The sequence below is a fragment of the Chamaea fasciata genome, unplaced genomic scaffold, assembly GCF_029207755.1.
Source record: "Chamaea fasciata isolate MVZ Bird 193981 ecotype frontalis unplaced genomic scaffold, bChaFas1.0.hap1 SCAF_2, whole genome shotgun sequence".
Taxonomy (NCBI): Eukaryota; Metazoa; Chordata; class Aves; order Passeriformes; family Sylviidae; genus Chamaea; species Chamaea fasciata.
Genome location: NW_027094087.1, coordinates 37,679,063 through 37,739,097, shown reverse-complemented (window position 1 = coordinate 37,739,097; position 60,035 = coordinate 37,679,063). Strand labels below are relative to the sequence as shown.

At 42.5% G+C, this 60,035-nt stretch overlaps 1 protein-coding gene across 3 annotated transcripts; it reads left to right on the top strand.

The window, feature by feature from the left end:
- Positions 1-12,719: 12,719 nt before the first annotated feature.
- Positions 12,720-57,735, top strand: SESN3 (sestrin 3). 3 transcript variants are annotated; one of them, XM_066175710.1, is made up of 11 exons: positions 12,720-12,897; positions 36,083-36,148; positions 38,473-38,670; positions 39,339-39,521; positions 39,901-40,137; positions 41,665-41,833; positions 44,103-44,218; positions 46,602-46,792; positions 48,071-48,215; positions 49,162-49,285; positions 49,613-57,735. In XM_066175710.1, exons 1-10 carry the CDS (start codon positions 12,796-12,798, stop codon positions 49,246-49,248), a joined length of 1,494 nt encoding a protein of 497 aa, XP_066031807.1. In that variant the 5' UTR covers positions 12,720-12,795; the 3' UTR covers positions 49,249-49,285; positions 49,613-57,735. The 3 variants fall into 3 exon arrangements, with proteins under 3 accessions (XP_066031807.1, XP_066031808.1, XP_066031806.1); XM_066175711.1 differs by having other exon boundaries at positions 41,686-41,833; positions 49,162-57,735; XM_066175709.1 differs by having other exon boundaries at positions 49,162-57,735.
- The last annotated feature ends 2,300 nt before the right edge of the window (positions 57,736-60,035 follow it).

The window sequence follows — 60,035 nt, the reverse complement described above, 5'->3', positions numbered from 1 at the left end:
ATACTAAGCCAGAGCTGTCAGCCTGATTTGTGCCTCTTGGCACCGCCAGTGTTACCAGTTCTTGGGGATTTACTGAAGGTTGCATGTTTGGAGGCTGTCATGAAGTCTCCTTTCTTGGGATGTTGCACTGAATTAATTTTTCATTTAAAAGAAAAGTACATTTTCAGGCAAGCTTGAAAATGCATGCACTAGAAATTTATACTTGAGAATATATGCAGAGGTGAGGTGGAGTTATTTTTAACATTTGGTGTTAGCAGAATGGCAGTAACACAGAAAGGGCACAAATGACATAGATACAACAGTAAAAGCAGTAGAGTCAAAATGTTCTATTGCAAAGGCACTAGAAAAGCAAACGTCCAATTACCATGTTTTAACAGTATGGAAAACCAGTTATTTTACCAGGAGTTACATAATATATCTGCATATTCCGCTTACAAAGGAGGATGCTGCCATTCAAAGGCTGTGGGGTTGTCGGTGGGGTTTTTCTACCCTTTTTATCAGGCCAGCCCCACGCTTCTCTGCACTCTGCCGCACATGATGCTGGTGACCCAGCACTCCTCCCCTCCTCCAAACAGCACTGCTGAGCCAAAAACTGCCTGCTCCCTATGTGCTGCACAGGGCAGCCCTCCAGGGAGTAAGAAAAGGGGCTGGAAAGGAGGAAACATAGACTTTCTGTTTTATTGTTGTTGATTCCAAGGCTAGCTTCTTATGGAGTGTGGTGGCCTGCTAGCCTGCTGCTAAAATGGGGATAATGAGTCATTATTCTGTCAACAACAATGTGCATCTTTATTTAATTCTCCTCCTAGGACCCTGGTTGCCAGCAGGTGATGCAGATTGCCCAGGGTGGGTGACAAGGAGCAACCTGCAAGCAGCTGGGGTCAGTGATGGGGGCCCTTGGAGGGTGTACGTACACCACGCCAGCAAGGTGACAGCACCCAAAAGCCACCTCACACATGGACCTTTTGGAAAGGTTCTGGGGAGGGAATCACCGCCCCTGAGGGCTGAGCACGGTGCAATGCACTGGGGAGAGGTGGGAAACCCAGGGGCAGGAGTCCAGTCCACAGCCAGATGCCTCCCATTGTTTTCATCTGCATGAATAAAATACAAAAGTGGGTTTCTGGAATTGCCCCTCCCAAGGTGAGAGGTGCCCTAGGGTCACCCCTGAAACCTGTGGCAAAGTCCAGCCTGCAGGCAGATTTGTGAAGGGAGAGAGGAGATGAGACCTTCCTCAGATCTTATCCACCTGCATATTACACCTTGAGTCTGCAGAGGGAAATTTTTTTTTAACTTAAAAATAATTTGATAAATTTAATCTTGAGGTAAGCTAGTCAATAAATTCAGTCTTGAGACAAGCAAGTCAAATGGCTCACTTTGGTAGCTTTGTGCTCAGATCCATCCTAGCTTGGTAGTTCCTGAGTTTCCCATTTTATCTGATGCTGAAGGGGTGCCCAGTGCAGTTCCACAGTGCCAGCCACAGCTGTGCTCCACGAAGGGCACCTGCTCAGTCCCAGCACTGCTGCAACCTGGCATCAGCCCTCGCTGAGCTGGTGTGCTGCGTACAAACCATTATACGCAATAACAAGCAAAGCGCTGCATGAACCTTAGCACAAAGAAGGAAAAAACCAAAACAATAAGTGCATTTTCCACAAGGGCAGAGGCAGCAGCCTTTGAATAGGAATTGCTGGATCGGCTTATGATTCAGCTGGCTGCTCCCAGAGCACTTCAGGACGTGCTCAGCTTGGGATGGCAACTGAGGCTCTGTTGGCTTTGCTGGATTCCAAGTGAAATGCTTGCAGAGGTACGTTGTAAAGGTGTGGGACATAGGAGAGGTGTGCAGCACTGGTAGGGCAGGGGGGATGTGTTGCCCACACATCCTCCACCCAAGTGATATGGTCACCCAGCACAGGCAGCCCCTCCAGAGGAGGTTGAGCATGAGGTGGCGGGCGAAGGGCAGCCCGTGCTGCTCCCAGGGCTCGGCATGGCGCGGGGTGACACGCACAGGGCTTGCGGGATGCATTTCACCACTCGGGTCAAGCCCTGCTCGTTGGAGTGGGAGGAGAGAACCAGCCCAGGCGCCAAAATGTCTGTGACTCTGCTTAGATCACAGTTATAATGTTTTTCTGCATACAGATCTACGTAAATAGAAAGAAACCATTCATCTCAGCTGGGAGGACGGGCAGTCTTTGGAGTCACCCTGTCCACTGATATCCAGCCACCTTATTTTTTGCCCAGTCTTTGATTTCTGCCCTCCTCCCCCCATCAGCACTGTTCCCAGGGCATCGTCTTCATGAAACAGCTCTTTGTTCATAGGTGCCTGAAGCCAGCATGCCTCTTTGACTGGCTGCCTCATTTCACACCGACACCCTTAACTGCTGGTTTCATCTTCCTGGTAGCGATTGTCTCAGATGGAGTTTCAGTATCACTGTTTCTCATCTGCGGCTTGAGAGTCCCATTTTCACCAGCCAAAAGCCAAAAGCCTTGCACTTGCCTGACCTCCGCAATTACCAGCAGGACTCTTGCTTCACAGCGCTGCAGCCTCTGGCCATGAGGAACCTTTGGAGCAGGAGCCATTTGGATAAGCCACAGGAGACCTAGAAACAGCAAAGTTTGCTTAAAATGTCCGGTTCTTCCTGCAGTTTCTTTCAAATTCACTGCTGTGACCTCACTTGCTGTGAAGTACAGTTTTGATTACAGTGTCATTTGAATGCTGCCTGGGATGGCAGAGTGCCTGTCCTGACCTCTGGAGGGTCTTCCTGTTTTTTACTTTTATGCTTCTTAATCAAAGAGGAAAGTTGCTAAACACCCAAGCCTGCAAGTCTGCCGTGGGTCTTCATGTACAGAAGTGCAAAAGAGAGCATTAAACACAACTATTTGAGGATCTCTTTCTTCCAGTGCATATTTGTGCAAGAACTTTAACCAAATCTCCTGGTACTGCTTGGGATATTCTCCTGTGTGCACACTACCTTTGGTTTTCATTATGCCATGAGCATACACCTGACTGCAGCTAGCAGTTTTTAGTAGCTCTTCAGCAAACCCCAAACATTTGCCAGTACCTTCAGTGGTGTGAGGAGCCCACGGCACACACCTCTTCTTAGAAGATGGAGAGCAAGGCATGGTAGTAAAAATTTCCAACAGATTGTGTGGGAAAATGGCAAGCTCAGATAACTTCAGGCACACTGTGTATGATCTGTTGGGTTCTTCCCCTTAATGCTATTATCAAGAGTTCAGCAGCCACATCAGCTTTGTCTTCAGTACGAGTGTTTTCCTGTTTTACTTTCTCTGGATCTTATCGAGTACAGACACTGTTATTTGATAACTCCACAGATAACTGCTCTTTCTGGACTTTTATTTTCATGATGTTCATGAAGCATCTTACATGAGTGGATCTCCATATACTTCAGGAAGATCTGGAAGGGAATATCTGGAAGCAGATGGGGTCTGATTCACCAGTACCTCGTGCTGCTCTTCATAATAATATAAAGCTTAAAGACCTGCAAAGCAATTTGAAGTGTGGGAAAGGAGAATCCAGTTCCACAGAATTACAAATCCCATCTGCTTTTCATGATGAAGTTGTATGCTGGTGGGCATTGTGTCTCTAGAAAATAATTCTCACATAGAAGACACAAGACATCTGCAGTAGTCCCAGAAGGCAGCAGTCAGCTGTCCCAGCCCCCATGCCTTGTTTTAACAGTGAGCCTCATGCACAGAGGCAGTGGAGACTTGACCTCAGGTACCAAGTGCCTTGGGAAGATGACAGATTTTTTAGCACTTGGTATTTTCACCGCCCCCATGGTGCCCAGGTGCTCACCCCAGACAGGTGCTTCCAAACCAGCTGAGTAGCATCCCTTCTTGTTTCTGAATAATCTCTCATGTCCATCAATCATCCCAGTGGAGAAAAGGAAAACATGCTACAGACAGGACATGCCTCGATTTCTTTTTTTACCAGACAATTTTTTTCCAGTCTTTTTCATATTAAATGTCAGCTTCTCTGCTTTGGCACTGCTATATACAGGTATGCAAACCCAAAGATGTGACTTATTCACTTGCGACCCTCTTCCACCCATAGCCAAACAATTTGGCGATGCTTTAACAACAGCTGCACGTGGCAGCTCAGAACACAACCAAGAAAATTACCTGGCACAGTTGCAAGTTGTTCACCTCACCGACAAACAGTTATCAACCACTTTTTTCTGCTCCACGAGCTTAATCATGTTACAGACACCGCTTGGAAACCACATCCTTCTGTTGCAATATGACTCGTCGCCACTGCTTACGACACACTTTCTGATTAAAGGCGTGAATGCCATGTTTTATTGCAGAGAGAAGTTGCTGTGGATGTTCAGAAGATTCCCAGTCTGCACAGAAGATGCTTTGCCCACCAGCTGCAGAAACTCGCTTCAGGCACCAGGATCCCCTGTGCCTTTAGCCAAGGGCTATCCTTATCCAAGAGTGGACTGCTTGGCACTCTCTCTCCAGTGCTTTTGGCTCACATTTTACTAGCTCGATGGCACATCACTGCTCCTTTACTCAAAGGAAATCTAACAATCCTGCCAACCATGTAAAGGAAGAAATTCACTTCCCATAAACTGACTAGAAAGAGACAAATTCTCTGCCTACCAGCAGGAAGGTGCCTATGAATAGCCACTGTGTAAGCACAGATTGCATGCTGCAGAATGACATCGAGCGTAGTTACCGCCAGCCATCTCTTCCTGAAATTCAATAGACATTGATATTTATACCCAGCCTTTGAGGTTTAGCATGCTTCAGCACAAATATACATTTATTAATACCACATAACACTGGGTCTTATTGACTCTTATTGAGTCTTATGCCACTCACAGATATACATTTTTTCCTGGACTGTCATGCTTGAAATAAGTTAAACCAAGAGTGAATGATCTTTCAGCAGAGTAAGTAATATATTTAAGGCCACATTCAGGATTATTTTCCTTGCTTCCCTTCACTTCTTCTCAGCAATAGATTAATGCTAAGAATAAACGACTCTAATGATTATAGCAGAGTTGATCTGAACATACATTGACAAAACAGGGAGTGGGAATTTGGCCCAACATTCTCAGAATAGGAGTACTAGGACTGGAGTTATGCCAAGGAAGAATTTGGTCCATACTCTTTCTGAAACAAGGGAGCCAAATAATGCAAAAAGGAAGCTGCTCTGAAGTCTGTTTACAAGAAAATCCATGATCTCCGGTGATTTAGAGTCCTGCTAGAGGAAGGTTAAGTTCAAGAGCAATACAACCTGACTAAAATAACTTATTTCTCCCTGTAAAATGACCTTTTAATAGAAATAAGGACAAATAAAATTCTTAAGCCGTGACCTTGCTGTGGAAATATAATCCTTTTATGTTTTCCATCTCATACCCTGTGCTATACAAAGACACCACTTCACCTATAAAGCTGTCTCTGTTTCTACTTTCCAGTATTCTCACGAATCTTCATCAATACAAATGCTTCAGTGGCCATAGCAAATAGTCCGGTCTGTGTGCCTGAGGTTCAGTTATCCCAGACGGATCTGGACATTAGCAGAGCAAGATGCAATGACCCATGTTATTAGTCTTTTATTTGCCCAAACAGGAGTTGGGTTCTGCCAGTTCCAGCTCAGGAGACCCAGCACTGAGGCAGTGACTGCCAGGGTTTCACCAGCAGAGCAAGGTGCATTGATTACACCCTTTTTCCCTTCCAGACTGACCCTCCCTTTCCCCTCTCCTGACATTAGAGATATAGCTCATGTCTACTGCAACACTGGGCTGAAATAGTTCAGGGAGTCTCCAAAGAAAAATCTACATGCAGGAGTCATGAATTTCCATCCAGTGGCAGACAACCAGCAGGCTAGAGGAGGCAGAAGCTGAAAGGATTTGGCTGATGTTGGTCCAGGGAAACTGCTGCTCCTTTTCTCTTGCTCTGCAGTGCCAGATGGCCAGTCCCATCCTGCTTGCTGCATTTTGGTGTATCACAGCAGGCACTGCCTAGCTGTGCAGGAGGGAGGGGGGCGGGAGTGCCAAGGTTAGCAGGTTGTGAAGCTCTGCTTAGGCAAATTGTGCTTCTGATCCAGTCAGCCAACTCCCCTGCAGGGGTCTTTCTTTAAGGCTGAATCTTAACACTTCTCCTGCCCAAGAACATCCTCAGCATCCAGACAGACATGAATGAAAGAAGAGAACACACCATGCAAACAAGCCTTCAGCACTTAGCTGATTTTGCTTGGGAAGATCCCATGTGCTAACTGCCTCCACTCACACGCCTAATTCCTTCTAAGTGTGGTACTTTCTGAGAAAATCCCACTTGCACTGACACTGTTTTTTTCAGGGTGTAACCACTGGAAAAATAATGAAATAGGGTAAAAATATTTTTAAAATAAAAATAAGCTAAGTCCATAACAGACACATATCTTTCAGTACTTCAGCTTTTCTTTGTCTAAAAACAAGGAATAAAACTGCCATAATTTAGCCTGATCTTCTAATATAAATATGTTCATATCTCATGCATTTCAATGAGAAATGGAGCTAAATTATGTGCCATATCCCATAAGCTGCTAAGTTTTGTATTTGGTTTTTTCTATTTGTATTTTGTGTTTGAAAATAATGAAAGCTATAATTTTGCCAGTGAAGACAGAAAGCTAATTTCACTTATCAGGTCCATCCTCAATGTGGCCTCATTCTGTACCAGGTGTTTTATTTGCAAAATACAAACAGACAAGTTCTGCTGCTTGAGAAACATTACCATTTTTCAGTCAGACAAAGACATTTGTGTGCTTCGCATTGGCTAGGCACAAAACTGAGCCAAAGCAGCGGGAGGAAACAGGCAACAAACCCCCAGGTTCCAGTTCTCTTCCCCAGCCAGCTGCCTCCTGCTTGCCCTCTTCTGGCTTCTTGGCTTTTGAACTTTTGGCCTCGTGGTATCCTGGCTGCAAAAGGAAAGCTCGAGGTGCTTTAACCAGCCTGACCTACAGTTGTGGTTAGGCTATGCTTTTCAGTGATACACATTGTAGCTGGGAGCCAAGGCAGGAACTCCCACTTTCCACCCAAAGGCCAGCAGCATTTCTGTCTTCTTGAGGAAATCTTGCCACTGGTCCACAGTGCCAGAGGACACTTACATCTCACAGAGATGTCACAACTACAGCTTTGGTGCAGGCACACATGTTTAGGAGAGGGACAAAACCTCCGGCATATCCTTACCAGGGCTGGAACTGGTCCCTCTCCATGTGGCTGTGCAGGCAGTGCTGAGACCCAGACTTGTCCCTGCTCTGCATGGATGACCCCAGGCACCCCTGTCTGCCCCATGAAGTCCACCTCCAGTCCTGGAAGGGGGAGCGTTTTCTGTCCCCACAGGTAGTCCTGCTGCTATCATTAAACTTGCTTTGAAGGACTACCGTCAGTATTAATAGGAATACATTACAAGTGATTACTTGCAATTTTCCTTTTGCAGGGAGTTAGACCAGGCTGCCTTTGCCCTGATTTTCGATACTTTTTTTTCATTTAATACGTTTCCCCTCTGTTTCGCTCCCAAAAATCGTACAGGCTGAAACATTTCCAACTTTAACTTGAATCATAAAGTATTTTTTTTCCAGATGATCCCTATTTATGGGCTTGCAACACTGGCCAGTGTGGTCTCAGAAGGCTGAATTGAAGTAAACAACATGTTGAAATACATTTAGTGAATAATCATGCAAACCACAGAAGAACATGAAGAGAGAGAGAAGAGGTTTCTTGGTTGAGTAGTGATTTAATGCTTTCTGTCAAAGAAATCAGATATTAAAAAGGCCTATTAGGTCACTGAGCTCATCTTTCCTGGGGCAGGCCATAATTGTTTCTTATGATAAACATAATTTCAAGTGCTTTATCTAGTTAGGGTTTAAACCCTGCAAATGAAAAGGTGTGTACCCCCCACCCTCAAGGAAGAATTCCACAAATTATCACATCTCCCTGTCTCACACAATTATCTGAACACCCATTTGGCAGATTAGAATGTGTAATAGTAAGGATGGGAAGTCATTTTATAGTGTCAGAGTGTGTGTAACATCACTCAGGGCACAAACTTTATCTGTTGCTCTTCCTTCCCCCCACAACATAATATAAATGCTGTGTAAATGACATTAGAACAGTGCAACAAAAAATATGTTAATGAAGGCAGGACTGTCACTCATTCGACATAATGTCAATGGGCTGGATTTTTGGCCTGAAGAAGTTGCATTTATTTGCCTGTGTATACATGTTCAGTATGGCTTTACCGAATGACTCATGGAGTCATGAAATGTAAGGCATGTGACATGTGTCAATCAGCTCATTTAATCATAGCACTTTACTGTGGCAGTCAGGGAGCTGGGTAAGGCTCCAGAGCTGGGTGCTCAGGTATGCTCTCTCTTCCTGCTTCTGGGCAAAACTTGAGGATCTTTTAATTTCACATGGGATTTCTAGTCTTGCAGCAATCCAGTCAGAGCTATTGCATGGCAGCTGCCCCCTCCTGTCCTCTCTCTCCAAGCTGCTGGATGTCTATGAATAACAAACGTTTCCACTGCATAACGAGTTCAATTTTACAGTACTTGATCTTGTCAATCTAGGCTTTTCAGGAAGCATCAAGCTGTTCAATAATGTATGAAAAACAAAAGCACTACACACTTGTAGCGTAGGTGCATAATTCAGGGAAGGATCATGTAGATTTTGTGAGCATCCCGTAGCACCTGCACAGCACATTGTCACCAGGGTGACTGTTCTGTGACTCACAATATGGTCAGTGCAGTCAATCTGCAGATCACCTCATTGCTCTTGAAAAAATTATCACTCTGTGCTCCCTTACAGAATGGTTGTGCAGCAGATGGCTGTTGGGTGTGGTGCTGTCTGGAAGATAGTGGAGATGCATTTTGTCCAAATTCCAGGTGGAAATACAGCAGCCTCAGCAGGGGTTCAAAGCTGGCATCACACTGCTAAAATGCAGCATCAGTATGATATGCTCTGGGGGATGAAGGCAGCTCAGTGTTTGGATGCATCCGTGTCTCTCAGCCAATCTTTTTGAACAATGTCAACTTGAAGGTTGCGTAAGGCATTAGGAGAAATTTGACCTTCTAGCAAAGGCCATCACATCCCAGCCACTCCTATGGCAAGGGCAGCAGCCCACGCCTGGCTGCAATGTGTCTGCCAAAAATGCATCTGATGATTTCAGGAGGCAGAGTAATCGTTACTTCCTTTGGAAGTTTGTTCCTGCCTTGTTGTTTCATCATAGTGTTTGTTTTTTAAACTTTGCAGAAGTTAAGATCATTGATGATAAAAATCTGTTTAAACCAGTAACCACTTGTACAAATCAATCCCAGCAGGTCAGTAATCTCTGAAAGGATGTGATGGTCTCAAGGCAGCATGCTCCATATCATCAAGATTAAAAAAACCCCTTCCACCTTACCCTTACACAGCAATAGTTCACAGCCTGTCTAGGTGATCTCAGCAGAGACAACTGATTGGGTTTACAGAGCTGACAATCTTTGTAAAATTTCCAGGCAGGTCAAGATGCCATGCTACTTGTAACTCAAGTACCTCTTAATTTCAGCATTCTGCTTTCCTTTATGACTCAGTAGCTGGGCAAAAACTGAAGGAAATCCACAGCAGTGGATGGCAAGTGAGGTACAGTTGAATCATAAAAACTACCAAACAATTGTGAAGGGACCACTGGATATTTTTGCATACTTTGTTTGAGCAATAAGCTTACAAGGAGAACTTTCAAGAATGTGGATATGTTCACCAAGAAACCAGCTTGTACAAAGACAGGCTTCTGTTGTGGAGAACTTATGCATATGTTTAACTCAAAATGGAATAATCCAAGAGGTCAAAATCAGGCCCACATCCATAAGCCTTTGCAGGCAGCAGGACCCCACAGATGCTGCAAACAGAGCACAAAAACGGCGTTTTACAGAATCATTGCCACACAGACCCCAGCAGTTCATTTCCAAACATGACATCTAGAAAAAGCTCAGGTGTTTTGAAAATTGTCATATTGTCTATAGTCTATACACTAGTTTTCTAAGACTGCTACTGGGTAAGCACTGGCCCTGTAAAGTACATGTCTGGTCTCTATTAGCATTAAAACTCTTTATTAAAAAATACTGCAGAGGGGGGAAAATGAACTCCAGAAAAGATACCAAATAGAACTTCTGTTGAGGGCAAAAAAGGGTTTTAGGCAACTTCTATTTGTTGTATTGTTTCCAAAAACAATGAAACACTTCCAAAGTTTATGTTTCTCTTGACATTTCTCAGATACCAAAGTACTGAAAGGCAGGAATGGGAGCCACAAAGGTACTTAAGTGCTTCTTGTTTAATTAAGGGTTAGTCAACCAAATACTTAAGCATCTAGGCATGCATGTCCTGCTTTCTTTCACAAGACATTTGTGGCAGAACAGAGACTAGATACCAAATTTCTTGGATTTTAAACTGCCTTACAAGTCGGGCTAACTTTCACACCTGGCTAATGGAAAATTTTCCTGGGTTTAATGGACTATGCTGAAGGTCTGAAGTTGTCACTCAAGGCAGAAATAATTTCAGCAGGAGAATGGGACCCAGCCAGGTTTCTAGGAATGATTAGTCATGTGTACTTGCCACTGAGTAAAAGAAATGAATATATATATGATATAAAATAAATGAATGGATGCTATTACTGAAACCTGATTATTTGCAAATGTTCCAATCTTAAATATTAGGAGTAACTCAGCCAAAATCTTTCTCTTACCTGTCTTTTCAAACTTATCTGCTACCATCCTTGCCAAAGGGTTTGAGTTTTGAACCAGACACTTTAACAGCAAATTACTCAAAGTGATCCTACTTGAGCTGAAGAGTAGACTCCCCTTTGCTTGTGGCTTAATAACACTGATCCTCTACTGCTTCTTTTAAAAATTCCTATTTTAGATAACATTATCATGGAGTTCAGCAAGAAATAAGAGGCTGTTTACATCATTCACATAGTTCACTTAAATTTTAGACTTACATTCAGATTACACGATGAAAACTAACCTGTTTGGCTACCCTTTTCCCCTGGTTTAAATAGCACCATGCTGCAGTGTGTGGGATTCAGACATGGCACAGCAAGTACCTGCACTCAGGCAAACAAACTCTTTTCTCATGTTGGGATGCCATTTCTAGTACACTGTTTAGGGGGAAAAAAAACCCAAAACAACAAAACAGAAAAACCAACCCCCTTCCATGTATTCCTCCTCTCCAAGCATTTTGTTTGGCTGCCTGTGACTGTATCATTTCTATGCATTCCCAACACTGGAGTCCCTAGAGTGTCCGTCTGTTGAAGGCTGCTCTGCCTGAGGAAAAGATCCGTTTTCAAATGGATAGAAGGGAAAGGATGGAGGAGAATGTTTCTGTGGATGTGGTTTTACTTATGGTGGCAAAGTCTGATCTGAGAAACTTTTCAGTAGTTCTCAAACACGGATCTAGGTTCAATCGGTCTCCTTTAAGATATGTAAATTACTAATAGCATTGTGCCCTTTTTAGTCAGCCAGTTGACTAAATTATACAACACTTCATTTTGCAAAAATAGAAAGCATTCCCAGGCAAAGCAAATCACAGTTCTCAAGCAGCTGATTTAAAATTCTTTCTCTGAGAGAAACCTTGAAAACATTTTAACATCCCAAATCTGCTTAGAAATTTCGTAGCGTAATAGCATTCTGTTCCCATTAAAAAAAAAAAAATCCTTCTATACCATCGTCTTTCAAAATAGGAGTTATATAACGCTCGACATTTAATGAACTTTTATTGACGTTAGTGGAACTACTTATTCTGATGCTCCTCTGTGCGCACTTAAAAGCCAGAGCATACAGGCAAGGGAAAATGTAGAGATGCTGTGATGAAAAAAAAGAGGTTCATTCCCCAGCTCTCCGAGGCTGCAGATAATAGATTTGCCTCTGTCCTAATTATACACTCCATCTCCGTGCATTAGCATGGAGCCTAGAAAACCTGACTCATCATCCCTAACAATCTCGGCGACCTGAGGCAAACACACACACACACACACACACACACTCTCGCATGCGTGCTCCCAACTTCCCCCAGAGCAAACACCTCATCCTGCTCCGCCTGGCAGCAGCGCACCCGTGTCCCTGCATGTGCAACCCGCCGCTCTGGCAGGGAGAGCAGCTCGCCCCCCGCCCCGGGCACCGGGCTATCTCCAGAGGATGAGGATGCCCATGGCCGGGGACTGGGTCCGGCCCCGGGGTCGGCAGGCAGGCGGGGTGGGGAGCTGAGCGCGGCACCTCATCACACCGGTGCCCCAAACTGGGACCCTCGGGGATGCTCCAGGGGGGAGCGGGACCGGGAGCGAGACCGGCCCTGGGGAGCCGCGGCCGCCGGGACCCCGGCACTGGGGGCGCGGCCTCTACGCCTGCTTTGCATGGTGCCCATCCTATTGGCCAAGGGAAGGCACGCGCCGAGGCGCCGGCCCCGCCCCTCTCTGCCCAAGGCTGCCCAGAGACGCCACCGGCCACGCCCCCCGCGGCGCCGGCCACGCCTCTCGCCCCGCCCCCTCTCGCAGGCTGCCCGGAGATGGGAGCCGGAGCGGACGCTGCCCATTGGCCGGCGGCGGGCGGCTCTCCGCGATTGGCCGGCGTTGGCGGCGGTGGGCGGGGCTGGCGGCGCGGATTGGCGGGGCCCGCGGGGGTGTGCGCGGGGGGCGGCGGCGCGGAGCGGGCGCTGGGGCCGCGGCCGGGGATGGGGGCGGCCGGCGGCGCGGGCAGCTGAGCGGCGCGGAGCGTCCTGGGCCTCCCCGTCCCGCCCGGCCGTCGCTGCCATCCCCGCCACCATGAACCGCCTCGGCTCCGGACCCGTGGGCAGCGCCGCCGCCGCTGCCGCCGCCGCCGGGCAGTACCGGGTGTGCGGCAATTGCCGGAAGGTGCCGAGACAGGTATCGGGGGGCGCCCGCACAGAGGCGGCGGGAGCTGCGGGAGAGGCTTGTGGAGGTGACTGGGGGAGCGAGGGGCAGTGTGACGGGGACTTGGCGGGATGGGACACGTACGGCGACGGTGGAGTGAGGAGAAATGGGCGATAGGGCAGCAGTGGGGCGGGGGGATGGAGGGAGGCAGTGGGGTGCGGGCTTCCCGGGAGGTGAGTGCCTGGGGAGTGTGGCCTGGGGGTGGCAGAGGGGTGCGGGGCGAGGGGATCCCCGGGGGTGCCGAGGGGTGCCAAGCCCCGCGCCTCCATCGCCCCCATCGCCCCCTTGGGACGGCTGTCACTTGCCCTCGTCCCAGGCTGTGCATGCCGAGGGTTTGGGGAGCACTCGGCCTCCCCGATGGCACTGGGGGGGGCTCCACTTGGGGCCCAGCCGCGCTACTAAAGTTTAATATCCACATATTTCACGGGCGATATTTCACCGCGATCTTCGTCAAGTCTTGGGGGGGGGCGGGGGGGGGGGGCGGTGGATCTGAGATCAGAGCTTTAAAAATGTAAGAAAAGCAGCAAAGAATTGCCACCCCGCCCCCCAGTCCGCCAGACCACATCCCTGCAGTGCCCGGCCGCTTCCCTGAGGATCCCCCGAGCCCCCGGAGGGGTGCGGTGCCTGCTCCCCCTGCTCCCGGCATCTGCCTCACGGGGAGCATTAGTGGAGGTGCTTTTTGTTTGTCCAGCGCAAATGAATTAAAATTGCTGAGCTGTTCAAATGCGCCGAGTCTCCGAGCGCCCGAGATGAACGCGATGCCGGTTTTGGTTTTATTTTAATTCAATCTCTCCCAACACATTTTGCTCAAGGTTGGTTCTTGCAAATGCTAAGAAAGCCTGTAAGTCAATGAGCTCAAATATTTGCGCTCTTTGTCCAAAAACTGTTTTTCTTCCTCTGTGGGTCAGGCCAAGTGCCAATCAAAGTTGTTTTTCAAGCCTCTCTTCCCTGCAGTAGGACTGCTTTTTTCTTTTTTCTTTCTTCCCTTTTTTTTTTTTTTTCTTTTAAAGGGTTTGGTTTTTGGAAAGGAGGTGTGTATTTAGGGGAGGGGGAGGAGAAACGTTAAAAATCGGTCAGAGAGAGAAGCAGATCTTAAAAATTCTGTTTCTTGAATATTTTAATGGAAACAAAATCTTATTAAATGTGCATGCTTGGTATGTGCAGTTATTTTTTCCATAAACTCTTGGATCATATTACAGTTGATACTTGGTGCTCAGCTCTTAGCTCAGCTTGTGAGAAATGTAATGGATCAGAGAAGCACACATCAGCAGAGTCTGATTTTTAACCATTTCGTTGCAGGACCAAATCCCTTCTTGGCTTTAGCTTGCTGCTGTTGCCACTTTAAGAAAAACAAGCACTTAAAACAGAGAAGTTCTGCAGGGTTAAAGCCTGAAACAGCTTCAGACTTGACATATGTCTAAAGACATACAAATTAACCAATGCCAAATATGTCTGTAGAACAAGCAGGGAGGGAGCTTGCTTTGTTCTGCCAAATAATAAAAATGTTTTGTTGACAAATAAAATGGTGCTTGGCAGCACTTGTAGATCTAAAATTAAATTTAAGTTACTGAATTTTTTTGAAGCTGTATTCCCATCCTGGTAGGTAGGACTTTTTTTGTATACCTCTTTAATATCAGTAGGAGGCAGGAGGTGGGGACAGGGTTAGATGGTACTTTTCTGGTAACAGGAAACTTGCTGGATTTGATTTATTGTTGTATTTTTGTTTTATTTTAAAGCAGTTTAGGGATAATCGTGAAGCATAGGAACCCAGTTGGGTCTGTTGAGGAAGACAACTTAGTGCTGCTCTGTTTTGGCTGTGGTCATTTCAACCAGACAAAATTGGGGAAGAATAAAGAACCTGAGTGACAGCGCATGAAACCCTCTTGAAACATAGGTGTTCTGTGCTTTCAGTGGTGGTACTGGGACATCGTTCCTTCTCTGTTGTAGGCTGGACAATAAAAATAGAAATGCAATGCTTCTGACTACATCTGTCATTATTTAAAAGTTGGTGTAATAAAAATCACTGTAAATTTTAACCTTTTGCACCTCGTTGGCAAGCATATGAGTAGAAAACATGAGGAGAAAACCAAAACAAAATGCTTGATGGAAGGGTGATGCAAATTTGACCTGAGTCTCAGAGTAATAATCTTCAGATAAGTGCTGCCTCATCTGTTCTTTTGATGGTATTGAGGTTGTTTTGTTGTTTTTTTTTTTTTAATGTTCATGTGATAATATACTGGAAAAAATGAATGGCCTTGAAACATGTTGAATCTCTTCTGCCCTCCTCCATTTTAAGTCTTTATTTGAAGTCATTTGAATGCTCACAGTTTAGGTAGAGCTGTTGTCAAAATCATAAGGGGCAAGGCTTTCAACTCAGTGGCATATAATGAAATTTGAAATAGTGTGGCAGGTTTTGGATTCTCATGGGTGAAGGTAAGTTTCTCTTTCAGCTGCAAAACAGGAAAAGCTAGATGCAGCACTTTATGCTTCATCCAATTTCAGATTAATCAAAGTTACATTTTATTATGGAAAGTTCTATGAGGACAGCACTGAGAATCTTGCTAAGGATTAATAGGTTGAATTTGCCTATGAAGAAGGTTTGTCATATTAAAAGGACACAATTGCGAGTCAGGTTTATTGTTATGGTACTCTTTAGATAATCAGATCTACTTGCAGAACAATTGTTGCAAATCAGAAGGACTTTGACTGTCATAGATACAACAACTGCATCATTATTTGGTTTAGGAGAAAACAAAGAGAACCAGTAATAGGTGATGCTGTTCTTGGGTTTGGTGAGTGAGCTTGTTGAACAGAGGCTAATGCTTTTAATCAGTTTAAAATAAATGGGAGAATGACCCAGAGAAGTAGCTCTGGTTCATGGTATGGATGGGCAGCCATTGTAACGAAACTGAATCATAGCAGTAGGGAAAAGTGTTTAACAGGGCATAGGAGTGCTGTTGCCAGGTCTTTGCCGGAGGTGGCTGAGAGTTGCTGTCACTTCAGGAACCAGGACAGCTCCAGCTCTCCCCTTTGAAAATGCAGCACGTAGGGGAGTCCCTGGGCAGGGGAGCTCCAGGGTGTTATCCTGGAGCCTGGTAGAAACCCAAGGTTCTCCTGCTTAAACAAAATCAATATCCCAAGCAAGAAAGAAGAGAATATTATATGGGAAGAGTTTACTATTTCTTTGGATAAATTACTGCTTCAGGAAGACTTTTAGGAATAAGCAAAAAGTCTTCAGGGGATGGAAAAATCCTGATATGTCAGGAAATGTAGGAACAGGGACGATTTGCCAACTATTCAAGTTTGGTTGCAAATTGCAAAGCATGTGTGAAGTAAAAGGTTCTTTTACATGTACATACAAGTTGGTAGGACAGAAGAGAAAAGTAAAAACATTGTTCCAGGATTAAATATTTGGTTTGTGTTAGATTTTAGTGAGGGAGATAGAAGGGCAGTGGCAAGGGGGCCTGTGGTTTAAAAGCAACCTTCAGTGTTGGCAAGGTGGAAGTGAACCTGACTTAGCTGACCCTCCTGGCTTGAGCCAGTGTCTTTGCTGGAATGCAGCATAAAAGCATATGAAATCCAGGACTTTCCTGGTATTTATAGACCTACCCAATCAGGGTGATCCTGTGAGAGGAGAAATGCCCATAAAAATGATGGACATAATTTGCTCCTCATCCTCCCATGCCTGTCTCCTTCCTTAGTACAACTCTCAATTCTGTACAAAGTTACTAGAGCAAATATGAAACAAATATGTATGACATGATGTCACCAGAAGTAGGTCATGCTAGACTAATGCAGTGGTCTTCTCTTGGTAAGATAGCTGCTAGAGTGTCCTCTTCCATAAACTTTGAATGGACTAAAACTGCACTGTGGTCATTAAACATCTGAAGTAACATCAAAGGTTGAACTTGACACTGCAACTCAATGCAAAGTAAATGTTTGTATTTGCTAACATCAAATGTTCTATATATCAAAAAGTTTAACTGGGTTTGAAAACTATTTGGGCAAATTCATAACAGAAAAATTAAACAACACATGTAAATGTAAAATAGCAACACCTCTCAGTATAGTTCCTGTATGCTTTCCTGGCTGTTACATGTATCCTGTTGTCCCCTGACAGTGACAGGTTACTGGGCAGGAGGGACCTTTGATCTGACACAGTTGGTCTGTTTTCCTGTTACTGTTAATTACAGTGATTGGGAACTGATGAGAATAGGAATTAGGGTGGGCCATGCTGAAAGGAGAAGTCACTGTGCTGAGAGGACAGTACAAATGATAAGTGTTGTTGGACTGGGGAGAGAGGGACATTTCATGGTGAGCTGGGAGATCTTTAGCACTGGCATAGTTAAAGTGGTGTGAAATCCAGTAGTGTGAAATGTGAGAGTTACAGGCTTGGCTGTTTGCTGCTCATCACTTTTAATAGGAGCAGCTTCTTGGAAGGAGCAGGCGGAAGGATGTCAATGCAGGAGGACCAGCACCTTACTGTCACCCTGCAGGGCTGTGGTGTTGAAGAGGGGGGAAGCTGGGAGGGATAGACCCTAATTTAACAAGCACAGAGAGGAGCTGGCTGGGTGCTGGGAGAAAAGGTGTACTGATTTTACAGAAGGAAACGAAAAAAGTTTGGGTTTTTAATCCAGCAGAAACAAAGGCTGAGAGGGGATATGATCAGTGTCTATAAATACATCTCATGGTAAGAGCAAGTGAGGAGAAATTAGCTAAAGAGTGGATGGATGTTATATGGTCATAAATACATTTAGGCTGGATAATTGAAGTGTCTGCAGGTACGAGGATCTGGAAGAGTTTGTTCTAGGTCTGATGCTGCCAAAAAAAGCACTTGCTTTTAAGATAGAAAAATGTGTGAACGTCATTAAATGATGTGGTGCTTACAATAGCACCAGCCTCCTCAGCTCAGGGAGTTGAGGTCATATCCCCAAAAAAAAAAAAAAAAAAAAAAAAGACACACTTTCATTCACATTATTGTTCTGTGTGGGTGAGTAAGAAAGTAGCCCAAAAGTGAACCAAAAATAGTTTAATGTCAGGTCTCATAAGCCTGTGTAAGCTAAAATATGTGTCACCATGAGTCATGAAGATGCATAGAGATGCTGTTACCTGCACTGTAAAAATCAAGAGGCCTTTCAAGGATATCGCAGCTATTTTGAGGGAAGGTAACCTGGTTCAATCTATTCTGAGCACAGGCAAATCAAAGTTGCTATGCCTTTGCTTGGAAAACACCCTGGCTTTTCCACAATGCAGCATCTTTTTTTGTTGTTGTCGTTGAGTTGCATAGTCTAGTTGGCTTTGGAAATCTCATCAACAAACCTTGGCTGTCACAAAGAATCTTAATTTTTAAAACCAAATTATGTCTTCTATATTTTGATGCCTCTTAATAGTAATCTCTTTTCACATTGTAGGGGATGTGAGGACCTGCCTAGATGGCTTTAAAATTCCAATATGTTTCTTCTTAAGGAGTTCTCAAAATGATTTGCAAAGTCTGTCATGAAAAATCAACTCTGTTTGCATTGGTTCTAATTTTAGCAACACACTCTGTTGTGTAAAACATTGTGTCTGCCTTCAGTGTTTGTGTCTTCCAGTCCCCTGGAGCACTGGTGAAACATGGTGAAACCAGCTCAGGTCGCTCCTCCAAATAATCCTGCATGCACAGCTGGGAGGACAAGATGGAATTTTTAGGATCCAAAAATGTAAAGCTATAAACCGAGAGCAACAAACCAAACTTTTTAGGGCAGTTAAAGATGACAGCCACAGGCCCCTCACTCTCATAATTCATTCTTACTTTTTCTCGAAAGATTTGATAAAAACCCTCCCAACAAACTAACAACTAAGAACAAGGTTCTTTCCTGTGAAATAAATGCGGTGAAAATCCAGAGTTGACTGGTTTCTCTCCTTCCCCGCCCTCACGGGTGTTTCAATAATTTGGATCTTTTCAGAATCTGACCCAATTAACTGATTGTTCTCCTATGCCCAGTGTAGAGTCTTTGTGTCCTGAAATCAAAGGGTGGTATTGCTCTTTGCACATGTATGCTGGTCCTGAGGCTGCCCGCGTTCTCCTGCTTTTGCCTTAAAAACTGCTGTAAATAAATTTCCTTGTGTTTTCCTAGTTTTACTGGCTGAAAATGAGATGGCAGAACTATTACATTTTCATTAGACCTGTAATGAGAGTAGCATGAGTGAAATGAACCTCTGGTGAACGGCGCTGTTTTGCAATGAAAAGCTGTAAGAGGTGGCCTTGTAGCAACCATGCTCATTTAGAATAGTCATTCAGTTTAAAAAAACAAAAGCAAAAACACAGTCTTCCCTGAATTACAGGGAGGGAAGGGAGGTGAGAAAGGAAAGAAAGTGGGCAGGAGGATTTTATTCAAAAGAAACTTTGAGGTTTAGTGTTGGGAGTGGGTTAGCTAAGTGTGGAAGTTGTCCTCTGCTAAGATTTACTTCTGCTGGTGGGAGTGGAGCCTTGCATTAGCCAAATCACAGGCTGTGGTTTGGAGATGTGGACTCTGTGAACATTTCCTTTAAATTTATTCATGTTACTTAATTAGGGCTTCAAATCTCACATCTCTTTAAATGGCAGTGTTTTGAAATCTGAAAAAAATAATATGGTTCATTAAGCATCCTTGGTTTTTCCTCTCTCCCACATTGATGAGGGAGCTGCTAATACTCATTTAGTTCTTCATTTGAACCATTTTTTTCTGGCGAGGGAGATTTGAGAAAGAGGAGATAGTGGTATAATTCTCCCCTGGCTGTGCATAGCTGAGGTCTGGAGATTTTATTATCAGATTTCCATTTACAGGGCTGGAGAATAATGAGGGATCTCAAGCATAGTTTGTGTGTCCGGGCTGAATATTGGCTTTTGTCTAAGTGGGTCAGGATGGACCGGGGGAAATGGGGCATTTTCAGTAAAAAAGAAATTTGTATTGTCAGGAGGGAGACCTCAGTTAATGAGAAATTGCACCTCATCATCTTCAGAAAAACCTGTATGGAAATAATTTATGCTGTTTAATTTCTCTGTTCTTTGCAGGTGTTCCTGTTTGTATGCAGAGGTGCTTCCCATTGTTGTCTCTGCAGCCCAGCCTGGTAGTCTTAGTGCTTTGAGTAGAAGCTATAGGGAACATAATGCAGATGAGTCAAATTGTGAAATGCCATTACAGGGAGGCAGGGATACTCTCCACAAACAATTTTTTTCTGATTGCCTATCAGCCTGTAATGAAATACATTACAGATAGTTCAAGAAATTTTATGCAGTTCCTGGTATGCCATCCTGGGCAGACCAGTGTTACTGATAATACGGGAGGCCATGATCAAGGAGTATTAATTTTAAATGTCTCTCTTAATCACTAGTTTCAAAATTTTTTAAAAGATGCTTCTCTTTTTCTGATATCAGACATTAGATAACTATCACTTGGGGCAAAATACTGGTATAGATTGTAGTGAATATTATGTGTTTATGAAGCTGAAAAACTATTTGTTCCTGTTACAGACCATATCAACCACTGATTTTTCAAATGTTTTCATTCTCACATTTTTCTTAAATTGAGAGGAATGTGTTTTGAAGCATGGGTTTTTTTCTTGTAGGGCATAATCTTTGTGGCAGTCATGGACTTAAGTTAGGGAGAGGCTGAACTGGGTGTACGTGATGGTGTTTAGGGTAAGAGACAGAAGTCAGTGCTCCTAATCTAGTGAGATATCTTAATTCTTTCCTGAATGTCCCTGGCTACCTGAAATAGGGTAAGATAAATAAGCAGATACAACCTCCTGATTAAACACCTTTTGTTGTTGTCAATGACTCTCATATTACTCTTACAGTAAGCATCTTGTTTTGTTAGACTAGCAGTGGATTTCTAATGGATTCTGAGCTCAGCCCCCGACCTTTTGAACTTGGTAATAGTGTGACGCTACCTGCAGTGCCCTTCCTCAGGGGATCAGGTGGTAAAAAATAATAATGGAGTGGAATATGAAGTATTCCTGGCTTCATGTGTTGGGAGTAGGCGGAACAGAAGTAATAAGTCTTTATCACAAGGGAGTATGGTGTGGTCAGTGTGTGGACCAACCTTTGGTTTGTGGTTTAAGTCTTCCAAAATACACAAATGTTAGGTTAATGTGTATGAAAGCCGGCAAGGAATTGCATTCATGAGAGTTCTTTGGAGTCACATCTCTGTTACCTCTGCAAGTACAAAAGACATTTGGAAGAAAAATAAACGGTAACTTGAAAATCAGGTTTTCATCTTTTCAGAATGAGCAATAAGGTCATAAATACAGTAAATATGTCTCAATTGCTGTAGTTTTGAATCAAAATGCTTAATTGTGTATCTGTTTTGAAGCATATTAAGTTTCAAATTAGTTTTGTCATGAAACTGGAGAGAAATGTAAATTTGTGCCACATTTGACACTTTATAGGATGGATTGAATTGTTCCTTAGAAAGGAGGAATGGTTGCAAGAGTGACTCCTCACTTAACATTTTCAAAAGAAAAATTCATGCTTCTGAGCAATTGCACATAACTACAGTAAAGCGAACTTATGTTCATGACAATGAAGGAATACAAGCTGTCTTGGTGTAAACCATTCTAGAGCAGTACACAGCTGCTTACTCAAAATCATAATTTATTTGTCTCTGGGCAGTTTATTACTGCATTGGATTTGCTCTAGCTGATATCAACAAAACAATTGAAAGCCAGCATATGTTCTCTCCTCCATATGAATTCTGCAGTTAAAAACTGTTTAATAAGACAGTCTTAACAGTGTTGAACCTAATTTAATAGCACGTGCTTGTAAATATGTTTAATATCTCCTGCTGTAGCATGTGGTAAAGGGAATATAGTTACATTATTGTCTAAATGTATCTGGAGGGGTTTTGGCCATATGGTTCTAAATCTGTTTTAAAGTAATTATGCCTATTAACTAAAAAAATTAAAAAATATTCCCCTCTGAGTTGATTGACATTCCTCTCAGTAAAGCACCCTCATTGCTGATTAGAGGTGTGGAAATAGTAATTTGTTCTAGCATTTAGAAATTTGATTAGACCTCTAATGAAATGGAGTGCCTACATGCTGTCTAAATATTCTACCTGACACCAGCTGGATCTCATCCAGTGTGGAAGAACACTTGAAATGTTGCTTTACTACAATATGTTTTGTGTCTTGAAGTCAACGAGCTGCCTGCATGCAAATACCCACTGGCTATTCAGCAGGCAGAGCAAACCTTGTGCCTCCCTGGAAATCAGCGTCAGGATGTGATTATTCCATTGATTGCCCGACTGCAGTTTCTGGCTTAGAGTTAGAAAATGAAGGCAACTGTTTGTAGAGAAGCATCCATACTGCTTACTCTGTAAGCTGGACTTCAGGTGGTTGTGCACATGTTATACACAACTTGATGTGTGTATGAGGCAGAAACATGATGAAGTTAGAAATAAGGTGACAACAACACATTATATAAAGAATTTAAAACTGAAGCACCGCATTCCTCTCCCTGTTATGAGCCAACTTGTTCATTTCCCTCCAAAAGCTGATTGCAATACCCCTTACGTGCAGTGGCAGCTGTTTGACCACCCATGTTTTTTAAATCCTCTTTAATTCAGTTGCAGCCATTTTCATTCTAGACCATCATGGCTAAATAAACCTAAATTTGGGCTCTGTTAGTATCCTGTGGTGCAAGCTTCCAGTCCCAAGTGGTAGGAGACATATCAGAATACTTTAGGAACACTTGAGGTGCTTGGTGTTCATTAGTCAACAGTTCATTTTGACTGGTTACCTTCTCCCTATGAAATCCAGAAGACAGGTCTAATGCATCTCACTAGAATCAGACATGGCCTTTTGTGTTCTTTCTTGTGTTTGTTTTTTGGGGCTTTTTTTCAGTTCTGTTTCTCCACCATATTTAATATTTTTTCATTTGCAGTTTAAACAAATGCAGCACAATGGTTAAACCAGAAAAACTCCTGACTAGTTTCTGCCATATTAATGCTTTGGAAAATATTTTTCATCTTTTTTTTTCCTCCAAAACACCCAAGCAAACTGTTCAATTATATTTGTATTTTAAGTTTTGTGTAACTGAGTAAAGACTGGATGAGTCGGTAACATTGGGGGTCATTCCGGTAGAATCTACTTTGAAATAAGTGGCTTTTATTCCAGCATTTTAAAACTTGTCTCACATCTGTGCTGGTGCTTGACAAGTAGTGAGAAGGAAAGGTGTGTTGGTTGAAGAGGTCAACTTAACGTAATTAAAGGTTGAAGAAGTCTGCAGCTGGCATTGTAGTTCTTCAGGAGAGATGCAGCTTGGTGCCTCTTCCACCAGGGCAGAGTCCAAGTGGAAGGAAAGCAGGCTTGGAGGGTATACTGGAAACTTTTTTCACACATGGGTTAAAAAAGCAGGAGGGGAGTGGAGGTGCAAAGAGGGTCTCCCTCCATACCCCTGCTCTTTAGACCACTTATGCAAAAGGTTTGAGATAAAGGTGTAGTTACCTGACCTATTTATCCAACAGAAACTTGCCATACAAGCAAAAGCAGTTTGACTATCCAGTGCTGTTGCTGTTTTGTATGGGACACTCCTTTGAGCTAAGCTGTGCCTCATGAATACATAGAGGCAGCATCCAACCATCCAAAATTATTAATTTGTCTTGCTTGAGAAGGTAGGTCTATGGCATCAGTTCTTGTTTCTCGGAAAAGTTGGACAAAAAATCGCATGGTCTCACCTCTGTCTGTATAGAGGTAAGGCTGGTGCAAGTAAATGCTGTGAATGTGTCTCTTAGGAGCTGGACTTACTCTGTTGAAAAACTCTCAGTTTGGGGGCAAGTCGACTGGAGAGCAGTGGAGAACGTTATTAGGCAGTGCGTGTTAATCACTCTTCCGTAGCTACAAAAGTCTTTATTCAAGCTGGGTATAAAATAAGTGAGCTTATTATTTCTTCATTGCTTGCTGGTGCTTTTTTTTTGTAGAGTTGTTAAATCACCAAACTTAACAACTCTACAAAAAATGCAAAAGCCCTCTTAGAAAAACTGTAGGCAGGACTCTGAGAAAATGGTAGCACCTGCCAGCAGAGGCTAGAGGTAAATCTGAGGTTCTGTCATTCTGCTGGCCTGGGTGGCTGGAGAGAGCAGGAGTAGCTGATCTGTCTCTGGACAAGTTCTGTGTTTATGTGCAATGAATCTTCTCTAACAGTTAGAAGTCTTCATTTTTGAAAATCAGCATATCTTTTAAGCTCTGTTGGGAAAATACGTTTGTATCTTAGTTCTTTGCTGCCACCATCTCTGCTACATTAAGTCAGTGTGTTTTGGAGGTTGTATCTCACTAATTACTCACTTTGGTAAGATGGAGCTTAAGATGCAAAATGTTCTTTGGGGAAAAAAAAAAAAAAGAAGAAAAAAAAAAGAAAATAAAAAAAGAAGAAAGGAGAAGAAACTGCTTGACTGCAGGAATTCTTATGGTAGTTCCAGCACATCAGTGGGTTGCGAATGTGCTACTGAGAGAAGCCTTTCTTCTGTCTGTCTCTTACCCAGACTTTCCCAGACTAATCAAATGTAAAACAGTGTGTCAGCTCCCTGCTCATTGTAATACAGTCTCCTGCCTTTGCAAACAAGACTCCTTGGAGAAATAATTTGTTCTAATTGATGACCATTTAAGGATTTCCTATCAGGTAAAAAATCAAAAGGGCTCACCCATGGTTTTCTGTCTGTAGCCTTAGCACCTATAAGATTTTTCTGGACTTCCTTCAGGGAGACTGTGTAAGAAGACTTACTTCAGTAAACTCAGAGGCATGGTGTGGATGCCACCTCCTTCTGAAAAATGCTTACAAGTCAACTAATCAAAAGAGGCTTAAACTCCTGGCTTAGACAGCAAGGCGCTTGCTCTTGGAAATTGTACCTTTAGGCTAGAGGTAAAGCGTGTTAGTCAGGGAGATTTTATTTTCATCTGGCACACTCTCTCTGTTTGAGTCATCAACCAAAGAAAGATGGCAAAAAGGTGCTTTTTTTAAAGCAGGAGGATATTGCTCCTTTTGGATGTCCAGGTGGGCTGTCCTTTCCCAGGCGGAGCGAGGAGAACAGCTTCAGTGTGGTTTACATTATTTGAACTGTTGCAAAGATGGTCAGTGATCATCAGTTGTACATAAGCTTTTGTCCAAGAAACTTGTGCCAAGCGGGCTTCTCATTTTCTTTTAAAAGCTTTTCAATGGATTAACTTGAAATTTTAAGGAACACGGGCCACAAATTTTGCTATGAATTAGAAACCTTATGACAGGCTCATGTGTTAATATTTTGATGTTGTCTTGAATGTTAATGCGAAAACGGCTTAGTTAAAGTTCTTCATGGTGAGGTAGTATAGCCAATATGTGCTTATGTTCTTCCAGTACCACCTATCTAAGCAAACATCATCTGCCCATCAGTAGTGAGGGTTCATAAGTAGATTGTCTTTTTGTTTTAAGGCTTAGGCATTTTTTTTCTTCACCTTTTTCAAATCTAAACTGAGGAAACTTCTGATGAGGTGCATTCAGAAAAAGGGAATAATAACACTGGCTTTCTAAAACCATGTTAGTAAAGAACTGAAGTGTGATGTACTTCAGATTCTAAAGTAAATTATATGATACAATCTATGTTGAACAGACAGTGTAGGAATAGGCACTGAGGAGCTCCGTAATATGGCCTGCATCATCTACTCTGTATTAGCACATTGCTTATTTCTGTAATGGTCTAGTTTAGCTAAAATGCCTCCTTGCTTGGGGGATGCCAATTCCTTTCTCAATGAGAAAGTGGGTTCCATTTTTCAATAGGACTTAAAGAGTAAGTAGTATTTTTGAACCAATCTGTTGCAGATATACGACAGCATTAGGGCAGATACAGTGGGTCAGATTGAAACTCAGACTCCAGTCTCTGACAGTGGCCAAGGGAAGATACTGAAGAAAGGAGACACAAAATGGAGCAGTTGCTTATGCACTCCCACAGCGCTATCTCCCAGGCTCCAAGTATTCGCCATTTGAAAACTTCCTGAGCTAGAGGTGAAATTTCCATATTTAATAACCATTCTTGTATTTTGCTTCCATGAACTTGAACACTTCACTTTTAAACACACACTGGCTTTTTGTCCATAGCATCTTACAGCAAGGATTTCCACACGTTGCACGTTACGGAAAAGGCTAAGTACCTCTGCTTGAGCTTGTCACCTCTTGGCTGGTTCATAATCTTTTTATTGGAGATGGCAGAAGCACACTATGCATGGACTGTGACAGCAAGGAGGCAGCCAATTAAAATTATTTGATATGCTTGTGACAGCAACATCGGCAGTTCAGAGTTGCTGTTTCCAAGACTCAAGCTACTGTGTTTCACAGTCCTTTGTGAAAAAGAGAGCAGAAAACTAGCTGAGGGAGCTACAGTACTGAACACAGCACATTTCCCTCTTTAATCTGTGTGAGAGGATTTTGTTTTCCGAATTTTGGCAAGTTACTTGCATGATGCTTAAGATAGTTCCTGCATGCAGATTCAAAATAACTGCTGTGATCATTTGGTACATAAAAGGTATGGGAAAAGCTGTTTGAAGGCCCATGCTTGTGCCATTTGCTTGACTTTCTTATGTCTCTGGACAGAATTTGATTTTATGTAGTACTTGGTTAGTGAAAGGTGCTTGGGAGTGTATGTCTGCAGCAGCATTTACTACTGAGCAACGAGATGGTGTCCTAGAAATTTTTATCAAGCTGAAAACTCTACAAGGACGCAGACTTACCAAAAGGGAGTGTTGGCAGGAACACATGCTAAGTTTATTTCTGGAGTATGGGGCTTCTGCTCATGTACCTACTCCCTGAAATGCAACGAAGAAGTGCCTGTGATACGCTCCAGGTAGCCAAATGTGTCTCTGCAGCGGGCGTGCTGCTCTTCTGATAAAATTCTGACTTCCCACTTATGTGTCCTGGTTCAGTGGCCGATCAGGGGAGCAGGCAAAGTGCACCTCCTACTGAATTTTAAAAGAACAACTACAGGAAGAGTAAGCTGTACAGTGATATTGCAGGGTGAAAAGTAGTGGAAATGCCTGGGAAGCTGGATTGTGTGATGTAAAATTTCATAGTTACAGGTCAGTCAGGTTTTCACATTGAAATGGTCCTCAACCTTTGCCTTCTTTAGTTAAATTCTGTGGTGTATTTCTACCACATATGGCTTGTGAAGATTTTTCAGTGTTTGGTAGTCTGTAAACATGAAGTCTTTAACATTAGTCACAAACATTGCTTGAATAACACCTTAGCAGTTAATACTTTGTTTGGCCAGGAGACCAGTGCAGGAGACCTTGTTGCTTTTGATTGTCTATCATACAGGTAAGTTTTAGCTGGGAAGAAAACAATTTTAGTGAGCTGGTGCAGAGGTCAGAGCCCAGCTTCCTTCCCTGCAGCTGTGGGGGTCTGAAATGCTAATCAGAGGAGGATATTGTTGTTATTTTTTCCATTAAAGTGCTAAGGTAGGACTCCATACTTGCTGTGAGCAGATCTCTTTATGTTCACTCCGAGCTGTCAACTTCATCCTTTCAAATGGAAACTCAGCAGTGTCTGACTTAACATTTGTCTGGTTTCTCAAGCCTGTTGTGCAGCAGAGCTTCTTGTGCCTGCCTGGCTTAGGAACTGTTAACCAAGGACTTCTTCAAAACCAAGAACTTCTTTAAAGCTGACTTGTAGAAGAGCATGAGTTGTGCTAGCAACTGCAGTGTAGGCATAACCTCAAGAGTCTCACCTTGGTAAAAATCCAAATCCTAATGCGTTAGGGCACAGTGTGCCTAATATCTCCCTCTGCTCTTTTTCATAATGAGTGCAACACCAGTAACAAAGAGGAGAGATAAGAGAATGCAGCCTTGATGACAGTCCCTAGTTAAAAATTGACCCAGTCTGCTTTTATAGTAACATGTTAAATGTGTCTTCTTTTCTACAAACCCTTGGTGATGATGGTGTCGCTGAAACACTGTAGCACTTGAGGATTTTCTAGCATGAATTGCAGCGGAGTCCTTTCAAGACTTTCTTTAAAAAATTGTCCGAGTGTTGTGTAGTATACTGCCCTTACATTAATTTAGTGTTTCAATCATTTATCATCTTTGAAATACTTGGAAAAAACAAAACCAACAACAAAAAACCTCCACACCCTGGGCCGCTTTCTTAACAGTAGGAGGATGCCATTATGCATTTACAGTATGGATGAATACCATTCTATTTTGCTTGCTTACAAGGCATGTCTTTTTAGACAATAATTCTATTAAAAATTCGGTAGAGCATTCGTGGGAGACAGTTCTGCTAGAGATACATGATGGATTTGCATAACCCCTGGGGTCTTTCTCTCTTTTTGTTTTTTTAATCTCCAGTTGGCAGTATGCCCAATAAATCAAATGTGTGTGTGTTTATGAATTGAAGTATTTAACCATTCAATTACTGTATTGTAAAGAGGCTGTGCTCTCAGTCATTAATTTAGGTATTAATTCAGGCCTGTCAAAGCAGCTGCTGTTCTATCTGCACTTTCTAGCAAACGTTTGTTGTACCTGTTGGCAGTGTTCTGCTGCACAGATCCAATGGGGAAATCAATCCGCTCCCTCCATCAGAGGATGGAGGGAGGCCACAGTCACTGCCCTTGCCCACACTGAGCCTGCAGCCTCCTGAGCACATGGGACCCTTCTGGCAGAGCAAAACCAGGCTTGGTTAGATGGGCTGTGCTCAGGCAGGACAAGGCGGCCCTCTGCATGGAGGCAGGGGATTAAAGGATATGCTGTGGTGCTTCAGAGAGCCTTTCCTGGCTGATGAGAAGGCAGATTAACTCAGTGCAGTTTTGCCAACTTAATGGCTAAAGGCTGTGTTCTCCAAACTAGATAATACTGGTCTGTCTCAGTATGTCAGATGTGGACTAAACCTGAAGGTGGAAGGGAGCCAAGGTGCAGATGAAACAAGTCCCAGCTAAAACCACTGAAGTTTTCTAACTTTTGCTCTTAATATCTGGTGCTGTTGAAACATAGAAAATGCTCTTCTGCTGTGCTTGTAGTGTATTGAGTCATCTAGACATTCACTCACAAGATCTTCTGTCCTGAGGGCAGTTCTTGAGGAGCACACAAACTCCAGTGTTATTGCTGGGTGTGAGGGGAGGGAAGGAGGTTAAGTTCCTCCTGGAACTTAAGGGTGGATGAGAGAAGCATTGTTTCTCCTTTTTTCTGTTCTCCCCACAATTTTGGTTTTGGTTTTTTTAGCAGCTTTTTGAGTGGTTTTTTGAAGGCTTCGTTTGGTTTTTTGAAGGCTGAAGTAGACCAGCAAACTATTTGTTGTCTGCTGGTGATTCGTGTTTTGCTGGTCTTCAGACCAATACCTGGTTAGCCATGAAGTCCTGTTAGTCTATGGTGGAAAACCAGGCTTTTGCATGACACAGTTGTTCTCATCCTGAGTTAGACATCACCTTCCTTTTTTTCATTTTAACCAGCAGGCAGATGGCTAACTCTGATTTGGGTGCCTGTGTTTGGTCAGTTGTGTTTCATCCTTGGTATCTGAGAATGATTGGGACATGAATAAGAAATCAGACTTTGAGATTTGGCTTATATTAAATGGAAGTGATTCTCAAGCAACAAGGAAGTAGAAAAAGTAGCTGTTTGTCTCTCATCCTTTTCAGGTTTTAATAATCAGTGTTTGGGTTTGGCTTGGCACCGTTAGTTGAGCAAATTTTCTTGTGAAGGTCTTTCCATTTTTCTGTGTAGGAGCCTCAGACTTACAAAGCTAGATGTACTCTGAACTTCAATCAATATTAAGTTACAGGTGTGTCTTTAACTTGATACATTTAGATCTATTCTGACCTAAAAATAAATTGCAAAATACAGTTCAGGTTTCTTAAATAGTGTTTTTCAGCATACTTGTTACTCTGACGTTTGACTTCAGGTCCTTGTCTGTCTGCTCCCAATTGCAGTTGGAGGTTGGTTTTGGTTCATAGGAATGATCTCCAGGACAAGGAGAGAGATACAGCAGTAGGAGTAGTAAGGACACAGATGTGGGTTTGCTTTATGGAAAAGGCTTTTCTGCCAGTAAGTTCGTGTTCACTGCTGAGTTTTTCTCCCCTGGGCTGAGTGTTCCGGATATCTTTCAAAGAACAAGGAACCATTGTGGGACTTCTCCTGCCTGACCATCCATCTTGGGTTGGGTAGAAATTGCTGACCTTTGGTTTCTAATTAGTGTGGATTGTGTTCTTAATAGCTGGTAGAGGGATGGGAACTTGGGATAGGCTTCCTTTTATTGTGTGAAATCCAAAAGGGCTGTAACCTGTTACCAGAGCAAAAGCTCTCCATCAATTGTACTATGTTGGCTCTCTTCCCAGCTCTTTGCACCACTTCATCAGCTGTGAGGCAAAAAGATGCCAAATTCTTAATGTTAAAAGTTACTGGTTTAAGTATTTTGAAATGCTGTTCCATTTAAAAAAGATTTCCTGCTGCTTGACTTCCTCTGCTAATTTTCATCTTTATGGCTTAGTTTGCATTTTTGGAGTTGAGCAGTCTGCTAAGAGGAAGAAACTGTTGCAAAATCACTTGAAATACCCCTAACAAATGACTGTAGGCTAGGACTTTTGCTTTGTGAACTCTCAACTTTTTGACATTGTTTGTTCTGAACATTTCTTTTATTGCTTCTGGAGTTATATCCTGGGTTTAATTATAGGAACGAGTCAGCTGTAAGGAGGGGTTCTGCACTGTCAGCAAATAGTGTTATGCATCATTCAAATCATTGCTCTTCACATTTTTGGCTTTTCCTTTTCTACAGAAATTGTTTTGAATAACAGGACACCAAGGTTTACCCTTCAAATGTGTATCTAAATTTTTGAAGTTGCAATGCAAACTTTATGTGAGATGAACTGTAGATATGTTCTGAAGCTATAAAGCTCCCAGTTTTATTACATTAGATGCCATAAACAGATTTTTTTTTTCTTTAAAGAATGGTACATCAGTAAATTGTTGTCAATGAATGTCAAAATTTCACAGCTTTGCTGAATCTACTTCTTTGGTCTTGTCAATCAGAGACTCCCAGAAGAACTGACATGTGAAGACAGGTAAACGCTGACTATTGAGTTTTCATTTTAGTCAACAAGACTGTGTAGTTTTAACTATTACATTAATCCTCTGCAAATTTACAACAAATAATAAAGTTACCACCTAAAATGAATTGGATGCATCCTTTAGGATCCTTTCTGCCACATTTCTGAACTGCTCTTCCTCTGCCAAAGTTGGGTGGGTAAATTAAAATGCAACTTGGCATGCACAGAAATAAACAAAATCCCTCCTGCATCCTAAGGAAGAGTTTGAATAAAAGTAGATGCTAAGACACAACCAGTGTTCAGATAGATTTTTTTTTTTACTGCTTTCTTCTGTTTTCAGTGAGAATAGAATAAGCAGATGGTCCGGTATGACTGAATGACTAAAATTGTGTTACAATTTACTGAAAATCAGAGCATTTGACTGTAATTAGAGCCAGTCGAGGTAGACCCTGTTTCAGGATCCAAGAACCAAAAGTGAAAATGTGTTCAGTAACAACAGGGGGAGGAGGAGAAACCAGTTTGTAGGTAGAGTTTTAACCAGCAGCAGCAGCAGCAAATAATGCTGTTTGTAATGTGAACTAAAGTTTAAGGCATTTATGTCTGTCAGCTGAAAACCAAATATGGGCTCCATAATATTAGGTCTGTGAAATTGAACTGGTGTATTTTGAAGAACTGTAAGATAAAGCTGAGACTGGGAGAAAAAAAAAGATTCCCTTGGGAAGATTCAGCCCCAGATAGGGAATGCTAAATCCAGTTCTCCACTCCCACCCAGTGACAGACTTGATTAAGATTATTGCTGCAGATGTTAATGAGTATTTTAAAGAGATGGACCACTGCATTTAAATAACAAAGATCCTTACAAATGCTAGATAGTAGCAAAATTGTTTGTAGATTATAATATAAGAAAAAGTGTAATAAATAAGTTACTCTTTACCTTCCCCCCAAAAAAACATTTCTGCTTGTTTAGGAAAAAGAGTTTTTCCTCAGGAGAAACTAATTTTGGGATGCCCTTAGGATTTATATTTGATCTGGTGTTGTTTATTGTCCTGGTGTCTTGACAGTGGTGGCAGGTGTTGTGAGAGTGGACGCTCTGAGCCCCTTCATGATTGTTTCCCAGACACTTGCACTGAACTGGGAGTTTGCAGGGCAGCATTGCCATGGCTCACAAAATTCCCTCTTGAATGTTTCTTCCCTGTGATTCCCCTCCCCCCTCCCCCCATCCCGTTGAAGCATGACCACCTTGATGTCAAATGCAGGATGAATTAGATTTTATGTGCCATGTGTGTAAGAAGCCCCCATGCACCCACAGCAGTGCACTTGCTTCTTTCCCATGTTTTCTGAATAGGTAGATATTCAGAAGTACTTCCTAAAGCAGCTGTTTGATCAGCCCCACCAGCTAGCACTTCCATTCTCAAAAAAACAGCCTCCTTTTACAGCTTGCTAAAAATAGCCATTTCTTTAAAGCCTGAGGACACGGTGATTCATGTGTTGGTGAAGAGGAAGAAAGGTTATTTCTTTTGCTTTAGGCTTTGGGAGGAAAGCCGCTGTGCTATCCCAGCTGGGCTCATGCTTGCTCCCCCTTAGCCTTCATGGCCACATCACCAACCCCAGTGGCTCTGGCATTCCTTGCTCTGCCACCGCAGCCTGGCAGCTCTTTGAGATGCAGGTGCCACGTCCCAGTGCCCATCTTGACTCTGGAGGGAAGGGTGTGCCATCACTGCCACAGCTGAAAATAAACCCATGAGATGGCAAGGTGCAGATTTGTGTCTGTGGGTTTGTGCAGAGCTCATCCAAGGACAAAGGTATTTCTTACAGTTTATAGCTGGGCAAAGGGGAAATGCTCCTACTTTGTCACCATTCAGATTCCTGCTGAAGCTCCTGACACCATTGCAAGTGCAGTTTAAGGATAGGAAGAAGTCACAGGTAGAGCTTTTATAGGATTTTTGATTCCCACACCCGCTCTCCTGTGCTCTGCAGAGGTCTGGTTCCGCTGTCTGACACCGCAGTGTGACAGTGACACTGCTGCTAAACCTGCTCCAAGGCTCTGGCTTGCAGCAGCCCCTCTCTCAGGAACATACTCAGGCACACATTTTTCTGCTTTGAGGCCCTTCATCATCTCATTCCTTCTGATGAAATAGTCCTCAAAAAGGTACTAGTCTTAATGTAAATGGAAATTGTTCTTACTCCAGCGGTGTGTTTCTGGAGGAACATGAAGCAGAAAATGACTGGTAGATGTGCGTGCAACATTTTAGTTGCTGAGCAACCTGGTTCTTTCTTCAGCCTCTTAGCAAAAGAATCCAATTTCAAGTAAGATATTTGGGACCCTGGCTGACTTAGTGATAGTTAGTGAAACCTGCAAAGACTACTTGGACAGGAAAACAAAATGACTTTCTTGGAAAACAAGAAGCTTTGCAAGAATTTTCACCATTAAGGACCATATATCTGTACTGTTCCTTTCTAATTCGCATATACCATTTTTTATGTTTGGGTTCATGGGTAGGCCTTAAATCACTATTCTAGATAAAGCATGCCCAGAAGCAGTCGTTCTTATCTGCAGCTCAACAAAGCCAACATTATCTTTCTCAATGCTTGTAAACGTCACATATTTTTATTAATAGCATCCGGAGAACTTGTGCAACCAGATGATGTTTGCTCCTTTTCTCCTCAGAAGCTTGTTTTAACCAGTTTTAATAAAATAAAAGCTTTGGCAAGATGGCAAAATAATCTTTCCTGTTGATGGAAGGGAGGAATATACACTTCTAATATCAAAAAAAACCCCAGCTCCCTCTAAGTGTCTAGTGATAACTCATCAACTTTAATGATCATGTTGTAGCTTTTGGGGTTTTGTTCTTGTTTTGGTTGTTTTTTGGGGGTTTTTATTCCAGGCTTATTTGTTTGGTTTTTTTTCTTGGTTTTTTTTTTTAGAATTGCCACCACCCAAAAGGAGTTGGATTTTGTTCTTTTTGTAGTAGATTAGCACACATTTTTCATGTCTGACTATCTCCTGGACTTTCTGTCATCATTCACAGGAACTAACTGTTGATATTTGCCTATATTCATCCACCCAAGTACCGTTTCCTCCTTTCCTCAGCAGTAGCTTATCTGCAGGCTCAAAGGAGAAATAGCAGTCACACTGAATGGAAAAACAGAGGAATGGAGCCCAGATCCTGCTAGAAGAAACAAAGGGATTTTTTTGCCATGGTCTGGCCTCCAGGACCAGCTTTGCAGAGCCTGAAGAAGATACAGATCAGACAGCAGGACAGAGAAGGTTCAGCTCTGGTTTAGACCTGTGCTCCAGCAAAAGCTGACAGTGTACAGGTATCCAAGTTGTGTCAATCACACAAACTACTTCTTCCAGATTATTTAGTGTGAAATAAAGGTTTTAAACTTTAATTTCCAGATAACCTTCATAAAGTAAGTAAAATCCAAGCTTGGATCCAATCTTGGAAAGCATTTCTTTTTTTTAATGTTGGCAGAAATGACTGGCTACTGGCAAGACCCTGTATTTGAGGGCAGAAGATGTCTTCCTGTGCCTTGTGTGACTGTGTGAGGAAGGGGTTGCATGTGCAGATACCAGGACTCTCTTCACCATTTCTTCATACTTTAGATTGAGTACTTTCTATACATGAGAAGTATTTTACAGGGTTTTTCGAGCTGTGACAGTAGGCAGCAGATGCAGGAAGTTGTCTCCTGGCTGCTGGGCTTCATGCGGTTGATCCAGCTTATTTCTGCATCTTTTAGCAGCTAATTGTTCCAAAGTCACAAATTCAATTGTCCTGCGAGAGTTTGCTTTGGAACATCTTTCCTGAATAATCATTGCTGATTTTTGCATGTTATTTCTTAATCTAATTTAGAAAGGACAGGATGTTTTTCAGGATCAGGACAATAGTTACTCAGCTCCACTGGCTTAATTTTCCTGCGTGAAAATCAGTGGCACATTCATTATGGAACTGGCACTGCTGTTTGTGCACACAGCAGTTAAGCTTAAAGCCCCCCTGATAGAGGTATTTAAGAGTCATTTGTTATGGAAAACATCAGACTTTCATGTTAGGGGCATGAAATACTTAGTATGCAAATCCAATACTGCTGTTTATGGATAACATATTAAGAGTCACCAACACTGTGGTTGCAATTAGGGACTTGAGACAAGTGTGCAGCCAGCCAGATAGATGGAAAATAAACATAAGGAGGAAAAGAAGAAAAGACAAGAAGCAACTGCTTTAAATTATCGCAAGGGAAATTCAGATTAGACACTAGGAAAACTTTAACAGTCTGAGGATTTAGTCACTGAAATAAATTACCCATGGAGAGGAAGGAACCTCCAGGAGAGTTGGACCAGCATTGGTCAGGAATTATGTGGACAAGTGTCAGTCCTGCCCTTGATGAGTCGGAGGAGCAGGCAGCCTCCCCAGGTCCCCTTCACTCCTCTGGCTGGCAGCACAGTTTATCTTAGTCCAGTTTCTTATCCCCAGTAAATCAAAAAAGTCCTCTGGCTCTTGTTACGCTATCAGCTTGTTCTGTACTAAATATATCCTCCTGCCTTGTAGCTGGGGTTTTCACACCAAGGCACTGTGCTCCAGTGCAGCAGTGAGCAAGGTGGACTTTTCATCAGGTTTCTAGAAAATGCATGTAACTGGGTCTTGCTAATTTTAGTTCTTTTCATGCCAATATTTGGTGCATAAAGTTCTTAGGCTCTTCACAACACTAAGGATCTCATCAGATCCTGATACTGAAAAGAACCAGCATCTTGCTTACAATTTCCTGAGTGTGTTTTTTCCCCCCCTCTCTTCAAACTTCCATTCAATCCAGTAAAATGGCTTATTTTAGCATCATGCCAGATGTTTTGTTGCTATTGTCTGTATATCTTCAAACTGGTCTGTAAACCAACTGGGATTAGATTTTTGGGGTTTGTTTCTGCCTTACCCCTGCCCAAAATTGGTGCTGTTTCTTGCCAAAATGAATGCCATTCCTTCATGCAAAGTACAGGGGTTGCAAAGCTGATCTAATGTGGTGTGATGCCATACATCCTCAGTGAACACCCAGGGGGCTTTGAGAAGAGAATTGAATCCAGACCTTGAAGATCTCATCTTGTGAGGTGAATATGTAATTCCTGACAGTGACTGAACTGTGTGACTGTTTTGCAGGAAAAGAGAGTACAAGTCTCCCCGCCGTTGACAAGAGGACCAAGTGCCTTTATACCAGAGAACGAAGTAAGTTTGCACTTAGCTGGTTTTGGTGATGGTTTTGAAAATAATGACACTGAAGGATGGTTCTATGCTGCTTGTTCCATGGTACCGAGATGAGCTCCCTTGAAAGCAAAAGCAATGGTTTCTCTGGAGCAGGTTCCAGTGGGTAAGATCCATCCCATCCTTTCACAAAAGTGGTACTGTTTGACATCTTTTCTGTCACCAGCATTCCTGGAGACAGCCATGAGTGACAGCTCTGCTCTTCTCGGGTGGGTGTGAGCACATTATTAATAATGCCAGACCCGACGGGAGGCCTGTCCAGTATTGCAGCAATGTGATTATGTAGCTCTCAGAGCAGTGCCTGACCCTCAGTTTGAGAGAACCTGCAAATATGACTTCACCCCTTAGACTGTAGCTGTGGCTCTTGAGAGAATTTATGGTTGAAAGGTAGGAGTGGATTTCAGGCTCCAGATTTCTACCATGACAAATGCTGACTTGTGGTTTGTTAAACAACTACCTTTCTCTCTCATTCCTTGTCATGAAATAGTACAGTGAATAGAGAGGGTTTAGTGACAGAATATTAACACACTGAAGTGATAATAACACTACTGATGTCAAAGGCTGCTTTATTGTTGCAGTGGAAAGAATATGGGCAGAGAAATAATGACTTAATTGTAAAGGTTCCTATTAACATGCCACAAGGCTTTGAAAGCAGAATTTAAAAAATCTATGTCTGTGGATGGAAATAAATCAGGAGGAAATTCATGCACAGTATGAAGAGGATAGTAATAGAGATGGAGATAAAGCTTAGAAATAATCATGTGGCATATTGCTATTGATAACATAGCAACAGCACAGTCCTACAGGATTATATTTTGATTCTGTCAGCAGAATTTCTTTCTATAGCTTGCAGTGTTACAAGGAAAATTCCTGACAAGCTGGAGAAGATTAGAAACCCTACCAGAGACACAAAAAATACGATCTCCCCAAGAAACCTCTAAATGAGACAAGAATCTGTTAAATACATGGGAGATACACTTGTTGAAGAATAAGAGGGACTCCTAGGAGTGGAGCGAGGTATATACAGGGACATAAAATGGTCTCTAATGTGTGAATAAAATTCTGATGGTAAAAACTTTATTAAGGACAACTGAGAAGGTTTGGGTATGAAACACAGAAAAGCTGCCATAGTGAAGATACACATGTGAAAATGATGGAGCTGCCTAACTGTGTAGCTGCTTCTCCCCATTCTTTCCAGGCCCACAAATTAAACCAGGAAAGTACAGTGGGGAGAAATGAAAATGTGGTATGTTGTTTGTGTTTCTTTGTATGTAATTTCTATATAAGATCTGATAGAAAAATATTTGAGACATGGTCCACTCATCAGCCCATCATAAAGAAGAAAACATATTTTAAAAAGAATATTTCTGCAAAAGCATTGTGCTTCTCGGTTTTAGGCACTTTCTAGCTTCATGTGCAGCAAAACAGCTAAAATATGTTCTCATTTTGTGGTGTTTGCAATAATAAGCTGTCTGGTTTATTGCTGCACAGTGTCAGAATAAATACTGGGTATTCTAGTCTTGTGCTTGTAACTTCAGTGGTGAACATGTTGAGAATGGCTGTTCCTGGTGATAAACACTGAGTAATAGCACTCATACTGTGTCAGGGCTTGCAAGGCAGGAGCGACTTACTGTTCTGCTGTTTCATTTCATCTTGTGCCCAAGGTTTGGATTGGTTGGAATAATTAAAGAACAGCTTTTGTTTAAAGAAAGCATTAAATTCCTATTCTAAATAATACCTGAATGTTACGGACAAATTAGCACTTGATCTCCTCTTCAATTATGCAAGCACAGAAGAGATAGATTGCCAGGCTGTTTCTATAATTTGGTTACATAATCCAGTTCCTCTCCATTAATTTTGAAATTGATTTTAGGGCTGAGCACTCAGGTGGTGTGTGTCTATACAGGTTGTCTTCCATAAAGAATTTACTTTCCATTTAGCTCTTACTTACTTCCAGCTCTCTGTACAGGTTTGATTTCAACATCTGCGACTCCCTCTGTTTCAAGAAGATGTATAGAAAAATGGTTTGGGCTTTTTTAGAAACATATAAAAAATAACAGAGGTTCAGTGTAAAGTGCTCTTCAGTTCTCAGTGTACAAGTAAGATCCATGTGTGTGTGTATTTGCATTCATGCAGGCCTGTATGTTTACAAATACATATCCAGAACTCCATCATTGTCTTTAAGTCTGGGCACAGATAAACCTTTCATACCACAGTGTGTTTCTCCCCAGGGCTAAAGCAAGAGAAAATCTCTCCCTCTGTTAATATTTCTCCATCTTATTTTCAAGGTTATGCAAGCAAACGGTTTGGATGAACGTACTAATCTTCTTGTGGAAGAATACTCTACGTCTGGTCGCCTGGACAATATCACCCAGGTCATGAGTATCCACACTCAATACCTGGAGTCTTTCCTCCGCAGCCAGTTCTATATGCTGCGCATGGATGGGCCCCTTCCTTTGCCCTACAGGCACTACATTGCCATCATGGTACGTACCGACAGGCTGTGAACCTTCTCCTGTGTTTAAAAAAAGAAGAAAAAAAGGAAGAATTTGGAAAGGAGAAATTAGAGTGGTATTTTGACAGAGGCTGTATTTTTGTTCTAGATTTTTCTCCCAATAAGAAGGATTTAGCCAGAAGGTTTTTAGTGAGAAGAGAGAATTGGCAACCTACATCATTCCCTATTCCCCACAGTGATGCGCCTCTCACATGCCCACATCACTGTGCAGCAGTAGGAGGAGATGCAGTGGACTCAAGTCACAAGAAATTCCAGATGGACACTAGGAAAACAATTCTCTCTGTGAGGAGGTAGAGACATTGCAGCAGGAACCAAGAAATGTCCTGTGATCTCTAAGGGTGACGATCTTGTCTGGACAAGGCTCAGAGCAACAAGTTCTAAGTCAGCCCTGTGAGCAGAGGGTTGTCTTCTAGTGATCACTTCTAACCTAAATTATATTTTGCAGTCCAGAGTAAACAAATGTATTTTTATTGGAGAGTCCTTCATACTGTATAGAAATGCATTGCAGTGCATTTGCACAAGGCCTTTTGGAATGACATTGTAGTTTTGTTTTGTGTTATTAACCTGTCTCCCACCCGCAGCAAAACCAGATTACACACTAATGTGCTGCACTGTTCACTCTGTGTTTAATTATTCCAGGCTGCTGCCAGACATCAGTGTTCCTACCTAATAAATATGCACGTTGATGAGTTTCTGAAGACTGGCGGGATTGCAGAATGGTTGAATGGTTTAGAATACATTCCCCAAAGACTGAAAAATCTGAATGAAATAAACAAACTTCTTGCACACCGGCCCTGGCTGATCACGAAAGAGCACATCCAGGTACTTCTTCAGTCATGCCCCGTAAATACCAGTAAATGTCTGGTAAAAAGAACTGCCAAGAGCTGTGCAAGTGCCTGGTTAGGCTTCATTACCCTGAGTTAAAAAGTTCAGGGAAATACTAATGCACCAAACAAGCTCATTCTTCTGTGTGACAAGGCCAATAAGATTTTCTTTTTAGGAATAGCATTGGCTAAAAAAGCCCAGAAGAAAATAAGTAATATATTAGGTGTCAATTTTTTATCCAGTGAGAGTTTGTGTGCAAGGGAAATATGGTATTATTGGAAGAAAGAATTGATCCCTATTTGAAATGTGTAGTTTTATATACAATATGGGAGCCAAAAGAAATTTTATATTTACACTTTTTTTATTCTCATTTCAGAAACTTGTCAAGACTGGGGAAAATAATTGGTCTCTTCCTGAACTGGTGCATGCTGTTGTCCTGTTGGCACATTATCATGCCTTGGCAAGTTTTGTGTTTGGTAGTGGCATTAATCCAGAGAGAGATTTGGGTACATCTAATGGAGTCAGACTTATAGCAGTCAACAACTTCTGTGTCTGTGATCTTGCCAATGACAACAACATAGAAAATGCATCACTCACAAGTAGCAACTTCGGGGTTAGTGTTGCAAGAAAATTCTTTTGCTTGCCTCTGTTTTGCGTTAGAAAACTTTCTTCCATTCTTTCCGGTTTAAATTTTAGTTTGAAAATTTCTTTATCTGCTTTACAGGAATGCTTGAGTCTGGTAATCCTTACATACACTCTGGCAATTTCCAGTGTAATCTGTTGAAAACCACACTGTAACAAGTGGATCGTAGTCAGAGCAATGTGATTTTGATAGTTAATCTCACCACCCATCAGGCAAGATTAAAACATCGCTTTCAGCAGAAAGCTTAAAGTCTCAGTTTCTTTAGACAGTGTGGCATTGACTGGAGCATTGTTCCACCCATGTTCCTAACATAGGGAGTGAAAAGAAAAATGAAAAAAATATAGAAGTAGTAGTAGTAATAATAGTAATAATAATAATTTTTTATTCAAGGCCTACAGTCATGAAACAGTTTGAAACCCTTCTATGTAGATGGGAGGAAATGTCTGAAATTAAATTACTTAATTCTTCATGCTGGTGTTCCAGTCTTGAATCAACAGAGAACTTTGATTACTGGTTAATTAACTTGATTAATTTGATTACTAGTTAATTAACTGGACATTTTTTCCTGAAAGTTGCTCTAGAATGCTTTTGAAGACGTGCCCTTGAATTAATGCTGACAGATGAATTAGCCTCATTGCCTTTGATGGAAGATCAGGATTATGAGCAGAGTTGCTAGATACAATTTTTACAATTAGCAGTAGAATGTAAGCATGTCATCACTCAGCTCAATCACTGTGTCTTAAATTTCTGGGCTGTAAAACATGCCAGCACATGCCATGGAGGTGCCTTGCTCCCCGTTTGTAGTGGGCAGAGCATTGCTTCTGACTGTGTTTATTGCTAAGCAGTGAGAAGTCTGCTAGAAACAATTGTAACTATGGGCAAAAGAACAGACTCAAAAAGATGGAAAAGAAAAACCAAATAAGTTATGAAAAATCTGAATGATGGGTAGAGGGCACCCAAAACTTTGACATATTTATAGTAAAAAGAAGTCTTTTTTCCTCACAAAAGTAAGAAAAAGGGTCAACATAGTGGCTATTTTGGTCACACATAATGAAATAAAAGTACTGATTTGCCATCTCAGGTTGTGTTTCTGTAAGGCAGTGTTGCACTGCATCTCTTCAGAAACATATTTTGCATTACCAATGGACTGAATGTAGTTACCTTAGTATGAAAAGTTGTTTTATGAGAGACATAGAGCATGCAGATAGATTTTCCTGAGCTCTCTACATGGTGGAATATGAGTGACTGTGGTTTCCACACTAAAACACTGCCTCTTCACTGTTAATCTCACTGCAGTGAATTACTGCAGCAGGCTACATTAACACTTCCCAGCTCCTGTCTTCCTGCTGTCTGAAAGCTGTTTGTCTGTGCTGGATGTAGCAAAATGCATTCTGGCTTGAGTTTCTGTGTTTGCTGCTGCTGTCTGGTTTTGAGAACGTTGGTTGTCTAGCATGAAATCTGAAGATGACACATGTTGTGTATCTTCTGGTTTTGCAGAATGTCATGCTGTTTTTGCAGATTGCAGATTCTTTAAGTGAGCTGGAAGCCCTGATGGAAAGGATGAAGAGACTTCAAGAAGATAAAGAGGACGAAGAAGCCTCTCAGGAAGAAATGGCAACTCGCTTTGAGAAGGAGAAGAAGGAGAGTCTGCTAGTAATTAGTGGAGGTATTTGTGCTTTTCCAGTGTAATTTTGTTTGTGCTTTTTAAGAAATAAGTGCTTGAGACTAGTTCAGTGACTGGAACTTTCCTGTCCGTTTCTTTATTCTGGCTCTTCATTTAGGAGGAGTGTAGTTAGGATGGTCTTAACCTTTTGCTTCATCATCTTAGGATTCCTTGATTGACAAATAACATCATCCTTTCTACTACTTGAAATTTAGCTTTTGTATATTTAAAAAAAAAAAAAAAAAGACCTGTAGGCTTCCTTAAAAAGTAGGGTGTACATTTTTCTTTCTTTATATGTTTTGTATCATCAAAATAATTAATTTATTAATTACAATTAATAAATTAGTAATAAATATTCAGTAATATTTCACAGGTGTAGCTTCTGTGGTGCTTAGAACTTCGTTGACACTCATGAGTAAATTTCAGATATGACATTTAGTTTAGGAATTAGATGATGAGACTCAGCTACTTTCCCATTTACTGCCCACCTGGAAAGGACATTTCCAACTTGCTGCTCTGAAGGATCATACTGCTGTGCTGTTCCACTGCCTATCTTGTCATAGACATTGGTAGCATTTTTTATTCTTAAATTATTTTCCAAATTTTGAGCTGAAACCTTCTTTTCTCATATTCTTCATATGCTCTAGAGGCCTCCATCTCTAACAAACTAGAGAATGAAGTCTGCTTCATTCAGACAGGAAGGCGGGGTTCTTTTCCCAAAGAAAGTGTTAGAAGAAAGAATATTATTAAGACAATCAGCATCTCTAGCTATTTCCTCATAGTAGAATTTACTTGAAGATGATTGCTTGTGTCTTTTTAAAAAGTGACCCCTAAAATGCTTCACATTTTACTGTACTGTTCTTAGTGAATTTAGGTCTCTGCTGTTTCAGACCAGATGTGTTTGAAAGAATCAGTGGGTTTGTGCAAAGAACCCAGGAGGGAGGAAGAATGTACTGAGGATCAGCAGAGATTGTTTTGTGGCTCTTCAGGAACATGGAAAAATCTCTGAAAGAAGATACATCCAGCAATATTAAGCTGGCTTTTTTGAAATAGACATTATGAATTCTTGCTGTATTTTCCTTTGGTCAGGCAGTATTAGCAGTGCAGATAAATGGACACTCATTGCAGTTTCATTATCAAATCAGGACTTCCATGAGTCTCTGCAACTTCAGGTGTTTAGGGAAAAGGGGTCATTCAAGACAGGAGGGTTTTTGGATGGGGTTGCTGACAGTTTTGTTGACTTTCTTCCTGCTTTACCATTTCTGGATTTCAGTTGAGGAGTCTGTGTGTGATGGGCCTTTACCCTTTCATGAAATCCAGTCCTTGTCAGGGCAGAGGAGTGTATGTGTACAGGTTTTTTATTCTTCACTGAGAATTTACTGTAGCAGATGTTGTCCAGGCTTCTTCCTACACAGTTATGTTTTGTTTGTTTAACGAGGCAAAGAGGAGATAAAGCACTTCTGCAATTCTTAGATTAACTTACTTTTCAAGGTGCTAACAGTGGACATATGGCAGCTGTTCTGTCAATGCATGTGGAAGCAAGCCGTGATTTTAACATCAGGGTCAAATGCAGTCAGCTATGCAGTAGTCAACTTCTGCAGAGGTGGTTACAACAATCAAGCCACCTGTTTATTCAGGAGGGAAAGATTGATTCCTGATAGAGAACCTGCATGTGCTCAGTGATATGTTTTGGAGCTCTTTGAAGATGCTTAGTTACTACAGCTTCTGGCAGGATTTCACCCTGATGTACTGTAGAGCTCTTCGCTTTCATACAATCTTCAGCTGATATTTACCAGCAGAGTGTTGTGTTGCTTTCTGGTGCTCATACTCCAGCTTACAGAACAGAGCTGGTGTGATTCCTGACACAAAGGCTGCTCAGTACATCAATCCTGCTGTCAAGGATCCATTTTTTTGTTTCTTATGCGGACACAATGACTTTGCTAATGATACTCCTATTCCTGATTTAAGATAACTAACCTCCCTCAGAAGTCAATAGAGAGAAAAGAAAACCTCCAGACAGAAGTGTAGCCCATCTCTTTTTTTGTAGAAGTACATTAGATGTCTGGTATAGGCTGACGTTTAATGGGGTCAATGAAGGCAAGGTATGCAATACAAGCTGATGAGAATTAAAATGTTTCTTTCCTTTGTACCACTCTTCTCCTTTGCATAACTTCTAAAATTGTCCTCTAGTCCTGTAGTAGAGTGGTAGCTGGAAGTCGGCGTTAACTCATGTTCTTGCCTAAAGCAAAGCATTTTGCTGTTTCGTTCCCAGCATTCGATGATGAAATAGTGTCTACAGATGTCTCCCGTTATGTTGAAGATCCTGGGTTTGGGTACAAAGATTTTGCAAGGCGAGGAGAAGACCATCTGCCAACATTCAGAGCTCAGGTACCATCTCTTTGAAGCACATTCACTCAAAGAATGTTTGTATATCTCACTACAGAGCATAAAGTGATTATAGTGGGGCATGTTTGTTGCATTCTCCTTTTCTTGTCCTGGTTCATTAAATAACTCACAACTTTGCATAAATCTCCCTGAGATGGAGTCTTTTACTATTTGTCAGTCTCTGGCAAGGCAATACGTGGCTTTCCATCTTACTTCAGTTACTACCAGTATTAACGTTTGAAAACTGTACAGCATACCTGAAATAAAAGGGAAAGGTAGAACAACAAAAATTTCTTTCCGATCCCTCCAGATGTTGTAGAAAAAAAAAATCCGCTGGAGCAACTCTTTATTCCTGTCATTTTACCAAGTGCTCTCTGTCCAGTGGCTTTCAACACCTGGATATATATAGGTCTGTGAGAGTGACTCTGGGGACTGTTGTTCTCATGTGTGCACCAAATCTCTGGACTTGGAATGCCGTGAAAGAAAATGAATTCCTAAATAGGATTACTGAAGTTTTTGCTGTATTTCAATGCATTTTTCTCAGTGCTGTTGGAAGAACGGAATATACAATTTACCTGTACATTGACTTATATATTGACATCCTTTGCCATGACCAGAATCATGAACTTTGTATTTTATAAAACAGGAGGGACATTTAGGTGGTTCTGTTCCATCTTACAGAGCACATTCATAAGCAGTCTAGAAGTAAATGGAAAGCAATGGAAGAAATCTTCAACCAAATCAGAGAACTTCAATTAAAATGACAGTGGGCACAGGAAAACTCCATGGTCAGAAGATGAATCTAAGACTGTAAAATAAAGAATCCATGATTGCTCTCAGGAAATGTATTTAGCTTTATAGCAGTCTCTGCTGAACTGGATAATTCATTCTGTGGTCTTTATATGAGCCTGAAGTAGGTTATTACTGCCAAAAAGAATAAGGCATAGTCAGTACCTATAAATCAAACAATCTGCCTAACTACTTTAGGAGCAGCAGGCTCCCTTGGAAAAAAAGCTCCAAAGAAGTTGAAATTGGAACTGAAACATCTCTGCTCTTAAATAAACTGGACAGCTTCAGGCTTCCATTCAAAGGAGTCACCTTGATAATTTAACTTTATTATGTCCTACTCTTAACAGTTGGATGTATATACCCACAGCCTCCCAAATTCTCTGCTATTAATGATACTTAAATTGCAGGAGCGTCCCAAACACCTGCAATAAGTCTAATCCTTACTCTGATAAAACAAAACTGCCTTTCTCTATGGTTTTGAATTTGTTAATAGAAAAAAACTATTCTATACACAGAATAATGTCTTTAAGCTTGTTTTTGGGGGAGAGGTTTCACTGATAATAGGGATCAATTGCTGTTAGTCAACAGTGCTTTCCCCTCTCTAGGCCTCCTGGCTCTCAGAGGCTTTTGTGATGTCCTGGACACCTTTCCAGGGCTGTATGGGTATGGCATATTTCTCACATATTTCTCACAAGCCTTACAGTCTTTTGTACTGGCAGCCAGAGGCCAAACGTGATGTTGTGACACGTTTTAGATGTTGTTGATGCCTCTGTGAGACAATGAAGCACTGTTCTGCTCTTCCCTGCTGTCCTACTCAGGGGGACAGGACAGTAGACATGTTTCAAGGTGCCCAGGTGAGGACCCTGGCCCAGCAGTACCTTTGGAAAACAGCCAGAAACAGGAAGGACATGGAAGTGATGCCCTCAATTGTAAAGATGCCATCAGTGATGGGATGATAGAGCACTTGACAAGGATGTGGGCATGCTCTCACCTTCCGTGTGACAGCAGTGCGGAGCAGCCTTGCTCCCTGCTCTGGAGCAGGATGGTTCTTCCTGCTGTGCCACCACTCTGCAAAGATTTCCCATTCCTCATATGAGCAGGCAGGCTTTTACCTTGCCATCCAGGTGCTTGTCTAAGACCAAAGCAGCCTGGATTTTATCAGCTTTTTCAGGGATGGTTCAGCACTTTACCCAAGGATTGTACATCCTGGCTGGAAGTAAAGACTCCATCTCTGCTGGGAGCTAAGCACCAAAGCCTCCAAGAGGAACAAGTTTTTAAGCTTCAAGTCCAGTCCCACATGAATGATACTGGTCAAAGTGTCAAAGCAGAAGAAGATTCCCTAAGCACTTTAGGATAAACTTGGGTTTTTTCTCCTGTAGGCTAATGAATCCAGGGTTGGAGTCTCACAACATGATATTCATTGCCAAGAATTCTGTGTGAATGGAGCAGCTGATGTGGATGAAGGTTTCAAAATGTAAATTTTTGGAAGGGAATAAAGCCATAACTATCAGACAACAAAACCTGTTGAGCTGTAGCGAAGATGACATTGGGAATTCACTTCATTTGTACTTTTTTATGTTTTCTTCTCTTCCTGCAGGACTATACTTGGGAAAATCATGGCTTTTCCCTTGTAAACAGGCTTTATTCTGATATTGGGCATCTCCTGGATGAGAAGTTTCGGATGGTGTATAACCTCACATATAACACTATGGCAACACATGAAGATGTTGATACAACTACACTAAGAAGAGCTTTATTTAACTATGTCCACTGTATGTATGGAATCAGGTATGGACAAAAATTCCCTGGCTTAGGAGTACTTTTTAAAACTATGTAAACAGAAAAATAAACCATGTGTAAAGCATCATTTTAGACTGGGTGTTTAAAGCAGAGATGGTACCTCTGTCTGGAAGTTAGTGTGGTTTTGCTGGCATATCAGTATAATTTTTCCTTCCAGTGCAGAAAATCAGTTAGGATGGAAATTTTTACAGAAATGTCTTCTCTGAAGCCAGCCTGTATCCTTCATTCAGGAAAGACAACATCCCTAAGCAAGTTCACAGACAACACCAAGTTGGGCAGGAGTGTTGATTTGCTGGAAGGAGGTAGGAAGACCCTACAGAGGACTCTGGATAGGCTGGATCAATGGGCTGAGGCCAATTATATGAGGTTCAGTGATGCCAAGTGCCAAGTCCTGCACTTGGGCCACAGCAACCCCAAGCAGCACTACAGGCTGGGGGCAGTGGCTGGGAAGCTGCTCAGTGAAAAATCCCTGTAAGTGCTGCTCAACAGCGGCTGAACATGATCCAGGGTGTGCCCAGGTGGCCAAGAAGGCCAGTGGCATCCTGGCCTGGATCAGCTATGGTGTGGCCAGCAGGACCAGGGCAGTGACCGTCCCCCTGTACTGGGCACTGCTGAGGCCACACCTCAAATCCTGTGTTCGGTTCTGGGCCCCTCCCTGCAGGAAAGACATTGTGGGGCTGGAGTGTGTCCAGAGAAGGGCAGCAGAGCTGGGGAAGGGTCTGGAGCAGAAGTCCTAAGAGGAGCACCTGAGGAAGCTGGGGGTTTTTAAGTCTGGAGGCTCAGGGGGCACCTTATCACTGTCTACAACAACCTGAGAGGAGACTGTTGCCAGGTGGGGATCAGGCTCTTCTCCCAGGTAACAAGTGACAGGATGAGAACAAATGGCTTCAAGTAGCGCCAGGAGAGGTTTAGTATGTATATTACAGAAAATTTCTTTGCAGAAAGATTTGTAAAGCATTGGAACAGCCCGCAGAATTGGAAAAGTGGCCATCCCTGGAAGTGTTCATAAAATGGTGGGTAGGGCATATGGTTTAATGGTGAACATGGTGATGGTTTAGGGTTAACCACTGGGTTTGATGATCTTAAAAGTCTTTTCCAACCTTAACAATTCTATGATCCTACTAAGCCTTTCAGATCCTCTCTTAACACGTGGTTTTTGGTCGTGTATGATGAATGTTCCAGTTCCTAGGCTTAAGAACATAATGCTGCGAAGGACAATGCTCATAGAAACTTACATCAAACAGAATGATTGCTTGTGTTCTGTAGGTATGATGACTATGATTATGGAGAAGTTAATCAGCTACTTGAACGCAGCCTGAAGGTTTACATAAAGACAGTGACCTGCTACCCAGAGAGAACTACCAAGCGCATGTACGATAGTTACTGGCGTCAGTTCAAGCACTCGGAGAAGGTACGTCTTCCAAAGCCAAAGTGGCTTCACAGAGACCCCTGTGCTGTTTGAAAGCTAAAATATGGGGACACTTAAAACAGCAGCATCTGTCAAGTGAACTGTTTTAAATCAGAGAAAAACAAATGAGAACCATTCCTTGAGCATTAGATACCAGTTTGACAAAAATACTTCTTAGTGTGCTGGAAATAGTAGTAGTCATAGTAGTAGCAGTGTAATAGTAGTAGTAGTATTGGTGGTGGTGGTAGTAGTAGTAGGAGTAGTAGTATTTTGAGTCACTTCTCCTAAAAATTGAATTAATAACTGTAAAAGAAAAGTGGATAAACTTGAGAATGCAGGAGTAGTCAAGTATTCCAATAGCTGGGATTTGGAAATCAAAAAATGCGTAAACTCATATATATATATATATATATATATATAAAAAAATATATACATATATATATATATATATATACACACCCACACTTTATGGTGTTTTTCAGCAGTAAAAATGTCAACATGCCTTCAGGTATCACATTAAATGCTTCCTGAGAAGGGCTCAGTGCATATGTGCCTGCTAGCCTATCTGGCATGGAAATTCCTCCTTATTCTGTGCTCCTATGTAATGGTCACAGGTAGTAGTAAAGAAAACCAAATATAATTTAGAAAGAACTAATGCTATTAGAACACAAAAAAAGGTTTAAAGGTGACTTCTCAGATGGAAGATTGCTTAAAGCAGCAGTTGAGGCTAGTTCCTTGCAGTCCTGGGATGTTGTCTGTATTGGCTACATATTGTCCATATTATTGCACAGCTGCCTCTAGAGGAGCTGTAGTCCTGCAGGAGGGTACAGGGAGAAGAGACAAAGTTTTCTTGCAGCGATGCTTTAGTAAAGGTTAGAAATTTCAGCCTGAGTGAATAAACCGTGTTGCATTCAAAGGTCAGCTAAATGGCTGATGTAATTTTTTACAGGTTCATGTCAATCTACTTCTGATGGAAGCTCGGATGCAAGCCGAACTTCTGTACGCCCTTCGTGCCATAACTCGTCACTTAACCTGAAGCACTCGCTGGCCAGGAGTACAGGGGCTTTTACTGAGTATGTAAAGACCTTTCAAAATAGATACACACCAGAAGCTGTTTGTGATGTAGCATCAGGTTATTCAATTCTCTAGTGTCAAAGTTTAGCCGTGCTTCTTGGCGGCTGTAATGTGCAATGACGTGTTTTATTTTCTTGATGCTTAACATTACTAATGATAACAAAAGTAACACTGAGGAGCGCTACTCTGCATTGTTTCCGGCTGGATTTCTGCACAGTGGTGAGGATCCTGAAACTGGTTTTATTGTATCCAATCCTAGCGCTTTGTTCTTTAAGCACTGGAGTGAAGTGCTTAGAGACTTCTTTTTCCAAGCAATCATTTTTCAGATGAGTGGAGTCCAGCAGAAGATCAGTTCTGCCTGTCCTGAGAACGTCCCACCACGTCGTGACTCGTGACAGAGACGCACGGGCTGTGCTGCATCGAATTGCCCACTGGATTCTCCTGTGTGTCCTGGAGACTGCTGCCAGTCACTGTCTTACTACAGCAATTGGAGGTGATGCGAGATGTGGATGCAAACATCGAGCACACTTTAATGTGAAACTAATCTTGATAAATCCTACAGCATGCTACTGAAGTGCGAAATTCATCCGCTTTGTCCTGCCCCTTCACAAAGAGAAGAGGCCTCACGACTTGCCATTTCAGCCACACTTACTGTGTTTCAATCATGCATAGTCTTGTTTTACTGACAGTCACCCTCAGTTGTCCTGACAATATTCATGCTCATCACGTGTTGCAATTTGCTTAGTTGGCACCTATAAAATTAATACACAGGCTGACCAAAAATAGGGTTGTGGGGTTTTTTGCACTCTCTTCTTTATCAATGTTTTAACTAAGGAAAGTAAAGGAAGGCTAGTATATCTATTTCATATTGGATGTATAGAAATTATTTCCCATAACTTTTTCATAGCATGAAATTGTAATATTCAAAGTTTTAAAAGTTTCTATGCATTAGTGTGAGTGAACAAAAGAAAAGTGCAATATTTAAAAAGAAAGCAAGCTTTTTTCCCTGACATGCCACTGCTAAAGTGTCCTTCTTATATAGCCATAAAGAAATTTTAAAACCAAATTTCTTTATTGTCTAAGGCCTAGCAGTTTTGTTTTAGCTTTTACGGCTTAAGACAACCTGATACTGAGATGCCAAAGCATCCCCAAAACAAAGCATTTTTGGACAACCAGTAATATTGGGGAAGGGAAGAAATAAGCTGCCAAAAATGTCACACTTTTGTGCTGTTTTCTGTTGCTTTTGACTAATTTTTGAGAGCACAAAATGTTGATATTTATAGCTTTATTTTGTATTGCATTTAATGAACCAGTGAAGTGCCTAAAGAGATGCTTAAACCTACCCAGTAGAACACAAGTTAACTGCTTCAACTTTTGTCTGTTGGTTTGGAGTTTTTCATATTTCTTTTGAGGAGGGTGACCTTTATTTCTGTGGTATACACTCAAAACTAACTGGACAGGTTTATTTTTAATGTTCTGTTGGATTGTAGAAGCTGATGCGGGACTTTTTTTCATTGGTAACTGCAGAGTAGTTAGAAAAAAATACTACCAGTCATATTTTGACACTTTTCATTTACAAAACCGTGGACCAGTACTCTACTAAAGTTAGTTTTCTCTTTTCTTCCTTCTTCCTGATCCTTGCTTTGACTTTGCATGTTGGTTTTTCTACTTTATCTGTCTGTTCCAGATTGGAAAACCCAATGATTGTACACTTTTCTGCACTTTCAGACTGCAGAATCTGCATGTGAAAACCTTTTGAGAAAGAAATCAGTCATTTTTTTTTTTAAGTGTCATGTTGGCTTTTTAGAAAACTACCCAAGAGACAGCATTAGTCTGTCTTCTAGAGAGCATTGGGTAGAACATCAGATTTGTTTATGTCGTATAGCTAACTGCAGAGACTTCTCAGAAATACTGAGATGCTCATATGTGTGAACTTAGATTTACTTTCTGAATTGTTAGATCCTTTTTCCCCCCCCTCTTGTGATTGTAGTGGCCATACCTAATGGCTTCTGCTGAGAGAAGTTTTCATGCAATACTTTAGTTTTTTTCAAGTGATGGGAATTGTTTCAGTACTACTTTAAATTTCTTTGCATTGAAAAGTAAAGTAGTTCTCAAGAAGCACAGCTGAGCTCTGGAAAGGAGGTGAAACTAGATTTGGGTAATTAATATGATGGCTTTGTTTCCCCTCAGAAATGCAAAGACTTCTGGAATAGGTTGAGTTTTACATTTGGAAACATGAGTGCCTTTACTTCTTTCCTTATGAAATATACTTGCCAGCTCAAATGCCTTTGTGAGCAAAGTACATGAGCAGATTTGAAATACAGAAACCATAAATGGATTGCTTCATAAAACTTGTAGTAAACCAGTGTTTTGTTTTGGTTTTTTTAAGTGCCATATCAAGTCCCATATGGCCTGCAAGACATTCCATCATAGGAAATGTCATTGTACAACTAGTTTGTTATTTCTCTTTTTTTTTTTTCTTTCTTTAATATTAAATGCAAACTTGAAACATCTGGAAATGTTTTCCACGTGGCATTTTTTTTCAAAGTATTGCATTTACAGTGCAAGAATTTATAGCCTAGTTTTTATACACAAATTTGGGACTTTTAATAGATGTTTGTTGAGAATAGGTGTTTAAAGTCAGACAACGCTACCATACACTTTATGCATGCTTTAGGTTCACACTGTGCCAACTTTTAATGTGCAAGTGTTCTTGGATTTTTTTTGCATTTTTAAAGCATGCATGAATGTGAATCTTCACACTTTGTTCATGAATATTTTTCTTTATAGTACCATAATCATTGGAAGCGTAGATCCTCTCCCTCTGTGTTCCTTCATTGGAATTGGTAATTACCAGCATTCATGTTAGTCTACAAAATCCCAGCCGTGACCAACATAAAAACAAAGTGTACAGTCTCCTGTCTACTGAAGAGAAAGCTTGATAGGTACAAATTAACCAGCCAGCCCAGAGAACACTGTGAGTAGGGAACAGAGCTTTTGATCATGAACAGCTTCTTATCATTGCAGAGTCACTTAAAATGTGTGTTGCTGTAGAGTATGTCCTTGCTGAGATTGCTCTATTTTTTTTTGGTAATGAAGAGAAGTGAAAAAGGTGTCAACTGGAGAACGCATTTGCATTTCCCAGAACACTCTACCCACAGCTGAACTTCATGAGACTATCATCATACAAGAACAGAAATAATTGTTAGAACAGAAATAATAATTTTAAATTTGGGTGCAGTTTGTGCAGATAGCTACTACAGCTAGTGCTGTGGTGTCCTATGGGAATTTTGGTGAGCTGTAGATGGATTTATTTTCATCAAGGTTGAATTGAAACATATACCATTTATTCTAAAGCCTTCATTAAAATGAAAATCACAGAATCATAGAATTTGCTAAGTTGGAACAGGCCCACAAGAATCATCGAATCCAGCTCCTGATGCTGCACAGGACAGGCCCAGGAGTCACACCAGGTGCTTTGAGAGCATTGTCCAAATGCCTCTTGAACCCTGTCAGGCTTCCCTGGGGAGCCTGTTCCAGTGCCCAGCCACCCTCTGGGGGAAAAAACTGTTCCTGATATCCAACCTGAACCTCCCCTGACACAACTTCAGGCCACTCCCTTGGGTCCTGTCACCGGTCACCACAGAGAGGACATCAGTGCCTGCCCTCCTCTTGCCCTCACCAGGAAGCTGTAACCGCAGTGAGGTCTCCTCTCAGTCTCCTCCAGGCTGAACAGACCAAGTGACCCCAGCCACGCCTCATGTGGCTTTCCCTCAAGACCTTCACCATCCTTGTGGCCCTCCTTTGGACACTCTCTAACAGTTTTATATCTTTCTTATATTGTGCTGTCCAAAGCAGCACAGAGGACTTGAGGCGAGGCTACCCCAGTGCAGAGCAGAGTGGGACAATCCCCTCCCTTGCCCAACACCTTGGTCCTTGAAAAGGATGTACTTCAGCTGTAAGAGTTAAAGAATTGCCACTATCAGCTCTTCCCATGTATTAAAAAAAAAAAAAAGCTTTAAGGACAGGAAAATCAGTGCTTGTAAACAATTACAAATGTAAGCATAAATTTAGAACATATCAGAAGAGAACAAAAAGGAAAACATTTTGTTGCTCTATTACTTGAGTGCACAAAGTAAAAGCACCAGATTCTTCAAGTGTATTTTTGTTTGTAGTGATACTGTTACTTTCATAGGATTTGGAAAAAGCAGCTAGCTGCCTAAATTTCAATGGGGATTTAAGCACCCAGGCACTTGGCAAAATCCTAGAAGATGCCCACTTGAATGTTTGAGTCAGGTTTTTAAAGAAACTGAGTCACCTAGATGAAATAGAATAAAATTAATTTCCATAGAGACTAAAGGAATAATATGTACCAGAGCCATGTGATTTGCAGTGATTGGTAATGAAATGAGTTGTTTTGGGGACTTAATGTAGACTTAGAGAAATCTCTCCTAAAGCAGTTAAACTGTAAGCCACTGCTCTTGCAGAACAGGTTCTCAATGTTTCTCATGCATGTGTGTTTTCCATGAACATAGGCATGCATTTCAGGCTCATGATCCAGAATTTGGACTCCCTTTCAGAAGAGCTGGGGTTTTTAACCTCTACTTGCAGAAATATTCATTGGTGGTAGTAAGTGGATAGCATGTGCCTGAACTAAAATTTTTTGGATCAAAAGAAATACTCCAAATCTTCATGATCTTAAGTGTTCTTTCAGTTACTTTCTGTAGATGTTTGGATCCTTCTCCCATGAATAAGGGGTGATGTTGCACAAAACAAAGAAAGAGGGGAGTGGATTCACTGTAAATTAACTTTCCCAGAGCGGATCTGACTATAAAGCTGTAAGAATTACTTGCTGTTAGCAATCATTCCAAGACCTGGAGAAAATGTCAATTTTCATTACCTGAACTTCAGGTTTACTGCTCCTCATGCCCCCAGCACTGTTTTTGTCTGAAGAGATGCATCCACCAGCTTTCCTATATTTGGGAATTGTAAGTGAAACATTTTATCTCCAAATGAAAATTAATATAGTAGTTCATACCTACTGCATGGATTACAGGTGTGAGAAATTGAGACAGCACAGTAGTATGAGGAAACTTCAGGAGCATCTTGATCAGTGTTAATTTATTCCTTAGAGCACATTTCCTGGCAGGTGGCCGTGCTGCTGCTCCCCCAATATGCATCAGGTCTCTCTTGCAAATATTTAATTCTTTGCTGCTCATCAGGGGAAAAATTGTCATTTTCCAACCTGCCACCACCCCTTTCCTGCATCAAGTGCTTCCTGTCTTCCCAATTCCCAGCCCTGAGCAACCTCCCAGCTGCAGGGACAACCTCCCAGCCTTAACCTTGAAAACAAGGTTCTTCTATCACTGCTTGTTGTTAAGTGCAGAGGCTCTTTCTCACATTTAGAAACACTTAATTGCCATAGTAGATTATTTCTGGACAGGAAAATGCTAAATGTGGTTCAGAAGGATGAAACTCAGTATTTGCTTAGTAGTGTGTCAAAGCCTATCCATGGAGTTACAGTAAAAATCCAGTGGAACCACTAAGGAAATGCTGTCTTTGGTGAAACACCCCATGCTTGAGCTATTCAGCTGTGCAGGTTTTTCAGAGCGACATCAAACAGGGAATTTCAGGTCCCCTTCTGCCAGGCAGGCTTACAGGGCCATCAGGTTGGCAGCCACTCAGGTGCCTTGCAGCCAGACAGACTGCATCCAGCCTCTGGAACATGTGGATTTGGGTTTTTCATTTATCTATGGGAAAACATCCAAATGCATGGTGTGGAGTAGCTGCTGGAGACAGAGTTGAATGTTCCTAGGGTACTGAGTATCATCAGGGCTTGTGGAAAATAGAAACCTTGTTCCTGACAGTAGTTAGAGGTACTGGAGATGCCAGTTGTTGTATTTGTGGGGAGCAAGCCATGCTGTGGGCATCAGGAGGCACAGACCACAGGCACTGTCAAGGGGACATGGCCAGTGCAGGAGGAGTTGAGGTACTGGTCAGCTGAAGAAAATTCACTGATGTTTCTGAGAGGTTCTTTTGTGTGCCTGTGCATAGGGGAGGTGGTGGAGGTTGTCTCCTTCCAAGGTGTCCAGAGGGCTTCTTTGGGAACAGAGCTGGGACCCTTTCTTTATAACAGAGATGGAGCAGGGGAAGGGAACCATTCTGCCCAAGAAAAACTTGCTGCTGTTTAATTGCATTTTCTCGTCCCCATCAGCCCTTTGAAGGGAGTTTTGAGGCAAAATCAATCACTAAGCACTGTGTCTCCAGCTGAGGAGTCTGGGGGGCAGCAACAGCAGCAACTTCAAACACCAGGAGTCCAAAACTGTGTCTCATTCCTCACTTCATGCTCATGTCGTGCCACCCGACCCAAACCTCTTCCCTCCAGCCCAGCTGCCACATGCCCAGGTGGCTGCAGAAGCAGCCTGCTCATGGTGGTGCATGATGTGGCCACTTTTAGGGGGAAAATAATAATATTTAGGCTACAGCCCTTGGACTCTGCAAGGCAGTGCAGTCAGAGGTCTTTTCACGACTGTGACCAGAACTGGATATGAACTGTAGCTTAAAAAATAGGAATTTTGTAAACTTGAAATCTCTTGGTTTTACCCTTTTCTCCTTTTGCTGGAAAGCCACACAATGAATGTATATGCTTTATCTTTCTATCCGACATAACTGAAAATCAGACTGCCAACTCCTTGTTTTGTATTAGCCTTTTTTTTAAAAAAAAAAAAAAGTTTGTGAGCAATATATGTAGCATGCTGTGAATGTCTGTTTTGATCTTTATAGTTACTCTTTAATCCATCAGTATTAACACCAGTTCTTTTTTGTGTTCCCCTTGGTACTTCGTATGCAGTGTAAGCAGAAGCTGTGATCGGCTTTGCAGTCCTGTGCCATGTTACTGTAACTCCTTGATTTTTTAGGAAGCACCTGACTGTGGGCCACTCTGGGGCAGATAGCGTGCCCGTACACGACTGCCACTTTTAGGTCTCTTGTACTATGTATAGTTCTAAGTAGAATAAGCTTTTTAACAGAATATTGATGCGGTTTATGAGTCACGCAGGCTGCAAGTGTCTGGTGTGTGAGAGTCTTTGTATTTATAGTTGTTGGGGGTTGGTTTATTGTTTTGTTGTTTTGTTTTTGGTTTGTTTTTTTTTAATTCATAAAGTAGCAAACTTGATAAACATAGCCACTTTAAACTGCTCTTGCTAAACAGACCCTGCTGTAGATAAAATACCACTGTAGATACAGGGAGAAGCACCAGCTGACCTCTCTCGACTGTGGGTGAGCTGAGCCCCTCTCTGCACAGAGCACGGCCCGAGCCACACGGCCACCCTGTGTGTGACCACACATAGACCCAAACGTGGCCAGGGCTGGTGCCTGGCATCTATTTCAGTCCCCTGTGCCCATAAGCCTGCTGCTGGCTGCCTCCCACACTCTGCTCACCAATGCATGGGGGAAGCAGGAGCTCACTGGCCTGAGAGGGATGGACAGGCCAGCTGCTGGACAACAAACATGGTCGCAGCACTTCTGCAGCCAAAAAGCTTCCAAGCCTCTCTTGAGTGCAAAAGCTAGCCCTTGATTTGCTGACTGCAGAGCCTGGCACATCAGGGTAAGAGCAGCATTGGCTCCCTGTTGGCAGCCATGGGTCTGAGCCCCCTTGGCTGGGGCAGCTGGCAGGGCAGCTCCGTGCCCAGAGAGGGGCATTTCATTGCATCTCCCACCTCTGGCCCTCTGGACAAGGGGTGAATTGTACCCAGCCCAGCAGCTGTCAGCTTCTGGCCTGCTTGTGCTATGGCCATGCGGGTGTTTTGGGACCGAGGGTTAGGGACAAAGCTCTGCAGCTCCCTCCCACCACCAGGAAGTGAGGAAGTGTGGTAGCTCTGTGAGTCCTACAGTCCCTACATCATCCTGTGGGCAGGTGGCACGTCTCCTGTCCTGCCTCCCAGGTCACCACCTGTCCTGAGCTCTGGAGACAGGCCACGGGCTCCATGCTTTCCCGGGAGGTTTGCCTGCAAGGTGAGGCAGCTGCTAGGAGCTCACTGTGGGTTCCCACAGCAGCTTTTATCATTTCTTTCCTATTGTTGCTGGTTGGGTTTGTTGTTTTTTGTTTTTTATTTGAAAGGACAGACTGACCTAGTGGGATGGAATTTTTTGTGTGTGACTTTTGTTAGTTTTTAAGTTACCCGACTTGAATTTATCTGAACAGATGCAGAAGGAACTTTCTTTTTTTGTGAGTTAAGAGACAAAAACGCATTTTTAAACAAAGGAATCATGTATTAACATTTTAACAGCAATTCATAAATCTGCACTTTTTATGAGGTTTTGAAAAATCTATTTATAGGTACGGAACAATGGGGTTTGTTTAAAACTGTATCGCATTTATACTTGCTGAAATTACTTTCATTGTTATCAGTAGGAATTTCATTGGTTAAATAAAATGGATAAAACCTGACTTCTGTTTGAGCCATCATTTGCCACGTGCTGGGGAACACATCTCTAGAGCAGAACATCCTGTGTCTTGGGACAAATCCAGTCCTGAAAGCGTCCTTCCTCTCCGTGCCTTTATAGTGGATTTTAATTTATGTATCATTCAATACAGAGATTATTTAATCCCTCTTCCAGGGAGACCTGGACAAACCCCAGAGCAGAAGTGGGTGAGAGCCATAGAAACAGGAAGGGCATGAGGAAATGTGTGCTGAGGGTGCTGGCTCAGGGCAGTGCCAAGCTTACCTAGCAGTCACATTGCCCCCAAGTCCTGCCCTCTGCCCCATCCATCCCCAGAGAAAGGTGACTTAGTGCTGAGGGATCACCAGGGAAGTTTGTCCTGGGGAAGATGATCATTTCCCCTCAGAAAGACTGAAGTAGTTAACACAAGCTGCAGACCCAGGATGTTTTGTGTGTAACTTTACCTCCAGCCGCAGGATGCACAGACCACAATAAAATAAATGCACGTATGTATTTAAATATCTGCACATATATAAAGTGCTTATTTATTTGCTTTCAGTGGGAGTTTCAAAACACTGAAAATATCTGTCATCTCAGGTCCAGGCCCCTTGGTACAGGTGGTGTGGCTGTCACCTCCAGTCACCAGAGCAGCTCGGGGCTGGGAGGGTGACCATGTCACCAGCACCATCGTGAAAAATATAAAGATCGTGCAGTATTCATCAGAGCCAAGGGCTGCTGTGGAATTCCTGTTATAGCCCCTAGAAGTCCCAGAGCATGGGTGATCAGCAGAGCAGGGCAGGACAGGACCACCCTCAAATAAGCCCTGCCCTGATTTTGGTCACTGCTCACACACAGTGTGTGGTGTAAGTGCTCAGATGGTGGTACCTAGCACAGGCAGAGGACAGCCCTGTACCCCCACACCCCATCCTCACCTCTCCAGTTGGTTTCCCGCAGGAAATTCAGAGCCAAAAACATTTGTGTTGGTGATTCCCCAAGACCTCCTTGACCATCCTCCCAGGCCACCACTCTGCTGCCATCTCTCCCCTGCCCCCTGCACCCACACTGGAAACCAAAGGGTGGTGGCAGACCAGGGACCATGTCACAGGGATGTGCCCACACTGAGTGGCTGTGGGACAATCTCCCTGCAGCCCATAGGTGACCACTGTGGGATGTCCCTGGGACCTGGAAAGGACCATGGCCGAGATAAATGTAGGCAGCCCTGCATGGGTTGGGAATGGGGGCATGATCTGAAGCATTACAGGATCTGGGGATGGACAAAATCACCCTTTGTCACTGGAGCCAGAAAGCCTGTTCACTTGTGCTTGATCACACATGACGATTGATTGTAGCCAGGTGTGGGTCAGTCTCTTCTCCCAGGTATCAAGTGACAGGACAAGAGGAAATGGCTGCAGGTTACACCAGGAGAGGTTTAGTTTGGAGATTAAGAAAAATTTGTTTACTGAAAGGATGGTCAGGCATTGGAGCAGACTTTAGGAAATTGGTGAATCTTGGAAGAGTTCAAGGAACACAGGGATGTGGCACTAGGGACACAGTTTAGTGATGCATTTGGTAGTGCTGTGTCAATGGTAGGACTCAATGATCTTAGAGGTCTCTTCCAACCTTAATGCTTCTATCTGAGTAGTCCTCCCTTGACTGCCGTGGTGATAAGCCTCAGATCTGCACCCCTCTGACACCAGGACAGCCACTGTTACCATTCAAGCCTCTGCTGCAGCCATGGGCTCTGTGCCCTCAGAGATCCTTGAGAAGGCAGCCCCTTGCCCTACATCAGACACTCACCTCATTTCTGCAGTGTAGTGGTGTTTTCAAGTGCAGGCTGTCACCTCCAGTGCAAAGTGTGCAGTTACCTCCTGCAGATGCCTGAGGGTGAGGGATGAACTCATCCACCCCACAAATGCGCATGTTTTCCATGAACTCAAAAACTGTGGGCCAAGTCCTTTGGGAGCTGGATTCAATCCACACAGGTCGGGCCAAGCCGTGTGGTTGAGGCGCACACAGTGATTAATCCCATCTGTTTCAACGGGGCCACAGACAACCCCCACCCCGCAGCACTAAGGGGACATCAGACCCTGGTAATAGTCCTACCTGCATGGAAGGATTTAGTGACCCAAGAGCCTTCCAAGGGGCTGTGGGAAGGACCATCCCACCTGTACCATCAATGAGCCACATCTATGGACACCTCGAGGGTCTTCAAGGGTGGGACAAGCCCCATCAGCTAGGCTCCATTGGTCCCACCTTTAGGCATCCAGCTGAGGTGCCCACGTGAAAGCCAGGTGACATATTTATACT

What these genes read in the sequence shown, in the direction of transcription:
- SESN3 (XM_066175710.1), top strand. Translation starts at nt 12,796, where the DNA reads ATGAACCGCCTCGGCTCCGGACCCGTGGGCAGCGCCGCCGCCGCTGCC. An exon ending in GCCGGAAGGTGCCGAGACAG is followed by an intron (nt 12,898 to 36,082) that starts GTATCGGGGGGC and finishes ACTGTTTTGCAG; the next exon opens with GAAAAGAGAGTACAAGTCTC. An exon ending in TCACAAGTAGCAACTTCGGG is followed by an intron (nt 40,138 to 41,664) that starts GTTAGTGTTGCA and finishes CTGGTTTTGCAG; the next exon opens with AATGTCATGCTGTTTTTGCA.